Source organism: Somniosus microcephalus, unplaced genomic scaffold, assembly GCF_052327205.1.
Source record: "Somniosus microcephalus isolate GS21.2 unplaced genomic scaffold, FLI_Smic_1.0 unresolved_chr1, whole genome shotgun sequence".
NCBI classification, from domain to species: Eukaryota; Metazoa; Chordata; class Chondrichthyes; order Squaliformes; family Somniosidae; genus Somniosus; species Somniosus microcephalus.
Genome location: NW_028225179.1, coordinates 92,071,102 through 92,142,657, shown reverse-complemented (window position 1 = coordinate 92,142,657; position 71,556 = coordinate 92,071,102).

Here is a 71,556-nt window from a genome sequence, read left to right as displayed (position 1 = left end):
GTTTACGGGTCGGGGGAAGGGGAGCAGAGCCGGCAGAAGGGGTGCGGGGCCGGGGGCAGGGGTGCGGGGCCGGGGGAAGGGAGTGGCCCCGGGGTGGGGCCTCTCTCCTCCCCTGGGTGTTGCCCCACTTCACTTAAAAGAGTAACGCTGGTTTCAATTGGGACCCACAGCCGGCGAGGTTAAATAGTGGCGGTAGGTGAGGACTCGGATGGGACACGCGCTGTTGAGGTGCAGACTGGTGGAGGGGCATGGATTTATCAGCAAGAACCAGTGCTGGGGGAAGGGGAGCAGGGTCGGGGGAAGGGTAGCAGGGCCGGGGGAAGGGGAGCGGGGCCGGGGGACGGCGAGCAGGGCTGGGAGGAAGGGGAGTGGCTCCGGGGCATGTTTATGAAACTGGGGAAGGGGAGCGGCTCCGGGGCGGGTTTAGGGGATTGGGGAAGAGGAGCGGCTCCAGGGCGGGTTTAGGGACCGGGGGAAGGGGAGCGGCTCAGGGGCAGGTTTAGGGACCGGGGGAAGGGGAGTGGCTCCGGGGTAAGGGGGGCGGCTCCGGGGCGGATTTAGAGCCCGGGGGGAAGGGGAGCGGCTCCGGGGCGGGTTTAGGGGAAGGGGAGCGGATTTATGGGCCGGGGAAAGGGGAGCGGGTTTAGGGGCCGGGTGAAGGGGAGCGGTTTTAGGGGCCGGGGGAAGGGGAGCAGATCTGGGGCGGGTTTAGGGGCCGGGGGAAGTGGAGTGGCCCCGGGGCGGATTTAGGGGAAGGGGAGCGGGTTTATGGGCCGGGGGAAGGGGAGCGGGTTTAGGGGCTGGGGGAAGGGGAGCAGGTTTAGGGGCTGGGGGAAGGGGAGCAGGTTTTGGGGTAGGGGGAAGGGGAGCGGGTTTAGGGGCTGGGGGAAGGGGAGCGGCTCCGGGCGGGTTTAGGGGCTGGGGAAGGGGAGCGGCTCCGGGGCGGGTTTACGGGCTGGGGGGAAGGGGAGCTGCTCCGGGGTGGGCTTAGGGACTGGGTGAAGGGGAGCGGCTCCGGGGCAGGTTTAGGGGCTGGGGAAAGGGGAGCGGGTTTAGGGGCCGGGAAGGGGAGCGGGTTTAGGTGCCGGGGAAGGGGAGCGGCTCCGGGGTGGGTTCAGGAGCCAGGGGAGGGGCAGCGGGGACGGCGGAAGGGGAGCGGCTCCGGGGAGGGTTTAGGGGCTGGGGGGAAGGGGAGCGGGGCCGGGGGGAAGTGGAGCGGGGCCGGGGCGGGTATAGGGTCTGGGGGGGAAGGGATGTGTGGCCGGGTTGGGTGGAGGAGCTGGAGGAAGGGGAGTGGGGCCGGGGGAAATGGAGAGGGGCCGGAGGAAGGGGAATGGGGGCAGGGGAGCGGGGGAAGGGGAGCGGGGCAGGGGCAGGTTTATTTGCCGGGGGAAGGGGAGCGGGGTCGGGGGAAGGGGAGTGGGGTCGGGGCAAGGGGAGTGCGGTCGGGGGAAGGGGAGCAGGGCCGTTGGAAGGGGAGCGTGGTCGGGAGAAGGGGAACGGGGTCGGGGGAAGGGGAGCGGGGCTGGGGGAAGGGGAGCAGGGCCGGGGGAAGGGTAGCAGGGCCGGGGGAAGGGGAGCAGGGCCGGGGGAAGGGGAGCGGGGTCGGGGGAAGGGGAGCGGCATCGGGGGAAAGGGAGCAGGGCCGGGGGAAAGGGAGCAGGGCCGGGGGATGGGGAGCGGGACCGGGGGAAGGGGAGCGGGGCCGGGGGAAGGGGAGCGGGGTCGGGGGAAGAGGAGCATGCCGGGGGAAGAGGAACGGCTCCAGGGCGGGTTTTGGGGTTGGGTGTAAGGGGAGCGGGGTCGGGGGGAAGGGGAGCAGGGCTGGGTGGGTTTAGGGGTCGGGGGGAAGGGAAGCGGGGCCGGGGGGAAGCGGAGCGGGGACAGGGGAAGAGGAGCAGGGCCGGGGGAATGGGAGCGGTGCCGGGGCGGGTTTACGGGTCGGGGGAAGGGGAGCGGAGCCGGCAGAAGGGGTGCGGGGCCGGGGGAAAGGGTGCGGGGCCGGGGGAAGGGGTGTGGCCCCGGGGTGGGGCCTCTCTCCTCCCCTGGGTGTTGCCCCACTTCACTTAAAAGAGTAACGCTGGTTTCAATTGGGACCCACAGCCGGCGAGGTTAAATAGTGGCGGTAGGTGAGGACTCGGATGGGACATGCGCTGTTGAGGTGCAGACTGGCGGAGGGGCATGGATTTATCAGCAAGAACCAGTGCTGGGGGAAGGGGAGCAGGGTCGGGGGAAGGGTAGCAGGGCCGGGGGAAGGGGAGCGGGGCCGGGGGACGGCGAGCAGCGCTGGGAGGAAGGGGAGTGGCTCCGGGGCATGTTTATGAAACTGGGGAAGGGGAGCGGCTCCGGGGCGGGTTTAGGGGATTGGGGAAGAGGAGCGGCTCCAGGGCGGGTTTAGGGACCGGGGGAAGGGGAGCGGCTCAGGGGCAGGTTTAGGGACCGGGGGAAGGGGAGTGGCTCCGGGGTAAGGGGGGCGGCTCCGGGGCGGTTTTAGAGCCCGGGGGGAAGGGGAGCGGCTCCGGGGCGGGTTTAGGGGAAGGGGAGAGGATTTATGGGCCGGGGAAAGGGGAGCGGGTTTAGGGGCCGGGTGAAGGGGAGCGGTTTTAGGGGCCGGGGGAAGGGGAGCAGATCTGGGGCGGGTTTTGGGGCCGGGGGAAGTGGAGTGGCCCCGGGGCGGATTTAGTGGAAGGGGAGCGGGTTTATGGTCCGTGGGAAGGGGAGCGGGTTTAGGGGCTGGGGGAAGGGGAGCAGGTTTAGGGGCTGGGGGAAGGGGAGCAGGTTTAGGGGCTGGGGGAAGGGGAGCGGGTTAAGGGGCTGGGGGAAGGGGAGCGGCTCCGGGCGGGTTTAGGGGCTGGGGGAAGGGGAGCGGCTCCAGGGCGGGTTTATGGGCTGGGGGGAAGGGGAGCTGCTCCGGGGTGGGCTTAGGGGCTGGGGAAAGGGGAGCGGGTTTAGGGGCCGGGAAGGGGAGCGGGTTTAGGTGCCAGGGAAGGGGAGCGGCTCCGGGGTGGGTTCAGGAGCCAGGGGAGGGGCAGCGGGGCCCGCGGAAGGGGAGCGGCTCCGGGGCGGGTTTAGGGGCTGGGGGGAAGGGGAGCGGGGCCGGGGGGAAGTGGAGCGGGGCCGGGGCGGGTATAGGGTCTGGGGGGGAAGGGATGTGTGGCCGGGTTGGGTGGAGGAGCTGGAGGAAGGGGAGTGGGGCCGGGGGAAATGGAGTGGGGCCGGGGGAAGGGGAATGGGGGCAGGGGAGCGGGGGAAGGGGAGCGGGGCAGGGGCAGGTTTATTTGCCGGGGGAAGGGGAGCGGGGTCGGGGGAAGGGGAGTGGGGTCGAGGCAAGGGGAGTGGGGTCGGGGGAAGGGGAGCAGGGCCGTTGGAAGGGGAGCGTGGTCGGGAGAAGGGGAACGGGGTCGGGGGAAGGGGAGCGGGGCTGGGGGAAGGGGAGCAGGGCCGGGGGAAGGGGAGCAGAGCCGGGGGAAGGGGAGCAGGGCCGGGGGAAGGGGAGCGGGGTCGGGGGAAGGGGAGCGGCATCGGGGGAAAGGGAGCAGGGCCGGGGGAAAGGGAGCAGGGCCGGGGGAAGGGAAATGGCTCTGGGGCGGGTTTAGGGTTCGGGGGGAAGGGGAGCGGGGTCGAGGGGATGGGGAGCGGGGCCGGGGTGGGTTTACGGGTCGGGGATGGGGAGCGGGGCCGGGGTGCGGGGCCGGGGGAAGGGGAGCGGCCCCGGGGTGGGGCATCTCTCCACCCCTGGGTGGTGTCCCACTTCACTTCAAAGCGTAACGCAGGTTTAAATTGGGACCCACAGCCGGCGAGTTTCAATAGGGGCGGTAGGTGAGGAGTCAGGTGGGGCATGTGCTGTTGAGGTGCAGACTGGGGGAGGGGCATGGATTTATCAGCAAGAACCATTGCTGGGGGAAGGGGAGCGGGGTCGGGGGAACGGGAGCGGTGCCGGAGGAAGGCGAGCGGGGCTGGGGGAAGGCGAGCGGGGCCGGGGGAAGGGGAGTGGCTCCGGGGCGTGTTTAGGGGAATGGGGAAGGGGAGCGGCTCCGGGGCGGGTTTAGGGGACTAGGGAAGAGGAGCGGCTCCGGGGTGGATTTAGGGACCGGGGGAAGGGGAGCAGCTCTGGGGCGGGTTGAGGGACAGGGGGAAGCGGAGCGGCTCCAGGGGAAGGGGAGCGGCTCCGGGGGAAGGGGAGCAGCTCCGGGGCGGATCTAGGGGAAGGGGAGCGGATTTATGGGCCAGGGGAAGGGGAGCGGGTTTAGGGGCCAGGGGAAGGGGAGTGGCTCTGGGGCGTGTTTAGGGGCCGGGGAAAGGGGAGCAGCCCCGGGGCGGGTTTAGGGAAAGGGGAGCGGGTTTATGGGCCGGGGGAAGGGGAGCAGGTTTAGGGGCCGGCGGAAGGGGAGCGGCTCCGGGTGGATTTAGGGGCCGGGGGAAGGGGAGCGTCTCTGGGGGAAGGGGAGCGGCTCCGGGGTGGGTTTAGGGGCTGGGGGAAGGGGAGCGGCTCCGGGGTGGACTTAGGGACCGGGGAAAGGGGTGCGGCTCCAGGGCAGGTTTAGGGGCCGGGGGAAGGGGAGCAGGTTTAGGGGCCGGGGGAAGTGGAGCGGGTTTAGTGGCCGGGGGAAGGGAATCGGCTCCAGGGCAGGTTTAGGGGCCGGGAGAAGGGGAGCGGGTTTAGGGGCCGGCGGAAGGGGAGCGGCTCCGGGGCGCGTTTAGGGGCCGGGGGGAAGGGGAGCGGGGCCAGGGGGAAGGGGAGCAGGGCCGGGGCAGGTTTAGGGTCTGGGGGGGAAGGGAAGCAGTGCCAGGGTGGGTTGGGGAGCCGGGGGAAAGGGAGTGGGGCCGGGGGAAGGGGAACGGGGAAGGGGAGCGGGGGAATGGGAGCGGGGCCGGGGCGTGTTTATTTGCCGGGGGAAGGGGAGCGGGGTCGGGGGAAGGGGAGCGGGGTCGGGGGAAATGGAGCGGGGTCGGGGGAAGGGGAGCGGGGCCGGTGGAAGGGGAGCGGGGTTGGGGGAAGGGGAGCAGGGTCGGCGGAAGGAGAGTGGGGCCGGGGGAATTGGAGCAGGGCCGGGGGATGTGGAGCGGTCTCGGGGGAAGCGGAGCGGGGCCGGGGGAAGTGGATCGGGGCTGGGGGAAGGGGAGCAGGGTCGGGGGAAGGGGAGCGGTGTCTGGGGAAGGGGAGCGGGGCCGGGGGAAGGGGAACGGCTCCGGGGCGGGTTTAGGGGTCGGGGGAAGGGGAGCGGGGTCGAGGGGAAGGGGAGCGGGGCCAGGGCGGGTTTAGGGCTTGGGGGGAAGGGGAGCGGGGCCTGGGGGAAGAGAAGCGGGGCCGGGGGAAGGGGAGCGGGGCAGGGGCAAGGGGAGCAGGGCCGGGGCAGGTTTATGGGTCCGGGGAAGGGGTGCGGGGCTGGGGGTAGGGGAGCGGGGCCGGGGGAAGGGGAGCCGCTCCGGTGTGGGGCATCTCTCCTCCCCTGGGTGGTGCCCCACTTCACTTAAAAGGATAACGCAGGTTCAAAGTGGAACCCACAGCCGGCGAGGTTTAATAGGGGCGGTAGGTGAGGACTCAGAAGGGTCATGCACTGTTGAGGTGCAGACTGGGGGATGGGCATGGATTTATCAGCAAGAACCAGGTGTAATAGAGATGGGATATGTTTGTTTGTGTTAAGGAAAGGGTAGTGATTTTGGAGAGCAAGCTGCAGCACTGAAGAGGGTTGATTAAATTGAGTGATCAATGAGGGAAGGGCTCGGGGGTCAGTGAGGGGTCAGTGAGGGCGGGGCTCGGGGTCTGTGAGGGCGGGGCTCGGTGTTAGTGAGACATCAGAAGTCAGTGATGGGGCCGGGCTGGTTCTATATCCCGAGAGAGAATGGTCAGGGTTCAGAGCTGGAGGATGGAACAACCAAGGACAGCGAGGCTGTGAAACTGAGGCAGGTGTTGAGGGAAACAATGAAAGTGGGGACTTGAATGCAGTACGTTTGGAAAAAGCAGATAAAAAGGTGAGGAAGCCGGTCTCACTGGTCAAGGTTTTACATTAACAGCCTCTGAAATTGCCCAGGATATAACATCAGCTAAAGGTTTCAGGCGGTGTCCAATAAAGCAGATAGATGCAAGAAAGAAAGAATTTGCTTTTACAGCACTTCTTTCACGATGCTGTGACAGAAATTAGGGCAGAACCAGGGTCCACTCATAAATCCAGCTCTCCCCTGCCGCCACCCCCCCCGCCCTGTAATGATCAGTAACATGTCATTCTAGAATGGTACACTAGGTGTATGTTAAGTAGTGGGAAACCCACAAGGCAGTAGTCAAGATGGATGCCTGTACACTAGTCCACATGGCTGAATAAATGACTAGCTCAAGCTAGCTGTTCATAATGAAAACGTCTATTTATTTATGAACATAACATGGTACCAGGATTGGTACTATCTGCTGAATATTGTGAAATGCGACATGGAGAATTTGAAGCCACCAGAGGGTTTGAAACTCACGGGGAATGTCGACTGCAATTGGTAGACTTTCAAACAACAATTCGAACTCTACATTGCCGCCATCGGGTTCGGTACGATGCCAGAGGCAAGGAAAATAGAATTACTCCTCATGGTTGCAGGCCCACAGGTGATAGAGGTATTTAATACGTTTGTTTTTGATCAAGAGGAGGACAGAGAAAAAATGGACGATTTGCTGAAGAAGTTTGATACACATTGTTCTCCCAAAAAAAACGAGACCTATGAGAGGCACGTGTTCCGTTCACGGACACGGCAGCAAAATGAGACTTTTGATAGCTTTGTGACCGATCTGAAACTGAAAGCAAAGACATGTAATTTCTCTGAACTGAAATCATCCATGATTCGTGACCAGATTGTGTTTGGTATTCCTGATAAAAATGTCAGGGAACGTTTGTTGAGAAAAACCGAACTAACATTGGAGAATGCTGTAAAACTATGCCATGCCAGTGAGCTAGCTCAACAGCACGCAAAGACTTTCAGTGAAATTAATAATGATGCGACTGTAATGAGTGACTGTGCTGCTGTTGGTGCTGTGTCCTACAAGGGGAAGAAACAGGGGCAGAACAGAAATGCAAAGCAATCAGAGGATGGAACTTATAATTGTAAACGCTGTGGTTACCAGCACCAGTCAAGACAATGCCCAGCATTTGGGAAAATGTGCACAAAGTGTAATGGAAAGAATCACTTTGCCAGACAATGCTTTTCAAAAGTAAAAACAAAGAAAGGGCAACAAGTCAATGTGATTGAGGACACCGATTTAAGTGAGACATTTTTGGTAGGAATGGTGTCATGTGACAATATCGAAAAGGATACAGAAAATGTGCAGCCCTCAGGAATGGACAATGCTGAACATAAAGTTAATGCAGTAAGAGGACAAATGGATGATGCCACTGCAGGTAAATGGAGCATTATTTACATTGAAACTAGACACTGGGGCAAAAGCAAACTTAATCAGTATGAGTGACATTAAAAATATGAAAGAAAAGCCCAAGATACAGAAAAAGTCAGTACTACTGAAGAACTATAATGGACAGAAAATAGATAGCTTAGTTGTATGCAGACTTAAAGTGACAGTCAAAGACAAAGTGCATCATCTCATGTTTTCTGTTGTGGCTGAAGGACTTGATTCACTACTAGGTGACAAAGCTTGTGAGGACTTAGAACTGGTCAAGAGAGTCTACCGTGTAAACTGTGCCATAAGCAGACCAGGTGACTCAGTGGGTTCTGTAGTGAGTAATTTCCAGGATGTGCTCAAAGGATTTGGAGTTCTACCATTCACTTACAAGATCCAGCTTAAGGAGGATGCTCAGCCAGTGGTACATGCTCCATGGAGAGTTCTTGCACCCCTGCATGACCAGCTCAAGAACGAACTGGACAGAATGACCACACTAGGAGTCATCAGGAAAGTTGAAGAGCCAACAGACTCGGTTAAATCTATGGTATGTGTAAAGAAAAAGAACAATGGTCTAAGAGTATGCATGGATCCAAAGGACTTAAATGCAAACATAAAACGTGAACACTACCAGATTCCCAAGTGAGAAGAAATCACCAGTGAAATGTCAGGAGCCAGATACTTCACAAAACTCGATGACTCAGAAGGATTTTGGCAACTAAAACTGGATGAAGAGAGCACCAAATACTGTACCTTCAACACATCATTTGGCAGGTATTGTTTCCTCAGAATGCCTTTCGGGACAATATCTGCATCTGAAATCTTTCATAGAGTGATGGAACACATACTTGAAGGTCTGGAAGGAGTTCGGGTCTATTTTGATGATATCATCATCTGGGGCTCCACACTGAAAGAACACAATGAGAAACTGACTAAAGTGCTACAGAGCATACGCCAGAATGGACTGAAGCTCAACAAAGCCAAGTGTCAGTTTGGAATCCAGGAAGTCACTTTCCTTGGAGATAATCTATCTGGTAAAGAAATAGAGCCAGATATGGAAGAAGTAAACGCCATACACAACATGCCCCGACCCACTGACAAAAAAGGAGTGCTACGCATCATGGGGATGATAAACTTCATTGGAACGTTCACTCCTAACTTGTCAGCCAAGACAGCCTGTCTGCGAGACCTGCTACATAAAACAAATGAGTTCGCATGGACAGAAAGACATGAACAAAAGTGGAAGAACCTAAAAACAGTGCTGACAACCACACCTGTACTCACCTTCTTTGACCCAACAAAGAGAATCAAAGTGTCAACGGATGCATCAAAAGATGGCCTAGGCGCGGTCTTGCTACAAGCAGAGGGTGAAGATTGGAAGCCTGTTGCCTATGCCTCCAGGTCTATGACTGACTCTGAGTGTCGATACGCCCAGATTGAAAAGGAATGTCTAGGCTTGGTATTTGGACTAGAAAAGTTCCATGGCTACATATATGTACCTCCCACCTTCACAGTTGAGCCAGACCAATGCCCACTGGTTGCCATCAAAAAAAATCTGAATGAGATGTCTCCAAGGATTCAACGACCCATGATCCAAAGATGTGCGGGTTAGGTTGATTGTCCATGATAAAAAATTGGCCCTTAGGGCTAGGGGGGATTAAATACGTGGGGTTACGGGGTTACGGGGATAGGGCTTGGGTGGGTTGACTATCGATGTAGGGACCGGGTGCTAGGGTTTGGATGATCAGCCATGATCTCGTTGAATGGCGGAGCAGGCTCGAAGGGCCGAATGGCCTACTCCTGCTCCTATGTTTCTATGTTTCTTGTTTCTATGTTTCTATGAATCTGCAAAGATATGACTTTGAACTGATCTACACACCAGGCAAACACATAGTGTTAACAGATGCACTATCCCGAGCACACACAATGAGTCATGTGAGCTCTACTGAGGAAGACATGGATGTTCATGTGAGTATGGTCACTGCTGCGCTGCCCGTGTCAGACACAAAATCAAAGCAAATAGCAAAAGAAACAGTATAAGAACAAGTGTTACAAACAGTAATAGAGAACATTCATCATGGTTGGCCAAAAGGTTCCTGTCCATAGTACTATCACATCAGGTCAGAGTTAAGTGTCGCAAGTGGACTATTACTAAAATAGAACAGAATATTCATTCCACAGGCTCTACGTCAAGACATGCTCAAAAGGATTCATGAGGGACACCTCGGAATTGAAAAATTCCAAAAGGAGAGCAAGAGACACTGTTTATTGGCCTGGCATAAATAAGGACATTGAGAACATGATAGGCAAATGTGAGACATGTCAGAAACACCAAAACAAACAAGCAAAGGAACCAATGATAGTAGCTGACATACCAACAGCACCATGGCAAAAGGTTGGTGTGGACCTCTTTCATTTGAATGGTAAAGACTATCTAATAGTGATTGACTAATATTCTAACTATCCTGAGATGGTGCTGCTCTCAAGCACATCATCAAGCAGTGTCATAATGCATGTTAAATCCATCTTCGCCAGACATGGAATTCCCAGGATTGCCGTTAGCGACAATGGTATGTGCTTCAACTGTAAGGACTGCCAACAGTTTGCAGCACATTATGACTTTCAACACATCACATCCAGTCCTCTGTATGCTCAGTCGAATGGTAAGGCAGAGAAAGGTGTTCAAGTTCTCAAACAGCTACTAAAGAAAGCAACGGAAAGCAAGTCTGATCCTTATCTCGCCCTGCTGAGCTACCGAGCCTCCCCTTTAGACTGTGGTACTTCACCTGCTGAACTCCTAATCGGTCGCAAGTTGTGCACCACGCTACCCTGCTGTGGAAAAGAAAAGCAGAGTAAGGAACTGAGACAGAGACTTCAACTGTTAAAACTGAAACAGAAATCACACTATGACAAGTCATCCAAAACTCTGAAACCATTGACAAGGGATGATGTTGTCAGGATTGACGATCCAGATGCATGGAACAGGAAAGCTACAGTTCTTGAGGAAGTAGGACCAAGGTCATACACTGTTTGAACTGAGGAAGAACAGATTCTCTGGAGGAACCGCTGCTCCTTCCTGAAAACACAAGAAACTATCCAAGAGCAAATCGATGACAATGCCGCAACTGAATCTTGTCACTCACCACCAGAACAATCTAACACAAACACACATACAGGCACTCATGAAAACAAATCAGACTTACCTGTGCTGAGAAGATCCACACGTGAAGTAAAAAAGCCTGATAGACTTAATCATTGAGTACAAAGAAAACTATAATAAAAAAATGAAAAGCTTAGAGTTCATAAAGTAAAGCTTTGAAAATGTGCTGACTGTTGTGAAGGTGTTTATGTCATTATGATTGATTGATATTGATTTTGTTTAAAATCTAAGGAAGGGGGATGTAATGATCAGTAACATGTCATTCTAGAATGGTAGACTAGGTGGAGCTGTATGTTTAGTAGTGGGCTACCCACAAGGCAGTAGTCAAGGTGGATGCCTATACACTAGTCCACATGGCTGAAAAAATGACTAGCTCAAGCTAGCTGTTCATAATGAAAACGTCTACTTATTTATGAACATAACACGCCCCACCCCACTCTCAGACTGGTAATCTGCTTGAGATACTCACCAGCCCAGGAATCTTGGGCACCCAAAGTCCACTTCATAAGCAAGAGAGCCACTGACTGGACAAAGGTGGCCCTATAGAGAGAGACTCGTGCCAATTTGGCCTCTTGGTTGCTGAGGTCCAAACCAGAAAGAGCCTCTCTCCACTGAACCTAAGGAATCGGGGACATGGTGCAGGCGGGGTGGGGGTGGATGCTAATTAAAGTTGTTGCTGGGTACTGAGTTTGAGCTGTTCGTGAATCACTCCAACCTCTGAATTTTAAAGCACTTTAAATCCCTTAAACACACGATACTGAACCATACTCTCTGTCCTAATCCCACTCTGACCTCAGCAGCCTACCCATATGTAATGAAGCTGAACTGAAGCTCAAGTACAGGACCTCATCTTTCGATTAGGCCCTTCACAGCCTTCTGGACTCAACAATAGGTTCAACAATTTCAGACTATAACCTCTGCTGCCATTTCTTTGGCTAGCAGTTGTTGGTAAGAATTCTGTTTTCGTCATTTACAGCTCCTCTGGACACATTGGGCTCGATTTTGTCAATGGGGAGCTTTTGGAGGCGGGACTCCCACTTTTTGGGTTGTAGTCCCGCCTTCATCGACTTGTGGCCAACCCACGCTATTTTCCCTTGATTGACCTTGTTAATTAAGCCCGCCCAGCGGGCTCAGCAGGCCAATTAAGGGACACCTGGTTGCTGGGACATCAGCGATTGACATTTCATCTGTCAAGAGCTTTTGTGAAGCTGTCAAACACTGACAACCTGTCTTCTAACTTGAGTCCTTCTACTCAGACTCAGTTAGAGAGCTCTCCAGACCAGAAAGCAGAGGCTGCAGCTTCTGACAGTTCAGCGGCCATTCTGCTTTCGGTGCCGGTGAGCTGAGGGACTCCCGAGAACTGAAGGTAGGAAGCCTGCAGGAGAAAGTAAAGGTAAGTAAAAACTTATTAAAACACTTTACACTTACCTCACACACTTACCTCTGCACACATGCACCCATCACTCACCTGCAAAACAGACATCTCGACCCCGCCAACCCCTGCAGACTGACGGTCCACCTCGCTAACCTGGCGTGGTTCAGAGCCATTGGACAGCCCACACTTCAGGGCTTAAAATAGGGATTAGACAAAAAACTGCCTGTTAACTACCAGCAGTTAATTGGCACTAATACCCTTCCCGGGGAGGCGGCTCCCAGCGTAGGTCGGGTACCCACCTCCTGGAACATTGGCACGGACGTGGGTTGGGGGGCCAATGGGTTCCTGCCCCCTGATTCTGCAATTTTCCCACCACTCCCACCTCCAAACACGCCTGCTCGGTGCTTGGAAAATCAAGCCCATCTTTTGTTTCTTTTACTGTCCCATTACCACCTGCTTTTGCCTCGCACAATCATCCCATTTGTCATATAGCACTCCTGCCTTCCACCCTATCACAGACCTTCCCTTTTGTTCTCCCCCTCATACCTACCCTACCCCCACCCACTTCTCCACCCCCTCTCCCTCCCCTCCCCCTCTCTCATACCCGCACCATGCCTCCCACTCTCCCCCTGCCTCCCCCTCTACCGCCGCCTCACCCTCTACACCCGCCTTCCCTCTCTCTTCTCCCCTCCATCTCTCTCCTCCCGCTCATCCTCTCTCCACTCCCCCCCACTCTCTCCTCACCACTCCCCCTCTCTCCTCCCCCTTTCCACCTGCCCCTCCCTCACTCTCCATCCCCTCGCACTCTGTCCTCCCCCTCCTGCTCTCTCCTCCCCCTCCCCCTTCCCCCTCTCCATATCTCCCCTCCTACTCTCCCACCCCCGCCTCTCCCCTCTCCTACCTCCGCCTCTCCCCGCCTCTCCCCTCTCCTCCCTGCCTCTCCCCTCTCTCCTACACCCTCCCCCTCTCCTATCCGCTCCCCCTCACCTACACCCTCCCCCTCCCCCTCCCCTCCCCTCTCTCCTCCCCTCCCCCTCCCCATCCCCTCTCTCCTCCCCTTCCCCTCTCTCCTACCCTCTCCCCTCTTTCCTCCCTCTCTCTTCCCCCTCCCCCACCCCTCTCTCTCCTCTCCCCTCCCTCTCTCTCCTCCCCCTCTCTCATCCCACTCCTCCCTACCTCCCCTTCCTCCTCCCTGCCTCCCCCGCCCACCTCCTTCCCCTCCCTCCTCAGTACCCCTGCCCCCTCCCCTCCTCCCTCTCCCCTCCTCTTTGCCCCACTCCCACCTCTTCCCCTACCCCCCTCATCCCCCACCCCCATTTTACCCCTCCGTCCCCCCTCATTCCCCTCTCACCCCTATTTTCCCCCTCCCCCTCCTTCCCCCCTCTTGCCCCTTCTTCTCCCTCCTTCCCCGGTCTTAGCTTCCACCTCTCTCGCCCCTCCTCTCTTCCCCCCACCTCCCCCTCCTCACCTCCTCTCCCCCACTCCCCTCCTCCCTCACCGCTCCGCCCCTCTCCCATGCTCCCCCTCTCTCCCCCTCTCTCCCCCTCCCCTCCCCCTCTCGCCCCTGCCCCTCCCTCCCCCTCCCCCCTGCCCTCCTCCCCTCCACACCTCCTCCCCCTCTATCTCCCCCTCCTCCCCTTCCCACTCCCCGCCTTCCCCTCTCTCCCCTCCTTCCGCCACTCTCCCCTCCTTTCCCTCCTCTCCCCTCCTTCCCCCTCTCCCCTCCTTCCCCCCTCCTTCCCTCCTCATTTCCTCCTCTCTCCCCCCCGCCCCCTCCATCCCCGCTCCTCCCCCACTCACCCCCCTCCCCCTCTCTCCTCTACTTCCGCGCTCCATCCCTTCCTTCCCACCTTCCCCCTATCTCCCTCTCACCTCCTCTCATCCCTATCCCCCTCTCACCACTCCTCCCCTTCTCACCCATCCTCCCCTTCACTCCCCCCTCCACCCACTCTCTCTCCCTCCTCCCCCTCCAACCCCCCCCTTTCTCCCCCTTCTCCCCCTCTTCCCGCTCTCTCCCCCTCCTCGCCGTCAAACTCCCTCCTCCCCATCTCTCCCCCTCCTCCCACTTCTCTCCCCCCTCCCCCTCTCTCCTCTCTACCCCTCCTCCCCCCTTTCTCCCCTCCTCCCCCTCTCTCCCCCTAAGTGCCCCTCTCCCCCCACTCTCTCCCCCTCCACTCTCTCCTCACCCTCCTTCTCTCTCCCCTCATCCTCTCTCCCCTCCTGCTCCCCGTTGTGTCCGTGTATAATAAGACACAGACTGCAGGAGAACGCTGCAACAGGTGTTTACTGAACTTGGGTTACACTGGAGCTGATTTGTACAGATTACTACTCAGTGCTATATTCAAGTGTGGTCACTGCTGGTACTGCAGTATACATGAGCTGCAAAAGATAGTTACCCCCTTAAAGGTATATACATTACAATTCCTCCCCTTTTAGATTAACAGTACCATAACACTCATTTAACAATTACATATCAACTAATTACAATTACGCTTTCAACATGCAACATTAGCTGAAAATAGTCTATTTATATATTCAGTCTTTGGGGAGGCTTCCTGATCCTTTCTGGATAGCGCCTTTCCCGAGTGTCTTGCTCTTGGTGTGGAGGTGATTCTGGCACCCTGTCGTCGGTTGATTCATCAGCTTCCGATGCTACTGGTTCTGGGGTAGATGCGACCTGTACATCGGGTTCATCACCAGGTACTTATGGGCGAGGCATGGGGTTGATTGTTCCTGTGACTCTAGGATCTGGTCAGCATGGCATCTCACGATGCTCTCCCCAACGTCCACTGTGTACATTAGTGGGCCCTGCCGTGTGCATATCGTTCCTGGCTGCCATTTTTCTGTTCGGTAGTCACGGGCCAAGACTGGTTGCCATACAAGTGTGGTCACTGCTGGTACTGCAGTATACATGAGCTGCAAAAGATAGTTCTTTTTGGCTTGTTCTTGTTGGCTTCTCATGGATGTGCTGGAATTGCTTACTCTCAACATCTCTTCGTATGTTTGGTCTGAGCAAATCCAGGCGAGATCTTAACCTTCGGTTAAAGAACATCATGGCTAGGGCCTGGTTGGTGACTGCATGTGTCGCATTCCGGTAGGCGAATAGGAAATTGTCCACCTTGTGCTACAGCGGAATGTTGTCATTGTATATAGCCTTTATTGCCTTCTTAAAGGTTTGTACGAACCTCTCAGCCAACCCATTTGTGGCTGGATGATACGGGGCGGATGTGTAATGCCTTACCCCATTCTTTTTCAAGAACCTCCGGTACTCTTTAGACAAAAACTGTGGTCCGTTGTCGGAGCAAATCTGTTCTGGCAAGCCATTCCTGGCAAAAATGGTCCGTAGGACTGCAATAGTTTTCTCCGTGGTGATGGAGGACATTTTGATGACCTCAGGCCATTTCGAGTGCACATCCACGGCTATTAAAAACATTGAGTCCATGAATGGACCAGCAAAATCAATATGCACCCGTTGCCATGGAGATGAGGGCCACTCCCATGGGTGTAGAGGGGCCTGTGGTGGTGCATTTTGGACTTTCTGGCATCCTGAGCAGCTCTTGGTCAGGTCCTCGGTTTGTTTATCGACTCCCGGCCACCACACATAAGCCCTGGCTAGGCTTTTCATTTTTACCATGACCCTCATGAAGCTCATTGAGCACTCTATCCCTTAGCTTGGGTGGAATACCACTCGGGATTCCACACATCAAGGTCCCCCGGCACACTGACAGCTGTTCTCTCCTTGTTGAGAATGCTGGCAACAGTGAGTCACCATGTGCTGGCCATCCCTTCACCGTCAAATCATATACCCGAGACAGTGTCGGGTCATTTCGTGTTTCCTTTTTGATACAAGCGTTAGTTACTGGTAGGTATTCGACGATAGTCGAATGGAATATTTCAACAGGATCCACTGCAGGTGCTTCCTCCGCAGTAGCAATGGCAGGCGTGAAAGCCCATCAGCGTTTCCATGCTGTTTCGTGCCCTTATATTCAATTTCATAGTGTTGCGCCCCTAAAAAATGTGACCATCTTTGTAGCCGTTGCGCAGTCATCACCGGAACGCCCTTCTTTGGGTTAAAGATGGAGACAAGAGGCTGGTGATCAGTCAGCAAAGTGAATTTCTGCCCGTGCAGATAGTGATTGAACTTTTTCACTCCCCACACTAGGCTGAGGGCCTCCCTGTCAATCTGGGCGTAGTTACACTCGGCCGAGGTTAGTGATCGTGACGCAAAGGCTATTGGCCTCTCTGAGCCATCAAAGAATTTGTGCGACAGCACCGCTCCAAAGCCGTAGGGTGACGCATCACATGCCAACCGAATTGGTAATGCTGGGTTGTAATGGGCCAATACCTCTTTCGAAGTGATTAGGGTTTTGCTCTTCTGGAAAGCTCAGCTACATTCGCACTCCACTTCCATGGCACCCCAGTTTGCAGTAGGGTGTTCAGTGGGTGTAGTATTGTAGACAAATTTGGCAAGAACTTATGGTAGTAGTTTACCAGCCCGAGGAACGACCTCAGTTGTGACACATTTTCCGGTGCTGGAGCCTTGACTACTGCCTCAATCTTCTCTGAGGACTTATGTAACCCCTCTTTATCAATAACGTGACACAATATGAGATCTGTTTTCTAAAAAACTCGCATTTGGGGCGGTTAGCTCGGAGCCCATATTCCTGCAATCTAGTGAGCACCTGCTCCAAGTTGCAAGGTGATCACTGTCATTTTCGCCCATAACCAGGGTGTCGTCCAAATAACACTGGGTCCCTAGGATCCCTTGCAGGACTTGTTCCATTGCCCTCTGCCAAATAGCCGGAGCTGATGCTACCCCGAATACCAGCCGGTTGTATTGGTAGAGACCTTTATGAGTGCTGATTGTGAGGTATTTTTTTGATGCTTCTTCTACATCCATTTGCAGATACGCCTGGGCCAGATCAATCTTAGTGAAGCGTTTCCCTCCAGATAGTGAGGCGAAAATATCTTCAATCCGCGGAAGTGGATATTGTACGGTGTGAAGGATTGGGTTCACAGTTACCTTAAAGCCCCCACAGATGCGAACCTTCCTTGGTTCCCCAGGCGTGCTGCTCAATGACTTTTTAATTACAGGAACGATGGGTGTAGCCCACTCGCTCCAGTCTACCTTGGACAATACACCTGAACGTTCCAGACTGTCCAGCTCTGCTTCGACGGCTGGGCAGATCGCATAAGGTACCGGTCTGGCCTTAAAAAATTTTGGGTTTGCGTTTTCTTCAATTTTAATCGTCGCAGTTATGCCTTTTAGTATTCCGAGTCCTTGCTGGTACACTTCTTTCACGACAGTTAGGATCTTTGACAGTCGCCCAGGTGTGACATTGTCATCCTTTTTATCAGCCACAGTCAGTGCCTGTATGGAATGCCAATCCAGTTGTATTTTCTGGATCCATTCACGTCCCAGTAATGGTGGTCCTCCATCTTGCAATACATACAGGTCTAGTTTCTGTGTTTCCTTACCGTTATATATAATGGACACACTTATTTTTCCTTTGGGGTAGACTTTTTGCCCCGTGTACGTCTTCAAAATAATTTTTGTGTCTCTCAAGAGTATATGTGAGAATAGCCGCTCGTAGTCCCGTCGGTTTATGACTGTTAGGACTGATCCTGTGTCCAATTCCATCTTTACCTGGACTCCTGCTATCATGAGAGTGACCCAAATGGTTCGGTGATCCTCCGTTGTGATCACATTATGTAGCTTCAGACAACTCAGTCCCCTGCTTTCAGAGTCGTTATCACTCTTTTGTTCATCTGAACTATTCGCCGTCATCTTATGTACCACCTTGTACTTCTCTTTTATAGGTTTTTTATTGTTGGTTTTCTTTCCCGACCCGCAGACTCATGCAATGTGTCCTAATTTTCCACACTGTCTGCACACTTTATCCTTAAACCAGCAATCATTCTGGTCATGTGTTGTTCTGCCGCAGCAATAGCACTTCTCTGTTCCATATGACATTTCATTTGTGCTATATATTCTTGCCCGTCCCTGTTGTATTTGTTCAGCACCCCGTGCTGCTGCTTCATATGATACCACAACGCTGAAAGCCTTTTCCAGCATAAGGTCCTTTTCTGATAAAAGCCGTTTCTGGGTTCCTTCACTTTGAAGCCCGCACACAAACTTATCCCTTAAGGTATCTGCCAGTCCTGCTCCAAACTGGCAGTGTTTCGATAGTTTGCGCAGTTCCGTTAAATAATCAGCATTACTTTCGTTCCTCATGCTGGTTTCGTTTGTGAAACTTGAATCTTTCTGCTATCAGCAGTGGTGTAGGGTTTAAATGTTCCTGCAGTATTGTTACAATATCTTCAAAACTCTTTTCCATTGGCTTCGTTGGGGTTACTAGATTCTGTAATAAGCCATACGTCTTTGCACCCATTAGATTTAACAATACCGATGCCTTCTTGTCATCGGACACCTCATTTGCCTTGCAGTACACCTCTATCCGTTCAACATATGTCGTCCAATCTTTGACTTCATTGTCAAATACGGCGATACTGCCACTCTTCGGCATCTTGGGTGTAGTTTAAAATGGCGTCTCCCAATGGCTTAAAATGGCATCTCCCGTGCTTTCCTTCCTCCCCCGCTGCTGCCAACGCCACTCCCAGCGGTTCTCGTGGCAATGGCGGTGCGCTGTAGATTTCGCGCGCTTCTCCTGCGCTGCTGCCAATGCCGCTCTCGGCGGTCCTCGTGGCAAATGGCGGCGCCTCACGGTTTTCTGCGCGTCTCTCTCTCCCTCTCTTCGACACTGCCCGGCCCCTGAACACCGGCTGCACCCTGTGCGCTCTACCCTCTCTCTCTCCCCATCGACGCTGCTCGGCACTTTTGCTGTGCCGCTCGGTCGGGCTCTAGCCCGCCGCTGTCCGGGAAGGGTCTGCGCACTACCTGTTGCCAGCCCGTTTCGCTGGACCACCTCAACTGGAAAGCCAAGCCTGGCTCTTGACAGCCTCCCCCGCGATTCTCGAGTCTCTGCTGAATGACTGGGTGGTTGCCCGTGGTCGACACCCAAGTCTCTGGCCTTGACCTCGAATCCACTGATCTCCAGGAACGAATCCCCGGGAGGTGATGCAGAGTTGCAGGTAGGTTCGAACTTGCTCGTCGCCAATGTTATGTCCATGTATAGTAAGACACAGACTGCAGGAGAACAGTGCAACAGGTGTTTACTGAACTTGGGTTACACTGGAACTGATTTCTACAGATTACTACTCAGTGCTATATACAGGTGTGGTCACTGCTGGTACTGCAGTATACATGAGCTGCAAAAGATAGTTCCCCCCTTAAAGGTATATACATTACACCCCCTCTCTCCCCTCCCCGCCTCGCCCCATCCTCTCCTCCTACTCCCCCTTCTCTCCCCTCCCTCCTCTCTCCCACTCTCTCCCCTCCTCTCTCCGCTCCTCCTCCCCTCTCTACTTCCCCACTATCCTCTCCCCCTCTCTTCTCCCCTCCTCCTCTGCTCTGCTTCTCCCCCTCCTACCTTCTCCCCCTCCTCCTCCCCTCCTACCCCTCTCCCCTCCTCCCCTCGTGCCTTCCCCTCCCCCTTCCTTCCTCTACCCCTCTCCCCTCCCCCCAATACGCTCCCCCCTCTCACCCCCTCCCCCCTCTCACTGCCACACCCCCTCTCTCACCCCCACCCCTCCTCCTCCCACCCTCTCTCCACTCCTCCCCCCTCCACCCCTTCTCCCCCTTCCCCCTCTGCCCCTCCACCCCCTCTCTCCCCTACTTCCCCCCTCCATCCCCTCCTTCCCCCTTCCCCATCTCCCTGTCCTCACCTCCTCTCCCCCTCTCACCCCTCTCTCCCCCTCCACCCCCTTTTTCTCCCTCCTCTAGCTCCACTCCCCCTCTCTCCTTCCTCCCCCATTTCTTCCCCTCCTCCCACTCTCTCCTCCTTCTCTCCCCTCTCTACCCCTCCTCCCGCTCTCTCCTCCTCCTCTCCCCTCTCTACCCCCCTTCGCCCCCTCTCTAACCCTCCCCCCTCTATCCCCCTCCTACCCCCTCCCCTCCTCCCCCTTTCTCCTCCTCCTCCCCCCTGCCCCGCTCTCCTCCTACTCCCCCTCTCTCCCCCTCCTCCCCTCACTCCCCCCACACCCCCTCTCCCCCTCCTCCCTCTCTCCCCTCCTCCATCTCTCCCCCCTCCCCCTCCCTCCTCCCCCTCTCTCCTCCTCCTTCCACCTATCTCCCCCTCCACCCCTCCTCCCACTCTCTCCCCCAGCTTCCCCTCTCCCCCTCCTCCCCCCTCTCCCACTCCACCCTCTCCTACCACTGCTGCTCTCCTCCAACATCCTCCCCCGTCCTCCACTCGCCCCTCCTCCCTCCTCCGCTCTCTCCTCCAACCATCCGCTCTCCCATCCACCCCCTCACTTTCCTCCTCTCTCCCCCCTCTCCTCTCTTCCCCTCTCTCCCCTCCCCTCTCCCCCTCTCTCACCTCCCCCTCCCCTCCTCCCCGCTCTCTGCCCTCCTCTCACACCCTTCACCCCCTCACCACTTCTCTCTCCCCTTCTCCCGCCCCTCCTCCCCCCTCTCTCCTGTCCTCCACCCTCTCCCCCTCCTCTTCCCCTTTCCCCCCTTCACCCCCTTCCCAACACTCACCACTTCTCTCAACCCTCCTCTCTCCCCTCCTCCCCCCACTCTCCCCTACTCCCCCTGCTCCCCCTCTCCCCCTTCTCCTCCACTCCCTCTCCCACTCCTCCTCCCTCACTCCTCCTCCCACCAGCACCCCTTCTCCTCAAACCCCTCTCCCCTTCTCCTCCCCTTACCCCTCCACTCTCATCCCACACTCTCCCCTTCCTTTCACCCCCTTTTCATTCCCTACCCCCTCCCCCTCTCCTGCCACATCCCCTCCCCCTCCTCCCCCCGTCCACCTCCTCCACCCCTCTCCCCCTCTCCCCAACACTCTCCGCCCAACGCTATCCCCTCCCCATCCTCCTCCCACTCTCCCCCTCACCATTCTCCTCCTATTCTCCCCCATCCTTCCCCCACTCCTCGCTTCAAACCCCCACACCCCAAATTCCCCCACTCTTCTCCCACAGCCCCCTACCCCCTCTCCTCCCTTGCCCCCTCTCCTCCCTTCCTCAGCTCCTCCCTTCCCTCCCTCTTCTTCCCTTTCAACCCCTTTCTCCCCCACTCCTCCTGCTCTCCCCCTCCCCCTTCTTACCCTTACCACCTCTTCCCCTATGTCCCGCGGCCCCCACTCTCCCCCCTCTCTTCCACTTCCACCCCCTCTCCCCCCTTCATCCCCTGTCTCCCCCCTTCAACCCCTCTCTCCCCCCTTCATCCCCTCTCCCCTTTCCCCTCTCCCTCTCTCTCTCCCCTTCACCCTCCCTCCCCCCTTCCCCCTCTCTCCCCTTCCCCTTTCTCTCTCCCTGTCCCCTTCTGTTTCCCCCTCGCTCTCTCTCCTTTCCCCACTCTCTCCCCCTCCCCTCCCCGCTTCTCTCCCCTCTTCCCCCTCTCTCCCCCATCTCCTCTCTCCCCTCCACCTCCCCCTCTCCCCTTCACGTCCTCCCCTCTCCCCTTCAACTCCTCCCCCTCTCCCTTTCTCCTCCCCTACTCCTACTCCACCCCCACTCCCCCTTCTCCTCCCCCACTCCCCCGTCTCCTCCCCCACTCCTATTCTCCTAGTCCCCTCCCCCCTCTTCCCCTCTCCTTCCCCCTTCTCCTAACCCCCTTTCCCTCCCCTCTCCTAACCCCTCCTCTACCCCTCCTCTACCCCTCCCCGCCCCCCTCCTCCCCCCTCCTCCTGCCTCTCCATCTCCTCCCCCCTCCCACTCCACCTCCCCCTCTCCACCGGTCTCCCCGTCCCCTCTCTCCTCCCCTTCCTGCTTTGCCTCTCCCTCTCCCCGTCATCCTCCTCCTCTGCCCCCTCTCCCACTCCTTCCCCCCTGACTCCTTCAAACACCCTCGCAGCTCCCTCCCCCCACTCCCCACGTACCCCTCTCCATTCTTCCTTCCACCACCTCCCCCCTGCCCTCCTCCCCCTGCCCCCTCTCCCCCCTTCCCCTCTCCTCCCTTCCCCTCCTCCTCCCTAAACCCCGCCTCCCTTCCCCCTGTTCTCCCCCTACACCCCTCTCTCTCTCCCCGTACCCTCAATCCCTCCTCCCTCCCTCACCTGCTCTGTCCCCTCCTCCCCTCCACCCTCTCTCCCCTCCTCCCCTCCTACCATCCCCTCCCCTCCCCTCCACCCCTTTCCTGCCCCCGTCCACCCCTTTCCTCCCCCTCCCTCTCGTCTCCTCCCCCCAATCCTCCTCCTCCCCCCTCTGCTCACCCCTCCCCCCTCTCCTCCACCTCTCTCCACCTCCTCTCCCACTCATCCCTCTCCTCCCCCTCCTGCTCTCCCCCATTTCTCCTCCGCTCTCCCCTCCCACCGCTCTCCCCTCCATCCCCTTTCCCATCCTCTCTCCCCCTCTCCTCTCTTCTCGTCTCTCCCCTCCTCTTCCCTCCTCCACACTCTCTCCCCTCCTCCCACTCTCCCCCTCCTCTCTCCCCTTATCTCTCCCCTCATCCTCCAACACTCCCCTCCACCCCCTCTTTCCTCCTCTCCCCCCTTCTCCCATCCTCCCCCCTTCTCTTCCACCCGCTCTCCCACTCCTACTCCCCTACTCCTCCTCTCACCACCACCCCTTCTCCTCCCCACCTCCTCCTCCACCCCATCCGCTTCTCCTCAAACCCCTCTTCCCCTTCTTCTCCCCCCTCTCCAATTCTCCTCCCCGTCCCCTCTCATCCCCCACTGCCCCTCTCCTCACACCCTTTTCCTCCACCCTCCCCCTCTCCTGCCCCCTACCCTCCACACCACTTACCCCCTCTCCCACACCTACCCCCAACACTCCCTCTCCTCCTCCCCCTCTCCCCCCTCCCCTACCCCCTCCCCATCCTCCTCCCCCTCTCCCCCACCCCATTCTCCTCCTCATCTCCCCACCCATCACCTCTCTCTTTCCTTCCCCTCTCCTCCCTTCACCCCCTCTTCTCCTCATTCACCCCCCTTTCTCCCCACTCCTCCCTCTCTCCTCTCCTACCTTTCTCCCCCCCTTCCCCCTCTCCCCTGCCTATATCCCCCTTCCCCCTCTCTCCTCCCTCTCTCCCCCATTCAAACCCCTCTCTCCCCCCTTCAACCCCTCCCACCCCCTTCCCCTCTGTCTCACCCCCTTCCCCCACTCGGCCCCCCCTTTCCCCCTCTCCCTCCCCCTTCCCTCTCTCTCTCTCTCCGTTCCCACCTCTGTCTCACCCACTCCCTCCCCCTCTCTCTCTCCCCTCTCCCCACTGTCTCCCCTACCCTTCCCCCTTCTCTCCCCTCTTCCGCCTCTCTACCCCTCTCACACCCTTTCCACCCCATTCCCTCTCTCCCCCTTCACCCTTCTCTCTCCCCGTAACACCCTCCTCCTCCCCCTCTCTCCTGTCTCCTCGCCATTCCTCCTCCGCCACTCCCCTTCTCCTCACCCCCTCGCCCTCTCCTCCCCGATTCTCCTACCTCCTTCCCCCTCTCCCCCTCTCCACCCCCTCTCCTGCCCCTCCCCTCCCCTCCTCCCCCCTGCCCCCTCCTCCCCTTCCCCTGCCCCTCTCCTGCCCCTCCTCTCCCCTCCCCTCCTCCCACCTCCCCTCCTCCCCCACCTCTCCCCTCCTCCCACCCCTCCTCTCCCCCGCCTCTCCCCCTCCTCCCCCTGTCACACCACTTCTCCCCCCTCTCACCACCCTACTCCCCTGTCTCTCCCCACCTTCCCCCCTCTCTCCCCTCCTTCCCCTCTCTCCCCCCTTTCCCCCTCTCTTTCTCCCTCTTCCCTCCCTGTCTCTCCCCGTCGCCCCTCTGTCTCCACCATTCCTCCCCCTCGCTCTGTCCCAACTCCCCACTCTCCAACCCCGCCTCCCTATCTCTCCCCCTCCTCCCCATCTCTCCCCCTCCACCCAGCTCTCTCCCCCCACTCTCCCACTTCCTCCCTCTCCTCCCGCTCCTCCTCCTCCAATCCCACATCCTCCACTCCCCCTCCTCCACTCCCCCTCCTCCTCTCTCCACTCCTCTCCCTCTCTCCCTTCCTCCCACCACCTCCCTCTGCCCCTCCCCATCCCTCCTTCCCCCTCTCCCCTCCTCCCCCCATCCTCCCCCTCTCCCCCCCTCCACCCATCCTCCCCCGCAGGCTCCCCTACTCCCCCCTCCACCCCTCCTCCCCGCTTTCTCCCCCCTCTCTCCCCTTTTCCCCTCTCTCTCCCCTTTTCCCCTCTTTTTTCCCCTCTCTCTCCCCTTCCCTCCATCTCTCCCCTCCCCTCTCTGTGTCCCCCCTCACTCCCCCTCGCTCTCTCCACCTTCCCACTCTCAACCCCTCGCCTCTGCCCTTCTGTCCCCCTCTCCCCTCTTCCCCCTCTCACCACCTTCGCCCCATTCCGCCTCTCTCCCCGTTCCCCACTCTCTCCCCTTCCGCCTCTACCACTCCTCCTCCCCCTCTCCTTCTCCTCCCCCACTCCTCCTCCAGCCCCACCCCTTCTCCCCCGCTCCCCCTTCTCCTCCCCGTCTCCTATTCTCCTAGACACCTCCTCCCCCTTTCCTCCCCCTCCCCCTCTCCTCCCGCCTTCTCCTCCCCCTCTCCTCCCTCCTGCCCCCTTTCCCCCTACTCCCCCATCTCCGCACTCCTCCCACACCTCCTCTCCCCCTCCTCCCCCACTCCCACACCACCTCCCTCTCCACCCCTCTTCCCCCTCCCTTCTCCACGCCACATCCTGCTATGCCTCTCCCACTCCCCATCCTCACACACCCTCTCTCCCCACCTCCCCTCCCTCCTCCCCTCCTCCACCCTGCTCCCGCCCCCTCAACCACTCTCCTCCCCCTCCCCCTCGTCTCCTCTCCCCTCTCCTCCCCCATCCACCCTCACATCCCCCCTCCCCCCTCTCCACCCACCTCTCCACTCCCTCCTCCCCCGCTCTCCCCTCAGTCTCCCCTCCGTCCTCCATCTATCCCCTCTTCCCCATCAGCCCCCACTCCGCTCCCCCCTCATCCCTCTTTTGCACCTCTGTCCCCCCTCCTACCCCCCTCTACCCCTTCCTTCCCCCTCCTGCCCTTCTCTCTTCTTTCCTTCTCTCCTCTACTCCTCCTCTCCTCCCCTTCTCCCCCTCCTCCCCATCCCCTCCTCCTCTGCTCCTCCCCCCTCCTCAGCTCCTCCCCCCTCCCCTCCTCCTCCACCTCCCCTCCTCTCACCCCCTCTCTCCTCTCCTCTCTCCCCTCCTCCCCACTCTCCATTCCTCCCCACCCCACCTCTACCCCTCCCCCTCCCCTTCTCCATTCCTCCCCTACCCCACCTCTACCCCTCCCCTTCTCCCCCCTCTCCCTACCTTCCCACAATCACCAACCCCATGCATCCCTCCTCCCCCTCCACACCTCCTCCCCCCTCTCGCCCCCCTACTCCCCCTCTCTCCCCTCCTCCCCCCCACAACCACCTACTCCCCCTCTCTCCCCCCTCCTTCCCCCTTCCCCCCTCTCACCCTTACCCCCCTCTCTCTCTCCCCCTTCCCTCTCTATCTCTCTCCATCCCCTCATTCCACCCCTCTCCCCGTTCTCCACTCTCTCCCCCTCCCCCTCAACCCGTCCTCCTCCCCCTCTCCCCTTCTCTTCCCCAACTCCTCCTCCACACCCTCCCCTTTTCCTCCCCCTCACCCTTTCCTCCATCCCTCGCCCTCTATACCCCCCCTTCTCCCAACCCCTCTCCCCCTCTTCTCTCCCCCTCTCCTCCCCGCTTCTCCTGCCCCCATCCACCCCCTCTCTCCCCCCTCCCACCCTCCCTCCCCTTCACTCTCTCCCCCCCTCCCCCCTCTATACCCCTCCCTGTCCCCTCCCCCTCTCTCCATCCTTCCTCCCCATCTCTTCCCACTTCCCCCACTATCTCCCCCTGCCCTCCTCTGTCTCTCCACCCCACACCCTCTCTCTCCACTCCTCCCTCTCTCCCCCTACCCCCACTCACTCTCAGCCTTACTCAACCCTCTCTCTACTCCACCCATTCCCTCCTCCCCTCCCTTCCACCTCCTCCGCCCCTCTCCTGCCCCCTCAACCCCTCTCCTCCCCCTCCCCCTCGTCTCATTCCCCCTCTCCACTCCCCTCCTCCCCCTCTCCTCTCCTCCTCCTCCCCCTCCCCTCGTCCCCTTTCTCCCCTCCTCTCTCTCCTCTCTCCCCTCCTCCCCTCTTTCCATTACTCCCCCACCCCTCTCCCCTCCTCCCCTGCTCCCCCCTCTCCCCACCTCCCGCCAATCACCACCCCCCCATTGCACCCATCCTCCCCCCTCTCCATTCCCAACCCCCCTCTACCCCTCCTCCTTCACTTCTTCCCCCTCTCCCACCTAACCCCAATCACCACCCCCTATGAACCCTCTCCCCTCCACCCCTCCTCTCTCCACTCCTACTCCCCCTCTCTCCCCTCCTTCCCCCTCTCTCCCCTCCTTCCCCCCTCTCTCCCCTCCTTCCCCCCTCTCCCTTCCTTCCCCCCTCTCCCCTCCTTCCCCCTCTCTCCCCTCCTTCCTCCCTCTCTCCCCTCCTTCCCCCCTCTCCCCTCCCTCTCCTCATTCCCCCCTCTCTCCCCTCATTCCCCCTCTCTCCCCCTTACCCCTCTCTCTCTCTTCCCCTTCCCTCTCTAACTCTCCCCGTCCCCTCTCTATCCCCCTCCCCCTCACTCTTGCCCCCTCCCCACTCTCGCCCCCTCCCCACTCTCAGCCCCCGACGCTCCGCCCTTCTCTCCCCACTCTCTCAACTCTTCCCCCCTCCCCCTCTCACCCCCTTCCCCTCAATCCACCACTCTCTCCCCATTCCCCACTCAATCCCCCTCCCCCTCTCCCCTCCTCCTCCCCCTCTCCCCCTTCTCTACCCTTACTCCTCCTCCACACACTCCCCTACTCCTCCCCCCTTCTCCTCCCCCTCTCCCATTCTCCTAGCGACCTCCCACCCACTCCCTCTCCTCCATCCCTCGCCCTCTCCCCCCCTTACATAAGAACATATGAAATTGGAGCAGGAGTAGGCCAATCGTACCCTCGAGCCTGCTCTGCCATTCAATAATATCATGGCTGATCTGATCCTAACCGCCATTCTACTATCACAGAACCATCTCCTGAATCTAACAGAATTAGACACGTGAAATAGGAGCAGGATCAGGCTACACGGCCCCTGGGCCCGCTCCGCTACCCACAGGGCCATGACCGATCCGAACCTAGACTCATGTCCAAATTCCTGCCTGCTCCCCTGTGTCTGTAGACCCTGTATGGGGGTATCTCCTGCGCCGACGGCTTTCCATGCACTGGCCCCTTCTGGCCTGTGCTGCCTCAGGTGGCTGAGCCGCAGCCTGTCGCTCCTGCTGGTGCTGCTGTTGTTGCTGGATCTGCTGCAGCCTCCTCTGCTGTTGGAGCTCCTCCAATGCCAAGAAGGGAAGGAACAAAAGGCCTCCCATGCTTCTGGCAGATGCCTCCGTTGAGGAGGCGCTGAGTTAGGGTGCTGAGAGGGGCTTCGCAGGAGCTCAAACTGGAGAAGTGTTTGTGGCTCCAACCTTCCACAGCTGTGCTTAAGCCTTCAACAAGTTGCCCCAAGCCTTCAGCAACAAGGTCTTGCACTCTACAAATGCTGGCTGATTAAATCTCTTCAGTCCTGATTTACCTGCAGCTGAAAGCAAGCAAGCCGACATTGTTCATGCCAGGTTTCATCAGCGGTGTGCCCACCAGGCGTGGTTTACGTGGGGAAAGGCTGAAACTTCCAAGGGACCCTGAAAATAGGATTAAACATGCCAATTATTGACCATTAGGCTCCCGCCGACCATTCCCGCCTGCTGCGGGCGGGACTGATTCGGGTTGCGCTGAAACACGGGGGCGAAAGTCAGGCGGGGCGGGGAAACAGGCGGGGGGGTGGCGAACCCCGATTTCTGCAATTTTCAGCCACCCGCCCACCTGAAACCCCGCCCGACGGCTCCAGGGAAATCGGGGCCAATATCTCAGCACTGTAACAGTAACTCACAGACTGGGCAAGGCTCCATTTACAGTCCATATTCAATGAATCACTGCTCAGCTTCTAGTGGTATGACTGTCCTTTCGGGATATCAGCACAAGATATGTCGGAGGGTGGCTGCTGTGACATTGGGCAGTTCCACCTTCCTCTGGGAGACCTGTAGTAGGTCATCATCCACGGTCATTGCCATCTTACTTCAGTCAGTTTCTAGCTTTAGCTATCCTGGTCAGTGCTCGAATTCTCGGTTCTATTTCACTGCTGCACTCTTTTGCTTCTGATTAGCTAAACTCTACCATAATGCTTCCAAATTCGGCGTTAAAACACCTTCGAGCTTTCAAAGAATGTTTGAACCTCTCTACAACTTTATCAACCTTCTAACCTGCCTGAAAGCTCTCGGCTTCTGAACACAGTCTGATTTCAGAGGGGTGAAATATGATTCCTTTAAATATCACGAAAAATATATCTTTCTGTCTGTTCTTGTTTTTGTCTGTTCCTCTTCTCTCCAGGGAGAAGAAACATCTGTGCCTGTGTGTCTTTCTCTCATCTGGGCCTGTTTTCTGTCTCTCTCTGTAGAGGATGGAAGCGTCACTTCTGATAGAGCATCTCCCAGTTGTGGGAGAGATGGGCTTTCCCTGGACTAATTATTAATTTAAAAAACTCTATTAAATCTCAGCTTCAGTGGAAACAACCCCTGATGTACCAATCAGGAAATGAGCTGCTCCAGAGCCCAGGGTATTACTGCCAATAACATCAAGTTCTGGCAATGCCACTGAACAAACCACTGCTCAGTCACCAGCTGGTAGTGATCTGACCAGTCAAAACTGGGCATCTATTCAACCAGAGGCAGTAATGAACAACTATGATGTGTCTTAGAGCGAGCAATCAGGACAGACAGGGTTAGATGAAGATTGTGAATCCAAGCTGAACACTGTATAAAAAATGGCTGAAAGAATTGGGGCTTTTCAGCGATTTATACAGTTCTGTGGGGGTTGGTGGCAAGGGATTGTTACATTGGTCGGTGAGTCTGTAATAGAAGTGCATCGGCTTAGGTTTGGCAGGGGAACAAGGAGGGAAACGTTGGAGAAAGCTTTTCATTGAGATCATGGAGCACTGAAGGAGGCCATTCGGCCTATCATGTCAGTGTTGGCTCTTTGAAAGAGCTCTCCAATTAGTCCCACTCCCCTGAAAGTTTATCTTTTTCAAGTATATATCCAAATCCCTTTTGAAAGTTACTATTGAATCTTCTTCCACCAAACTTTCAGGCAGTGCATGCCAGATCATAACAATTCTCTGCGTAAAAAAATGTTTTCTCATTTCTCCCCTGGTTCTTTTGCCAATTATCTGAAATCTGAGCGCTCTGGTTACTGACCCTCCTGTCAGTGGAAACAGTTTCTCCTTATTTACTCTATCGAAACCCCTCATCATTTTGAACGCTTCTATCAAATCTCCCCTTAACCTTCTCTGCTCTAATGATAACAGTCCCAGCTTCTCCAGCCTCTCCAAAGATACGGAATGCTTTGCAAGGGGTGATTGTTGGGGCAGAGATTATAAAAGCACTGATGGGGGAATAGGATGGATTCTGGGCACCACACCTCAGGAAGGACCTCTGGGCTTTGGAGGGGGGGCAGCACAGATTCACCAGAATTTAAAGGGTTCAATTATGGGGACAGGTTACAGAAACTCGGTTTGTATTAGCTTGAGTTTAGAAGCTTGAGGGGGGGAACTAACCAAATTGTTAAAAATGATAATAGGATTCGCTCGGGTAGATAAAGAGAATCCAAAGCAAAGGGGCAAATCTTAAAATTACAGCTAGGAGTGAAATCAGGAAGCACTTTTTCACACAAAGGGTCGTGGAAATCTGGAACTCTCTCCCCAAAAGGCTGTGGATGATCGGGGTCAACTTAAATTTCCAAGACTGAGATTGACAGATTTTTCTGGGTGAGGATATCAAGGGAGATGGTGAAAAGGGGGGTAAATGGAGTTGAGGTACAGATCAACCATGGTCCCACAGAATGGTGGAACAGGCACAAGGGGCCGAATGGCCTGTTCCAAAGTCCCATTTTAACAATTTTTGATGATTTTTCCACAGATAGGATTTGGAAAAGAGTTGTGTTTTAAGTACAGGATTCCAAAAGTAAGTGAATGCAAGTAGATTTTAAAAGGAAGGCCATAGGCATTTACAGAATGCACATTAAAAAGTCAGACATTAGGAACAAGAGCAGAATCATGGGGCTCGATTTTCATTGAGCCGTGGAGGCGGGATTAGAGGCGTGTGGGTGTTTAAAAATAGCAAAGACTGGCGTGCAGGACCCCCCCCCACCCCCGAGCCTGGTTCCCGACTCCGAGCAATTATAACTCAGGCGTGTCTGATGATCCCAACTCCATCCTGCCTCCAACAGGCGGGACTGGTCGTTAAGGCCCTTGACAAGCACTAAATGGCCTCGATAATCCTATTTTAAAAGACCCTTGCAATTTTAACCCTTTTCCCACGTGAAACACACCTGGTGGGAAATTTGGATGATCAGCCATGACCGCATTGAATGGCGGAGCAGGCTCGAGGGGCCGAATGGCCTACTCCTGCTACTACCTTCTATGTTTCTATGTAAATACGAATGTGAAACCTGGCGGGAGCACTATTGGATTCCTGGCTATCAACTGCAGGTCAACCATTAAAGAGGAGATTTGATCAGCCATTATTTGCAGGTGGCAGGACTTAGTGGTCTCAGGTCTGGGGCAAATATTAGAAGGCTTAACCACACCTGTAGAAGGTTGAAGCCTCACATCCATCTCCAGTGTGACCTGGGAAACCCCTCTCGCCACCTTCACTCAGCGCTTCCTCAACGGAGGTATATACCAGAAGCATGGGAGCCATTTATTTCCTTCCCATCTGGGCATTAGAGGAGCTCGAGCACCAGCTGCGGCAGCAGCAGAACCAGAACAACAGCAGCACCAGCAACATCAGCAGCAGCAGGAGTGCCAGGCTGCTGCTCACTCACCTGAAGCTGCACAGGGCAGAAGGGGCCAGTGCCTGGAAGCCCGTCGGCACAGGAGATACCCCCCAAACAGGGTTTAGACGCAGGGTAAGCTACCTCAACATGACTGAGCAGCAGTGCCAAAGGCGGCTCCGACTTTCGTGAGAGGTAGTGACTGACATCTGCACAATGCTACAGCAAGACCTGCTGCCCAGAGGACCAGGTGGACAAGCATTACAAGTGGCCATCAAAGTCACCACCGCACTCAACTTTTTTGCCTCAGGCTCATTCCAGGGATCAGCAGCAGACATCAGCGGCATCTCCCAGGTGGCCGCACACACTTGCATCATGCAGGTAACCGATGGCCTCTTTGCCCTCGCGCACAATCACATCCATTTCACCAAGGATTGAGCAAGTGTCACGGCGCGAGCGGTTGGATTAGCTAATCTGGCAGGCTTTCCAAGGGTGCAGGGCGTTGTTGACTGCACACATGTAGCACTTAGGGCACCCCATCACAATCCAGGTATTTTTGTCAGCCGCAAGGGCTTCCACGCCCTCAACGTTCAGCTGGTGTGTGACCACAAGGAGGAAATGTTGCATGTTTGTGCCATGTACCCTGGCAGTTGCCATGACTCCTTCATACTGCACCAGTCTAGTGTGCCTCCGCTATTCAGTCCACCGGACCAACTTAACGGATAGCCACTTGGAGACCAGGGCTATTCCCTGCGGAGTTGGCTAATGACGCCGTTGAGGAGGCCAGCCAACGAAGCTGAGGAGCGCTACAACTCCAGCCACATTTCCACCAGATCCATAATCGAGCAAACCATCGGTTTGCTGAAGATGCACTTCAGATGCCTGGATAGATCAGGTGGAGCCCTGCAGTACTCAGCAGCCAGGGTCTCCAGAATCGTCGTGGTTTGCTGTGCACTTCACAACATGGCACAGTGTCGTGGCTTGCAGATTGCTGAGGACCAAGTGGCTCCTCACATATACTCCTCAGATGAGGAGGAGGAGGAGGAGTGCGAAAGCGAACATCTTGCACAGGCCCATCAACCAGCGGCAGCATTACGCGAGACCATTGCTGCCCAGGATGCAAGGAACGCACTCATCCTGGCCAGATTTGCTTAGCTTAGCCTAGTCAATCAAACACTTTTGCCTCGCAGCTTCTTACCAGAGCTTTGACAATGGCCAAGAACCAAAGGATTTCTAGCACTCTGACCACCATACTGACAATTGCAAGTATTCCTAAGGCCTCAATGTGGAAGTCCCAATAGTGAAATGACAGACGCCACAACTGCAACATTTGCCATCAGAATTTTTATGTGCAATAAAGACGTGATGGCATTTTTACAGTAAACACAAAATTGCACCCAAGTGACTACCCTTGTGAATATTTGTGCAGAATTTTCCTCTTACGCATGCTCCTATGTAGTGCCTCCCCTGTGGCTTCAGCAGATGTGGAGGCTCCTTGCTCACTTTCCTGCTGCTCCTGTCTCGACACCTTTGGCGGGCGTCCTCTGGGGTTGCGAGCCTGTGAGGGCTCGTCAACAGTCTGCTGCTCCTGCAGCTGTCCAGGGGTTGAGACGTCTATCTCACTTGGGTGTGGACTCCGGTGGGGCTCTGACCGAGGGCTCTGCAGTGGTATGGAAGTGTCAGCGCTTGGAGAGGAGCGCCCACTTCCTTGAGGTCTGCCACCAACCTCCCTCTCATGGTTCACGTCCCCCTCAGCACCTGCAAGTGGCTGGAGAGCACCTTGCTGCACATCAGGGGGGCCATGGTGACCCGTATCTGCAATGGCAGTCCTACTCAGAAGGACTTCCATGAAGTTCTGGTCTCTCTGTTCAATAGATGCTCATCGCTTCCCAGGAGATGTCATTCTATTCTGAACATTGACCATGTTTTCCATACCCTGGCGACTAAGCTCCTCCATGGCCGTAGCCATCCTCTGCTGTACCGTAGCCATCGTCTCCTCTACGGTAGCCAGCCTTACCACAGAGGTAGTAATCGTTTCCACGGAGGTAGCCATCCTTTCCGTGGTGATGCTTTCATGCACCAATGACTCCACAAAGGCTCTGCTCATGTTCGCTATGGACTCCTCCATTCACTCCACGCTCGCAGCGACCCTAGAGACAAAACCTGCCAGCGACTCCTGCATCTGTGCCTGGAGTTCCATCACCTCTGATCTGATGGATGGACCCAGAGGCAGAGGGTCAACATGCTGCTGAGCCGAGCTGGCAGAGTCCTGCGCCCTCCGACTATAACTCTCCACTGCTGTCCCTGTCTGCACAATCTGCTGATGCTCACTTGTGAGCTGTGATACACCAGGTGACAACACTACTCCATGTCCCGAAAGTCCCACCGAGGCGTGAGTGTCTGCGCTGGTGCTGGGTGCGCTGAATTCTGCTGATGCTGCGCCCTCAGAGGTAGCAGCTTCCTCTGAGGAGTCTAGCTGCTCAGCCTCTTCCTCCTGGCTAGGAAGGACGGATGCTTGTGATGGTCCGGTGGGGGAGTAAAGGAAAGAGTCAGAGATGTGATGCTAGGGCTACATGCACGTAGCTTTTTTCCAGATGCTCATAAATCCATCTGCTGGAGCTTCACAATCATTATCAGCGACTCATGCAATGTCAAAGAGAGAGATGGGAAACTTTTCTGTCACCATTTTGCTGTGTTACACCCATCTGTCCGTCCCCCACGCGCGATTCATCCTTTATTCCCATAATTTCCAGGACAGCCTCCTCCCAGGGAGTCAGGTGGGCTATTGAGGCTGTCCCTCCTCCTGCCCTGGCATGCTTTCATTTGTTGTGAGCTCCCTCTTCCTGCAGTGAGGGAGGCAGGTGGAGGTTGAGTGAGAATAACAGAGTGAATGTAGAGATTGCATAGCATAGATACTTAGAAGGAGACAAAGATGGAGCGAGGTTGCAAGACCAAGGGCCCTCCCTGTGTGCTGTCAGTTGTGTTCAAAGCATCAGAGTGATAGGGAGTGTGAGAGCTGCATGGTCGAATAGTTATGTGAATGTGAGCATAGAGAGAGAGATGTAAGAAGTCACACAACACCAGGTTATAGTCCAACAGCTTTATTTGAAATCACAAGCTTTCGGAGCGCTGCTCCTTCTTCAGGTGAAGTGGAGAAATGCATAAAGACACAGCTTATATAGTCAGAGAATCATGTCAGATGTTTACAGGTAACCTTTCCAACTGCCATTTATCACACCTCGGCAGAGAGATAATCACAGCAGTCAAAGGTGTGATTATCTCTCTGCCGAGGTGTGATAAATGGCAGTTGGAAAGGTTACCTGTAAACATCTGACATGATTCTCTGACTATATAAGCTGTGTCTTTATGCATTTCTCCACTTCACCTGAAGAAGGAGCAGCGCTCTGAAAGCTTGTGATTTCAAATAAAGCTGTTGGACTATAACCTGGTGTTGTGTGACTTCTTACATTTGTCCACCCCAGTCCAACACCGGCATCTCCACACCATAGAGAGAGAGGGAATGGGTAAGGGTGCATGGATGTCAGTGTCAAGTGGGATGTGGAGGAAGAGATTGCTAAAGCTGAGTGCTGGTGAGGAAAGGCAATGGGGATCAGATTGAGGTTGATGGGAAATTCATACTCACTTTTCCAGTGCGCTGAAGGTCATGAAATCTTTTCCTGCACTGTATCCAGGTTCTGCGGTGGACTCCCAAGGAGTTGACCTCCTCAGCCACCTGCATCAACACTGCCTTGGTCTGAGTGGGAGGCCTCTTCCTCCCAGATGAAGGGAAGAGCACCTCCCTTTGGCCCTAGTCCCATCCACTAATGCCTGCAGTGCCACCTCGTCAAAGCGAGGAGCTGATCTAGCCCTCCCACTTGTCATATTTGCTGCAGCTCCCTCATACTGCACAGTCAAGAAGCTTGGCAGTCTGCAGAAGAAGCAAGGCTTGCTGTGGACCTTAAATGCAGCAGCAATGATGACGTCATCGGAGGGGACTTTCAGTCATGAAAAACCCATTTGCAAAGGCTTCCCACACGTTGGAAATCAATTGGCCAATTCAGTTAAAATTGCATCAACCTCTCACATCCATTTAGATTCGTGTGGGAAACATGAAATTCGGATAACACAACACCATCCCGCACCTGAGTTAAAATCTCCCCCATGATCTCAACTTCAGGACTCCAAAGAAACATTCCCACCATGCCTTGTTGGAACGGCCCTTCCTGTGGAGCTTTACATGAAGCTGGTTTCCAAATGGGGAGGGATGGAGAGAGGCACAGCAGCAGCCTTGATTTAGAAGCTTCAAACAAGAAAGAGAAAATGCTGGAAACACAGCAGGTCACTGAGCATCGGTGGGGTGGAGAGAACGGAAAAGCTGCCATTTCAGGAACTCCAAAAACATTAATTTTTCTGATCTCTCCATCGATGTTGATGGACCTGCTGTGAGCTTCCTGTTCTCGAACTGACCCCTGGACAAATATTCTATGATTCTATGAACTATGAGGGCTCTTACTGAGACTCGGAGAGTTAGGAACTAAGTAATTTGTTTTAACTCAAGCAAGACACCCACTGCTGTAGGGCAGCATAGCATGTTGGTTATTCGATGTTAATACGTGGGCACATTGTACTGATTGAAGAGAGTCCCATTGGAACTGTTGCTCTGTGTGTTCACTCGCTGTGAAACAAGGCAGTTTATCGATTTGCACTTTCCCCAAGTGGCACCTCTGTGGAAAGATTGGAGAGGCATCTACAAAAGACTCAGATATCTGGTTCAGACCACAAGCGGGTGTTAATGTTACATTGGGGGCTGCACTATTTTATAATTAGACATCGGGCAGCGAGGGCCCAGTCCTAAACGTAAGGTGGTGACCGCTTACAGGAGAGGTCAGCACCGCTGTACTCGAGAGAATATCCATAAGCAGACCCAAATTTGTAATATAGATAGCTGAAAAAGAGGAATACGGGATTGGAGTGAAAGGGTCCCAGTTACTGAGCTAGAAGGGTACAATGGGCCGGGTGGCCTCCCGATGTACTAGAATTTCTTTGAATCTCTTCTTAGGGTAGAAGTTATGCTGCAGCTATACAGAGCCCTGGTTAGACCACACCTGGGGCTCTGTAAGCAGTTCTGGGCACCACACCTTAGGAAGGATATATTGGCCTTGTTGGGCGTGCAGCATAGATTTACCAGAATGATTCCCGGGCTCCAAGGGTTAAATTATGAGGAGAGATTACACAATCTTGGGTTGTATTTCTGTAATTTAAAAGGTTCAGGGGTGATTTGATCGAAGTTTTCAACATATTAAGCGGAAGCGATAGACAATATTCCGCCTAATTTTTTGGATGCACGGCCCAGTCTCTAATTTTGCGTGTCCGCGAAACAATCACTGAAGAAACCAGTCCCAGGCTGTCGGGACTGAGGGAGCGTTGCTGATCGGGGAGAGAGAGAGAAACCATTTCCACTGCTTGGGGAGGCCTTTCAGGAGCGAAGTTAGGAAATACTTCTACACACAAAGGCTAGCAGAAGTTTGGAACTCTCTTCCGCAAAGGGCTATTAATTCTCCATCAATTGTTAAATTTAAATCTGAGATTGACAGTTTTGTTAAGTAAATGTATTATGGGATATTGGCAAAGGCGGGTATATGGAGTTAGGTCACAGATCAGCCAGGATCTCACTGAATGGTGGAACAGCTCGAGGGGCTAAGTTGCTTCCTCCTGTTCCTATGTTCCTATAATTACACTCTCCCCTGTGGAAATACAGGGGGAGAAATTGGGTGAGTAGCGCCACCTGTTAGCGCCTAAAGAGGCCATCAGTGGCTGTAGCGCCACTGGCTGCAACTCCCCCGATATTCAGGAGGGGCGCTAATGGTGGCGTTAGGTATTGCGCTGCGCCACCACCGATGACGTCATCGGTGTGCGCAGTGCCCCATTCGCGCCCCGTTCGGGATATGTGGTAGCAAAAGCCGCAGTTGCGCCGTTCGCTACCCGCGCCCGGTTCACGGGGCCTTACTGTGCCGGCAGCGGTGGAAGTTAAGGTGGAGGTGCGGGGCGGCCACCTTTTATGGCGGCCGCCTGCCAGCCCCTCCATCCCCGGCCTCCTAACCACCCCTCTATGGCATTGCCGGCTGTTTCCCGAGAGCCCGGCACTTCTCCTTGGTGCCGGGCTCATTTGCCGGCACTCGCGAGCGGGGATCGCGCTGTTGCAGGCACCTCCCCCTTAACAGTGGGAGGAAGGCGTGCAGTACCACAGCATGCCGTGCCGCAGCGTGTGGGGCTGCGGCACGTTGCGCTGCAATATTCAGTTTCAGCACCCTAAGAGGGACGCGGAGCGCCTCAAGCCTCGCCCCGTGTCCCTCAAGGAGCAATGAAACTGAATATCTGGCGTTCGCTAACGCCTCGAACGCTGCACTAAATCCTGCGCTCAGGCGACTTTTGCACCACTTTGGCACCCCAACCCAATTTCTAGGCCACAATGTTTTTAGCCGACACTTAATCTGTACTTCACAGAAAGTGAAAGGGAGAAAGTGCGATATTGTTCCTTGAGACTGTGAGCAGTGATATAATCAACTTCATTGGCACAGTTACCGCAGCAAAAGAGGCCATTCTAAACATCAAATTACTGAAACCTTAGTGCTTATAGTTGGTTTCACTATGTGAATCAGGGACAGTTGTGAATCCAGTGAATTCAACAGTTTCCCTCTGGTGTTAATTCACTGGTGTGGCAGCTAACCAGTTGTGTCAAATTACATTTTACACACAGTACAACTCAAGTGGCCTCCCCAGGGTGGATTTGCTGATGTCGCAACAAACAGCAGGATGAATTAAACCACTTCGCACAATGTGTGTCTGAATCGCTTCTCTCCGGTGTGAGTTCTCTGGTGTGCTGTAAAGTGACACGATTGGCTAAACGGCTTCCCACACACCGTGCCTTCGAATGGCTTCTCTCTGGTGTGGGTCCACTGGTGCTGCAGGGAGCACAGACTCATAAATTACCCCTTATAAATTCTCCCTCCCATCCCCAAACTGTGAGGACCCACTATTCAATGGCCCCCATGTCCACCTCTTGCTTGATACACCTCAAAGTCTCCCTTCTCTTTATATCAGGCAGTGAGTCTCCCTCCTGCTTTGGTGGTGAGTGGCAGCTTCAGGCAATGGTTTTGGGATATGGCAGGCATATTACAATCCTCTCTGTACTGAAACCAGTCTATTCCCTGTAATAGGAAGTGGTGTCAGCAGCAATAATCAGGGGTATCATCAGGGGTATCAGGTTCAGGGACCATCGGAGCAATAATTGGAGGGGACATCATGGGAAATAATGGGTTAAAGCTCCCTCTACCCTGCACCATCAAACATTCCCAGACCAGGTACAGCACAGTTTAGATACAGAGTAAAGCTCTCTCTCAATTGGTTCACCAAGCACAGCCAACTCAGATACAGAATGTGTTAAATGCAGTGCACAGCTCCCTTTACACTACCCAATGAAGCACACCAGCTCAGGTACAGCATGGGATCAATAAGAATAAAAATCCCTCTACACGGAGGTGTCCAGCACTCCCAGGTGAGGTCTGGGCAAGGTTTATATATGAGTTGAGCTCCGGTCAACTTCCCGCATCAAAGGCGGAACGGGAATGCAGATGTTGAACAGCTGCCAGTAGCTGTTTAGACTCTCACCTTGACAAAATCCTGGACTGATGGGATTCTCAGTTGAGTTCCTTACCTTTCCAATCATTGTTGAAGCTTCCCGTTTTATCCCATCTCCGACACTGGGGTTCTTGTCCCACCACATCTGCTCTGTGAACCCAGTGACATTTCTCCAGTCCCAGTTAGTGTGGCGATGATTCAGCTTCTCTCTCTCCACCTTCCTGAGATATTGCTCACTCCAAGAAACTGGTAATATAATAATGATTAATATTAATTCTAGAATCTGTAACTGGAATACAGTGGGACTGTTTTTGTGACTATGATTAATTCAATATATTTGCAATTAATGACATTTGGCTGAATTACTTATTTTACCAGTAAATTGTTCTTTCTTTCCTTCCCCTATTTATAGATACCAAACTCACTCTCCAGGCTGCTGCCCCCTCCAACTCCTCCCACAGTGACATCCCACTGATGGCGTGTAACCAGGGGCGTAAACCTGACTCCAGGTGACATCACAAAGGAGCCACAAGCCAATCACAACACCAGCCAGGTACTATGTCATTTAGCAGCCCAAGCCCCTCCCACTCCAGGTATTACCAGTTCACATAACCAGACACTGCTCCTGGTGTGCAGTCTCACTGGGCATGAGCATAGATTGTACATTCAGTCCTGTCTCCGACCCCGCTCCCATGTACTGAGACTCCAGGCAGGGAGCACAGACTCCCAAAATTATCCCTTGAGAATTCTCCCTCCCATCCTCCAAATATGAGGACCTGTTCCCTCTGGTAGGCGAGTCCACAGCAAGGGGGCATAAACTTAAAGTTAGAGCTAGGCCATTCGGGGGTGATGTCAGGAAGCACTTCTTCACAGAAAGGTTAGTAGCAATCTGGAACTCTCTCCCAAAAAGCTGTTGATGCTGCAGATCAATTGGAAATTACAAAGCTGAGATTGATAGATTTTTGTTAGGTAAGGGTACTAAGGGATACAGAACCAAGGCAGGTAAATGAGGTTAAGATTCTGCTTGAAAAAAGGCTGAGGGGTGAACTAATAGTGCTCTTTAAAATTATGAAACTTATTGATGGAGTGGATACAGAATGTTTCCACTTGTGGTGAAGAGCATAACTAGAGGCCATCAATATAAGAGTCACCAAGAAATCCAATAGGGCATTCAGAGGAAACTTCTTTACCCAACGAGTGGTGAGAATGTGGAACTCGCTACCACAGGGAGTGGTTGAAGCAAATAGTATAGATGCATTTAAGGGGAGGATAGATTAGCATATGAGGGACAAAGGAACAGAGGGTTACTCTGATAGATTTAGATGAGGAAAGACGGGAGGAGGCTCGAGTGGAACATAAACGCAGGCGTGGACTGGTTGGCCGAACGGCCTGTTTCTGTGCCGTATATCCTATGTAATCCGATGCTCAATCACAGCCTCACCTCCACCTCTGCTGCTCTTGTCCCCAATAAAACCATTACTCACACCCTAGTCATTCCCTCTAGTACGGCCCTCATCTCTGCTCCCTTCAGTCCAAGGGACGCAGAGTTGAATGTTTATGACAGAGAACTGGTTCAGATATTCATTTCCACATGAAGCAATATCGGATACTGCTCTCCTCTGCCAAAACTGCTCACTATTCCAGGATCATCCAGGAATGCAAATTTAACCCCTGGCTTCTCTTCTCCACTACAAACCGTCTTCTTAAATTCCTCTCCCCAGCCTCCTCCACCTTCACCTCCAATAACAAATACACGGAGCTCATGGATTTCTTTGTCACCAAGATTGAGACCTTCTTTTCAGCTGCATCTGCCGCTTCCCTCCCTCCCCATTCCACCATGTCAAACTTTCCCTATGGTTCTCCCCTGCTCTTGCCCTGAACTCACATCTTTATCTAGTTTCTCTCCTAACTCCCCTCATGCTCTTTTCGAGCTCATCTTGTCCATGACACCGACCTCCTGCTTCCTTGACCCTATTCCAACCAAACTGCTGACCATCCAACTTCCCTTCCTGGCCCCCAGCTGATATTGTTAATGGTTCCCTCTCCGCAGGTACTGTCCTCCTCCTCTTCAAATCTGCCGTCATCACCACCCTCCTCAAAAAACCCACCCTTGACCCCTCTGTCCATGCAAACTACTGCCCCATCTCCAAACTCCTTTCCACTATAAAGTCTTTGAATGTGCTGTCGCCGCTCAAATCAGTGCCCATCTTTCCTGCAACTCTATGTTTGAATCTCTCCAGGTTTCCGCCCCGCCACAGTAGTGAAACGGCCCTTATCAAAATCACAAACAACATCCTATGTGTCTGTGATGAACTATCCCTCATCCTGCTCGACATGTCTGCAGCCTTTGAGATGGTTGAGCACATCATTCTCCTCCAACGCCTCTCCACCATTCTCCAGCTGGCTGTGTCTGCACTTGCCTGGATCCATTCTTATCTATCTAGTCATAACCAGAGAATCACCTGCAACCTGGAATCGGTTCTGGGGAAGGTGGGACCAGTTCAAACCGGGCGGTTTGCACCTGGGCAGGGCTGGGACCGATGTCCTAGTGGGGAGTGTTTGCTAGTGCTCTGGGGGAGGGTTTAAACTAAAACGGCAGGGGGTTGGGATCCTGAGCGGGGAAACAGAGGAAAGGGAAACAAGGATAAAAGCAAAAGACAGGAAGGAGAAAAATAAAAGTGACAGGCAGAGAAATCAAGGGTTTAAATCAAACATGGCCACAGTAAATAATAATTCTAAAAGATCTAAGAGCGTTAAAAAAACAAGCCTGAAGACTTTGTTTCTTAATGCGAGGAACATTCGTAATAAGGTGGATGAATTACCTGTGCAAATAGAGGTAAACGAATATGATATGATTGGGATTACGGAAACATGGCTCCAGGGTGGCCAAGGCTGGGAACTCAACATCCAGTGGAATTCAATATTCAGGAAAGATAGGCAGAAAGGAAAAGGAGGTGGGGTAGCATTGCTGGTTAAAGAGGGGATTAACACAATTGAAAGGAAGGATATTAGCTCTGATGATGTGGAATCTGTTTGGGTAGAACTGAGAAATACCAAGGGGCAGAAAACGTTAGTTGGAGTGGTATATAGGCCTCCAAACAGTAATGCAGAGGTCGGGGATGGCATTAAATGGGAAATTAGAGAAGCGTGCAATAAGGGCACCACAGTTATCATGGGTGACTTTAATCTACATATAGATTGGGCTAACCAAATTAGTAACAAAACTGTGGAGGAGGAATTCCTGGAGTGTATACGGGATGGTTTCCTGAACCAATATGTCAAGGAACCAACTAGAGATTAGGCCAAGTTAGACTGAGTATTATGTAATGATAAAGGATTAATTAGCAATCTTGTTGTGCGAGACCCCTTGGGTCGGAGCGATCATAATATGATAGAATTCTTCATTAAGGTGGAGAGTGAAATAGTTGACTCAGAGACTAGGGTCCTGAAATTAAATAAAGGAGACTACGATGGTATGAGGTGCGAGTTGAGTAGGATTGATTGGGGAATGTCACTCAAAGGGTTGACGGTGGATGGCAATGGTAAATTTTCAAAGATCGCATTGATGAACAACAGAACTTGTTCATCCCAGTTTAGCATAAAAATAAAACAAAAAAGGTGACACAACCGTGGCTAACAAGGGAAATTAGGGATAGCATAAGATCCAAGGAGAGGACATATAAATTGGCCAGAAAAAGCAGTAAACCTGAGGATTGGGAGCATTTTAGATCCAACAAAGGAGGACAAAGGGAATAATTAAGAGGGGGAAGATAGAGAATGAGAGTAAGCTTGCAGGGAACATAAAAACTGACTATAAAAGCTTTTATAGATATGTGAAGAGAAAAAGATTGGTGAAGTCAAGCTTAGGTCCCTTGCAGTCAGAATCAGGGGAATTTATAATGGTGAACAAAGAAATGGCAGACCAATTAAATACATACTTTGGTTCTGTCTTCACAAAGGAGGACACAAATAACCTCCCAAAGATGTCGGGGAACATAAGGTCTAATGAAAGGGAGGAACTGATAGAAATCAGTATTTGTAGGGAAATGGTGTTAGGGAAATTGATGGGATTGAGGGCCGATAAATCCCCAGGGCCTGATAATCTACATCCTAGGTTACTTAAGGAAGTGGCCCTAGAAATAGTAGATGCATTGCTGGTCATCTTCCAAAATTCTATAGACTCTGAAACAATACCCATGGATTGGCGGGTAGCTAATGTTACCCCACTGTTCAAAAAGGGTGGTAGAGAGAAACCGGGGAATTACAGACCGGTAAGCCTGACATCGGTAGTAGGGAAAATGCTGGAGTCCATTATGAAGGATGTAATAGCAGAGCACTTGGAAAAAAGTGACTGGATCGGAAAAAGTCAACATGGCTTTACAAAAGGTAAATTGTGCTTGACTAATCTACTGGAATTTTTGAGGATATAACTGGTAAAATAGGTAAGGGAGAACCAGTGGATGTGGTGTATTTGGATTTTCAAAAGGCTTTCGATAGGGTCCCGCGTAAGAGATTAGCGTGTAAAATTAAGGCACATGGGATTGGGGGCAAGGTATTGACTTGGATAGAGAACTGGTTGGCAGACAGAAACCAAAGAGTTGGAATAAATGGCTATTTTTCCGAGTGGCAGGCAGTGACTAGTGGGGTACCGCAGAGATCGGTCCTTGGACCCCAGCTATTCACAATATATATTAATGATCTGGACGAGGGAACTAGATGTAATATCTCCAAGTTTGCAGATGACACAAAGCTGGGTGGGCGTGTGTGCTGTGAGGAGGATGCCGAGAAACTCCAGTATGATTTGGACAGGTTGGGTGATTGGGCAGAAGCATGGCAGATGCAATATAACGTGGATGAATGCGAGGTTATCAACTTTGGTGTCAAAAACAGGAAGGCAGATTATTATCTAAATGGCAATAGATTGGGAGAAGTGGAAGTGCAACGATACCTGGGCATCCTTCTGCACCAGTCGCTGAAAGTAAGCATGTAGGTGCAGCAGGCGTGTAAGAAGGCAAATGGTATGTTGGCCTTCGTAGCGAGGGGGTTTGAGTACAGGAACAAGGATGTCTTGCTGCAGTTGTACAGGGCCTTGGCGAGACCACACCTTGAGTATTGTGTGCAGTTTTGATCACCTTATCTGAGGAAGGATGTTCTTGCCATGGAAGGAGTGCAGCGAAGATTCACCAGGCTGATACCTGGGATGGCAGGAATGACGTATGAGGAGAGATTGGGTCGATTGCGCTTGTACTCGCTGGAGTTTAGAAGAATGAGAGGGGATCTCATTGAAACTTATAAAATTCTAAACGGACTAGACAGACTAGATGCTGGAAGGATGTTCCCGATGGTCGCGGAGTCCAGAACCAGGGTTCAAAGTCTAAGGTAAGGGGTAAGCCATTTAGGCAAGTGATGAGGAGGAATTTCTTCACCCAGAGAGTGGTGAACCTGTGGAATTCTCTGCCAAAGAAGGCAGTAGAGGCCAATTCATTAAATATATTCAAGAAGAAATTGGATATATTTCTTAAGTCTAAAGGGATCAAGGGGTATGGAGAGAAGGCAGGAACAGGGTACTGAATTTGGATGATCAGCCATGATCTCATTGAATGGCGGAGCAGGCTCGAGGGGCCGAATGGCCTACTCCTGCTCCTATCTTCTATGTTTCTATGTTTCTAACCGTTTCTCTTTGCGCTCCCACACTGTTACCTCTGGAGTCGCGTAGGGATCTATCCTTGGCCCTCTCCTATTTCTCATCGACATGCTGCCCCTCAGTGACTTCATCTGAAAACATGTAAGGTTCCATAAGTACACTGATAACACCAAGCTCTTGTTCTCTCGACCCCTCCATTGTCTCTAAATTTGTCACGCTGCTTGTCTGACATCCAGTCCTGGATAAGCAGAAATTTCCTGCAAGTAAATATTGGGAAGACCGAAGCCATTAACTTCAGTCCCTGCCACAAACTAGCTACCGACGCTACCCCTCTCCTTGGTCAGTGTCCGAGGCTGAACCAGAGCATTTGCAGGCTTGGTATCATATTTGACCCAAAGATGAGCTTCTGACCACATATCCACTCCATCACCCAGACCGCCTACTTTTACCTCCGTAATATCGCCCGGTTTCCCCCCTGCCTGAACTCAACTACTGCTGAAACCCTCATCCATGCCTTTGTTACCTCTAGACTTGACTATTCCAACGCTCTCCTGGCCGGCCTCCCATCTACCAGCTTCTGGAAACTCAAGCTCATCCAAAGCTCTGCTGCCCGTGTCCTAACTCCCACCCGTTCACCCATCGTCCCTGTGTTCGCTGACCTACATTGGCTCCCGGTCCAGCAACGCCTCGATTTTAAAATTTTCATCTGTGTTTGCAAATCCCTCCATGGCCTCGCCCCTCCCTATCTCTGTAATCTCCTCCAGCCCCACAACCCTCCTCGATTTTAATCGCTCCACCATTGGCAGCCGTACCTTCAGCTGCCTGGGCCCAAGCTCTGGAATTACCTCCCTAAACCTCTTCACCTCTCTCCTCAAAACCGGCCTCCTGTCCTAATATCTCCTTCTGTGGCTCGCTGTCAGATTCTGTCTGATATTCGCTCCTCTGAAACACGATGGATGCTTTACACGTTTAAAAGTGCTCGAGAAATACAAGTAGTTGTTGGCGGAGCCCCGCCCTCACTGACCCCTCACTCCGCCCTCACTGTGACCCCACCCCTCCTCAGGCCGCCCCTCCCTTGTGCCCAGACATTTTCCCCGCTCTCTCATACCGGGCGCTGGGGGTGAAATCCTCGCCCCTTCCCCAGTCCCGACTCAGCAGCGCCTGCGCCCTCTGCCCCTTTCAACCCGTGGCAGCGGCTCCTGCGCTCACCCCGCGCCGCCCTTTGAAAGGAGGAAATGCCCCGCCCCGGAGCCGCGCACCACCTGACGGTCGCCATCTTCCCGCGGATCCTTCACCAAGATGTCGGTGAGTCATGTGGCAGCCATTCATTGGCAAGTGGGCGGGTCCTGGAGTCCGCGGGCTCTCAAGCGTCACAGGGCCTGCAGTGGGCGGGGCCTCGAATTTCATCAGGCCTGCAGTGGGCGGGGCCTTTTGCGTCACAGCGCCTGGAGTGGACGGGGCCTGTAGAGTAATTGGGCCCGGGAGTGGGCGGGGCCAGTAGCGTCGCAGCGCCGAGACTGGGTCCTCTTCCTCCCAAACACAGGGCAATGTTTGTCCCTCACACTGGCACATTTATATAGAAGTGGCGCAATTTGCTGCATCTCAGAACATTTTCACACTTCATGGTTTTTAATCCAAGTTTTTGAACCAATTTATGCGATTTACATAGAATGAACAGCACAGAAACAGGCCATTCGGCCCAACTGGTCCATGCCGGAGTTTATGCTCCACACGAGACTCCTCACTCCTCGCACCCCTCCTCATCTCGCCCCATCAGCATAGTCTTCTATTCCTTTCTCCCTCATACCCATGATAGAATAATCACATCCTGACGTTAGATGGACAGGCTTGATGAGTCAAATGGTATTTTTTCACTCCGGACTTTGAGGCTCTTGATATTTGGTGAGTTCAGACTGGGACTGAGAACAGGAGCAGGAGCCCTTCCAGCCTAAACATATTCAAACCTGCACGGCTGCCGGCCGTTCTACTCACCAATCCAAAACTCTACAGCAGATGCCAACGTGGGCACACAGTCACAGCCAGAGTGCTGTCAAAGCTCAGTGTCTTTATAATGAGTAACTAGGGGGCACCACAGCTATCAAAGTGCAAACACGGGGTCGACTGTTCCTCCGTGTGAGACAGGCTAGTACACTGTAGAGACCGAATGGATAATGCCCAGTCCACGCTCCGCCCCCCACTCACACCCAATCGATTTGAACCTGTAACTCCTTAACATCTGCCATCTCCCCAAACAAAAAGACCTTTCTCCCCGAAACATAAAAACATAGAAGATAGGAGCAGGAATAGGCCATTCGGCCCCTCGAGCCTGCACGGCCATTCAATGAGATCATGGCTGATCATCCAAACTCAGTCCCCTGTCCCTGCCTTCTCCCCATATCCCTCCATCCCTTTAGACTTAATAAATATATCTAACTCCTTCTTGAATATATTTAAAGAATTGGCCTCAACTGCCTTTTGTGGTAAATAATTCCACAGGTTCACCACTCTCTGGGTGAAGAAATTCCTCCTTATCTCAGTCCTAAATGGCTTACCCCTTAACTTTAGAGGTTGACCCCTGGTTCTGGACTCCCCCGCCATCGGGAACCTCCTTCCTGCATCTAGTCTGTCTATCCTGTTAGAATTTTGTAAGTTTCAATGAGATCCCCTCTCATTCTTCTAAACTCCAGCGAGTATAAGCCCAATCGACCCAATCTCTCCTCTTAGATCATTCCTGCCATCACAGGCATCAGTCTGGTGAATCTCCCCTGCACTCCCTCCATGGCAAGAATATCCTTCCTCAGATAAGGCGACCAAAACTGCACACAATACTCAAGGTGTGGTCTCACCAAGGCCCTGTACAACTGCAGCAAGACATCCTTGTTCCTGTACTCGAACCCGCTCGCTACGAAGGCCAACATAGCATTTGCCTTCTTAACCGCCTGCTGCACCTGCATGCTTACCTTCAGCGACTGGCGCACTCGTGTACAAGGACACCCAGGTCTCGTTGCACCTCTCCTTCTCCCAATCTATTGCCGTTCAGATAATGAAGCTTTGAGCAACTCCAAAGTTTCACAAAGCAAGTAACTCCATGAATCATAGACTCATAGATTTATACAGCACAGAAAGAGGCCCTTCGGCCCATCGTGTCTGCGCCAGCCATCAAGCCCTATCTATTCTAATCCCATTTTCCAGCACTTGGTCCGTAGCCTTGTATGCTGTGGCATTTCAAGTGCTCATCTAAACACTTCTTGAATGTTGTGAGGGTTCCTGCCTCTACCAACCTTTCAGGCAGTGAGTTCCAGATTCCAACCACCCTCTGAGTGAAAAAGATTTTCCTGTAATCCCATTTAAATCTCCTGCCCCTTACCTTGAAACTATGCCCCCTGGTTATTGACATCTCTACTGATAGGGTAGATAGAAAGAAACTTTTCCCTATCTGTGCCCCTCATAATTTTGTACACCTCAATCAGGTCCCTCCCTCAGCCTTCACTGCTCTAAGGAAAACAACCCCAGCCTATCCAGTCTCTCTTCATAGCTGAAGCGCTCCAGCCCTGGTATCATCCTGGTGAATCTCCTCTGCACCCTCTCCAAAGCAATCACATCCTTCCGTGTGGCGACCAGAACTGCACACAGTATTCCAGCGGTGACCTAACTAGCGTTTTGTACAGCTCCATCATAACCTCCCTGCTCTTATATTCTATGCCTCGGCTAATGAAGGAAAGTATGCCTTGTTAACCATCTTATCTCCCTGTACTGCTGCCTTCAGGGATCTATGTACATGCACACCAAGGTCCCTCTGATCCTCTGTACTTCCTCGGGTCCTACCATACATTGTGTATTCCCTTGCCTTTTTAGTCCTCCCAAAATGCATCACCTCACATCTTTCAGGGTTAAATTTCATTTGCCACTGTTCAGAATCACAGAATCACAGAAACCCCACAGTGCAGATAGAGGCCATTTCGGCCCATCGAGCCTGCACCGACACATATCCCACCCGATCCCCGTAACCCCTACACCAACACATATCCCACCATATCCCTGTAACCCCACGTATTTAATCCCCCTAACACTAAGGGTCAATTTATCATAGCCAATCAACCTAACCCGCACATCTTTGGACTGTGGGAGGAAACCGGAGCACCCGGAGAAAACCCACGCAAACACGGGGAGAATGTGCAAGCTCCACACAGACAGTCGACCATCTGACCAACCCGTCTATATCATCCTGAAGCCTGAGGCTTCCCTCCTTGCTATTTACTGCTTAATCAATTTTTGTGTCATAGAAACATAGAAGATAGGAGCAGGAGTAGGCCATTCGGCCCCTCGAGCCTGTTCCGCCATTCAGTGAGATCATGGCTGATCATCCAAACTCAGTACCCTATCCCAGCCTTTACCCCATATCCCTTGATCCCTTTAGCCTTAAGAAATATATCTAACTCTTTCTTGAATGTATTTAATGAAGTGGCCTCAACTGCCTTCTGTGGTAGAGAATTCCACAGGTTCACCACTCTCTGGGTGAAGAAATTCCTCCTCATCTCTGTCCTGAATGGCTTGTCCTTATCATTAGACTGTGACCCCTGGTTCTGTACTCCCGCGCCATCGGGAACATCCTTCCTGCATCTAGTCTGTCTATCCTGTTAGAATTTTATAAGTTTCAATGAGATCCCCTCTCATTCTTCTAAACTCCAGCGAGTATAAGCCTAATCGACCCAATCTGTCCTCAAACATCATTCCTGCCATCCCAGGTATCAGTCTGGTGAATCTTCGCTGCACTCCCTTCATGGCAAGAACATCCTTCCTCAGATGAGCTGACCAAAGCTGCACACAATACTCAAGGTATGGTCTCACCAAGGCCCTGTACAACTGCAGCAAGACATCCTTGTTCCTGTACTCGAACCCTCTCGCTATGAAGGCCAACATACCATTTGCCTACTTAACTGTCTGCTGCACTTGCATGCTTACCTTCAGCGACTGGTGCATAAGGACACCCAGGTCTCGTTGCACTTCTTCTCCCAATCTATTGCTGTTCAGATAATGATCTGCCTTCCTGTTTTTGCCACCAAAGTGGATAACCTCGCATTTATCCACATTATACTGCATCTGCCATGCATGTGCCCAATCACCCAACCTGTCCAAATCATACTGGAGTTTCTCGGCATCCTGCTCACAGCACACACGCCCACCCAGCTTTGTGTGGTCTGCAAACTTGGAGATATTACATCTACTTCCCTTGTCTAGATCATTAATATATGTTGTGAATAGCTCGTGTCCTAGGACCAATCCCTGCGCGACCCCACTAGTCACTGCCCACCACTCAGAAAAAAGATCCATTTATTCCAGCACTTTGCTTCCTGTCTGCCAACCAGTTCTCTACCCAAATCATTACCTTGCCCCCAATCTCACGTGCCTTAACTTTACACGCTAACCTCTTATGCGGGACCTTATCGAAAGCCTTCTGAAAGTCCAAATACACCACATCCATTGGTTCTCCCTTAACTATTCTACCAGTTACATCCTCAAAAACTTCCAGTAGATTAGTCAAGCACGAGTTACCTTTTGTAAATCCATGTTTGATAGATCCGTGGTTCAGTGGATAAATAATTACATGGATCCTGTACATAAACAAATAACAGGTCTTTACTGGAGGAGGGTCATCTCTAGACTGGGGCACAGAGGCATGCGCACAGCTTATATACTGGTGTGGTTACTGCCGGTACTACAGTATACAGGAGCTGTAAAAAGTAGTTCTGACTTAAAGGCACATACACTACAATTCCTCCTTTTTTAGATTAATATTACCCCCTTAATATTCAAATAACAATTACATTTTTACATGTACATTCAATAACAAAAGTCCATTAATAGATTCAGTCTTTGGGGCGGCTTCCTGACCCTTTCGGGATAACGCCTTTCCGGAGGTTCTTGTTCTTGGTGCAGAGGCGATTCTGACCCCTTTTCATCGGGTAGTTCATTGGGTTCCACTGCTACTGGGTCTGAAGTAGATGCTACCTGTATGTCAGGTTCATCCCCAGGTACTTGAGACTTGGGGTTGACGCCTTCCTGTGACGCTAAGATCTGATCGACGTGGCGTCTCACAATGTTCTCCCCGACATCCACTGTGTACATTAATGGCCCCTGCCTTGTACATATCATTCCAGGTTGCCACTTCTCTGTTCGACAGTCACGGGCCGAGACTGTTTGCCCTACATTGAAGCTCCTTGTCGGCTTCTCGTTGATGTGCGGGAATTGTTTGTCCTCAACATTTCTTCGCACATTTGGTCTGAGCAAGTCCAGATGAGATCTCAACCTTCGGTTAAAGAACATCATGGCCGGGGTCTGGTTGGTAACTGCATGTGTCGCGTTTCGGTAGGCTAATAAGAAATTGTCCATCTTATGGTGCAGTGGAACATCCTCGTCGCACATGGCCTTTATCGCCTTTTTAAAGGTTTGTACGAACCTCTCAGCCAATCCATTCGTGGCTGGATGATACGGGGCGGATGTGTAATGCCTTACCTCATTCATTTTCATGAATTTTTGGAACTCGTCGGACACAAACTGTGGTCCATTATCAGAGCAGATCTGCTCTGGCAAACCGCTTCTGGCGAATATGGTCTGTAGGACTGCAATCGTTTTCTCTGTAGTGGTTAAAGACATCTTTATCACCTCAGGCCACTTTGAATGAGCATCCACTGCTATTAAGAACATTGAGTCCATGAATGGACCAGCGAAATCAATGTGCACCCGTTGCCATGGAGAGGAGGACCACTCCCATGGGTGTAGAGGGACATGTGGTGGTGCATTTTGGACCTTCTGGCATCCTAAGCAGCTCTTAGTTAGGTCTTCGATTTGTTGATCGATTCCCGGCCACCACACATAAGCCGTAGCAAGGCTTTTCATTTTCACTCCCCCCAGATGACCTTCATGTAGCTCATTTAGCACCCTCTCCCTTAACTTGGGTGGAATCACCACTCTGAATCCACACATCACTGTCCCCTGGCATACTGACAGTTGTTCTCTTCTGAATGAGAATGCTGGCAACAGTGAGTCGCCATGTGTTGGCCATTCCCTCACCGTCAATTCATATACCAGTGACAGCGTCGGATCATTGCGGGTCTCCTTCTCTATATCCGCGTTTGTTACTGGCAATCGTTCAATTATCTATGAATAAAATATCTCGATAGGGTCCACTGCTGGTGCTTCCTCCACCGTAGGCAGTGGCAGGCGCGATAGCCCATCAGCGTTCCAATGCTGTTTCGTGCCTTTATATTCTATTTCATATTGATTCGCCCCTAGAAACAGGGACCATCTTTGTAACTGCTGTGCAGTCATTACTGGCACGCCCTTCTTAGGATTAAAGATGGAGACAAGTGGTTGGTGGTCAGTCAGCAAGGTGAACTTCTGCCCATGCAGATAATGGTTGAATTTTTTTCCTCCCCATACTAGGCTGAGGGCCTCCCTGTCAATCTGGGCATAGTTGTGCTCGGCTGAGGTTAGTGACCGAGACGCAAAGGCTACTGGCCTCTCCAACCCATCTGAGAATTTGTGCAACAGCACCTCTCCAATGCCGTAGGGTGATGCATCACATGCCAAACGAATTGGTAGTGCTGGGTTGAAATGGGCCAACACCTCTTTTGATGTGATCAATTCTTTACACTTCTGGAAAGCTCATCTACGTTCGTCATCCCACTTCCATGGTACCCCTGTTTGCAGTAGGGTGTTCAGCGGGTGTAATACCGTAGACAAATTTGGTAAGAACTTGTGCTAATAGTTTACCAGCCCGAGGAACGACCTCAGTTGTGACACATTTTCCAGTGCTGCAGCCTTGACTACTGCCTCAATCTTGTCAGGGGACTTATATAACCCCTCTTCATCGATGACGTGGCTGCAATACGAGATCTGTTTCTGGAAAAACTCGCACTTGTGGCGATTAGCTCGTAACCCATATTCCTTTAATCTGGCGAGCACCTTCTCCAAGTTATCGAGATGATCACCGTCATTTTCGCCCATGACCAAGATGTCGTCCAAATAACACTGGGTCCCTGGAATCACTTGCAGGACCTGATCCATCGCCCTTTGCCAGATCGCCGGAGCCGAGGCTACTCCAAACACCAGCCGGTTGTATTGATAGAGACCTTTATGGGTGTTGATCATAAGGTAATGTTTCGAAGCTTCTTCTACCTCCATTTGCAAGTATGCCTCGGCTAGATCAATTTTGGTGAAGCGTTTACCGCCAGATAGCGAGGTGAAAATATCCTCAATTCGTGGAAGCGGATATTGCACCATGTGAAGGACTGGGTTCACTGTCACCTTAACATCCCCACAGATGCGGACCTTCTTTGATTCCCCAGGCGTATTACTCAACAACCTCTTCATTACAGGAACGATGGGTGTAGCCCACTCGCTCCAGTCCACTTTGGACAGTACTCCTGAACGCTCCAACCCTTCCAGCTCTGCTTCAACCGCTGGTCTGATCGCATAAGGCACTGGTCTGGCCTTCAGAAACTTTGGGCTTGCATTATCCTCCATTTCAATTGTTGCTGTTATTCCTTTTAGTGTTCCTAGTCCCTCCTGGAACACTTCTTTTGCGTCAGTTAGCATTTTTGACAGTCGTCCTTGTGTGACATCGTCATCCTTTTTGGCCTACACCTTCAGTGCCTGTATGGAATGCCAATCTAAATGTATCTTCCAGATCCATTCACATCCTAGCAGTGATGGTCGTCCATTTGGCAATACATATACATCCATTTTAGGTATTTCCTGACCTTTATATGTCACTTTCACCCTTATTTTTCCTTTGGGGTAGACTTTTTGCCCCGTATACGTCTTCAAGACAATCTCTATAGCTTTCAAGGGTATGTGTGAAAATAGCCGCTTGTAGTTTCTTTGATTTATGACTGTTAGAGCTGACCCTGTGTCCAATTCCATTTCCACTTGTACTCCGTCTATCTTGAGTGTAACCCAGATAGTCTGGTGATCCTCCATTTTGGTTACATTATGCAGTTTCAAACAACCCAACTCCTTGCTTCCGGAGTCTGTGTCACTTTTCTGTTCATCTGAACCACTGTCCATCACCTGGTGTACCTTTTTGTACTTCTCCTGTGGAGATTACTTACTTTTGGTTTTCTTCCCAGACCTGCAGACTATTGCTATGTGTTCTGCTTTCCCACACTGTCTGCACACTTGGTCCTTGAACCAAAAATATTTCTGGTCATGTTTTGTTCTGCCACAGCGATAGCACTTCCCTGTTCCATAGGTCATTTCATTGGTGCCGTATTCTTGCGGTCTCCATTGCATCTCTGCAGCGCCCCTTGTGGTTGCTTCGTGTGATACTGCCATATTGAAAGCTTTGTCCAGCGTAAGGTCCTTTTCTGATAGAAGCCATTTCTGGATTCCGACACTTTGTAGCCCACACACAAACTTGTCCCTTAACGTGTCTGCTAGTCCCGCTCCAAACTGGCAGTATTTCGATAGCTTGCGCAGTTCCGTTAGGTACTCAGCATTGCTTTCGTCTTTGTGTTGGTTCCTTTTATGGAACTTAAATCATTCTGCTATCAGCAGCGGTGTGGGGTTTAAGTGGTCCTGTAGGATTTCTACTATGCTTTCAAAATTCTTGTTTACCGGCTTCTCTGGAGTTATTAGATTTTGCAGTAACCCATAAGTTTTTCCACCCATGGAATTTAACAGATCCAGTGCTTTATTAGCATCTGGCACTTCATTCGCCCTGCAGTACACCTCAATTCGTTCCACATATGTCGCCCAATCTTCGACTTCATTGTCGAATGTAGAGATACTGCCACTCTTCGGCATCCTTGGTTGTGCGTTAATTATCCCCAATGGCACCTCCCGCGCTTCCCCTTCTTCTCGGCTGGCACAAAAAGGCGTCTCCCGCGCTTCCCTTCCTTCCCGCGCTCGCCCGTCTTCTCCGCTGCGGCTTTGCAAAATGGCATCTCCCGCACTCTTCCTTCTTCTTACAGCACGGTGGCATAGTGGTTAGCACTGTTGCCTCACAGTGCCAGGGACCTGGGTTCGAATCCGGCCTCGGGCGACTGTCTGTGTGGAGTTTGCACATTCTCCCCGTGTTTGCATGGGTTTCCTCCGGGTGCTCCGGTTTCCTCCCACAGTCCAAAGATGTGCGGGTTAGGTTGATTGGCTATGATAAATTGACCCTTAATGTTAGGGGGATTAAATACATGGGGTTACAGGGATAGGGTGGGATATGTGTTGGCGTAGGGGTTACGGGAATCGGGTGGGATATGTGTCGGTGCAGGCTCGATGGGCCGAAATGGCCTCTATCTGCACTGTGGGATTTCTGTGATTCTGTGATTCTCCGCGGCTCAATGGCACCTCCCGCGCTCTCCCTGCTTCTCCGTGGCTCAATGGCGTCTCCCGCACTCTCCCTGCTTCTCCGCGGCTCAATGGCGTCTCCCCTTGCTTCGCCCCATGGACCCTGATCAGCCCGTGATCCCTGGCTGTGCTCTGCGTGTTCTTCTCTTGATATTTGTCGACGCTGCTCAGTCTAGAACCCGGCTGTTTCTTACCCTCTCTCTCTCCGGTTTGCAGTATTTTTCCTCGACGCCGCTCGGTGATCAACCCCCGGCTGCGCCCTACTCTTTTCACCCTCTTTCTTACCCCGTCGACGCTGCCCAGCTCTCTCTCTCTCTGCCGTCGGTCGGCTCTAGCCGCCGCTGCTCGGGAAGGGTCTGCTTTGGACCTGTCGTCAGTCTCTTACTGCTCATTGTGGCTGGGGAAACAAGCCCGGCTCTCCACAGCCTCTCCAGCGAAGTTGGATCTCTGCCTGACTGCTGGGCGGTTGCTCGCGGTCGACGCCCGTGTTCCTGGACTCGACTTTTCTTTTTATGTTGCAGGTAGATTTGCATCAACACTCGTTGCCACTGTTAGATCCGTGGTTCAGCGGATACATAATTACACAGATCCTGTACATAAACAAATAACAGGTCTTTACTGGAGGAGGGTCATCTCTAGACTGTGGTACAGAGGCATGCGCACAGCTTATATACCAGTGTGGTTACTGCCAGTACTACAGTATACAGGAGCTGTAAAAAGTAGTTCTGACTTAAAGCACATACACTACAATGTTGACTATGTCCTATCCTGTCACTGTTTTCCAAGTGCTCTGCTATAACATCTTTTATAATTGACTCTAGCATTTTCCCCACTACCGATGTCAGACTTACTGGTTTATAATTCCCCGTTTTCTCTCTACCACCTTTTTTGAATAGTGGGGTAACATTAGCTACCCTCCAATCCATGGGAACTGTTCCAGAGTCTATAGAATTTTGGAAGATGACGAGCAATGCATTGACTATTTCCAGGGCTACTTCCTTAAGTACCTAGAATGTAGATTATCAGGCCCTGGGGATTTATCGGCCTTCAATCCCATCAATTCCCCTAACACCAGTTCCCTACAAATACTGCTTTCATTCAATTCCTCCCTGTCATTAGATCCTATGCTCCCCGACAGGGCATTCTGGAGGGGGAGGGTGAACAGCCAGTGGTCGTGGTCCACATTGGTACCAACGACATAGGTAAAAAGAGGGATGAGGTCCTGCAGCAAGAATTTAGGGAGCTAGGTGATGGATTAAGGAGCAGGACCTCAAAGGTTGTAATCTCTGGATTACTCCCGGTGCCACGTGCTAGTAAGTATAGGAATAGGAAGATAGAACAGATGAATGCGTGGCTAAAGGGATGGTGCAGGGGGGAGGGCTTTAGTTTCCTGGATCACTGGGTCTGCTTCTGGGAAAGGTGGGACTTGTACAAGTCGGACGGTTTACACCTGAACCAGAGGGGAACCAATATCCTTGCGGGGAGGTTTGCTAGCACTGCTGGGGAGGGTTTAAACTAACTTGGCAGGGGGTTGGGGCACAGAGTGGAGCTATAGTAGGGGGTGATTTATGGCCTAATACAGAGGGAAAAACAAGTCAGCTGGGAAGGCAGAGCAAATATGTGAAGGCAAAAGAGAATATGGCAGGGCTGGAAGGCATTTATTTTAATGCAAGGAGTCTTGCAAATAAGGTGGATGAACTGAAGTTGTTGTTGAACACATGGGAGTACGATATTGTTGCTATCACGGAGACATGGTTGAGGGAGGGTCAGGACTGGCAGCTCAATATTCCGGGGTATAGAATCTTCAGGCGAGACAGAGGGGGGTGTAAAAGGGGAGGGGGTGTTGAAATATTAATTAAGGAGTCAATTACTGCTGTAAGGAGGGAATGATATATTAGCGGGTTCCTCTAATGAGGCCATATGGGTAGAACTTAAAAACAAAAAGGGGGCAAGCACTTGGCTGGGAGTGTACTATAGGCCCCCAAACAGTCAGGGGGAGATAGAGGAACAGATATGTAGGCAAATCTCAGAAAAGTGCGAAAATAATAGGGTAATAATAGTGGGGGATTTCAACTTCCCCAATATAAATTGGGACAGTCAGAGTGTGAAAGGCTTGGAGGGTGCAGAATTCTTAAAGTGCATCCAGGAGAGCTTTTTGAGCCAACATGTAGAAAGTCCTACAAGAGAGGGGGCGGTACTGGACCTAATTCTGGGGAATGTAGCCGGGCAAGTGGTGGAAGTGTCAGTAGGGGAGCATTTTGGCGACAGTGACCATAATTCGGTGAGATTTAAGGTGGTCATGGAAAAAGACAAAGACGGCCCGGAAATAAGGGTTCTAAATTGGGGGAAGGCCGATTTTAATATGATAAGGCAGGATCTGGCCAAAGTGGACTGGGAGCAGCTGCTTATAGGAAAATCCACATCAAAACAATGGGAGACTTTCAGAGGGGAAATAGAGAGAGTACAACGCCAACATGTTCCTGTAAAGGTCAAGGGTGGGACCAACAATCAAAGGGAACCTTGGATGACAAGGGATATACAAAAATGCATTAGAAATAAAAGGGGGGCTTTTGGCAGTTACAAAAGACTAAAGACGGAGGAAGCCCTAGAGGAGTATAAAAAGTGCAGGGGCATATTTAAAAAAGAAATTAGGAAGGCGAGGAGGGGCCATGAAATAACACTGGCGAGCAAAATAAAGGAAAATCCTAAGATGTTTTATAAGTATATTAAGGGCAAGAGGATAACCAGGGAAAGGGTAGGGCCCATTAGGGATCAAAGTGGCAATCTGTGTGTAGAGCCAGAGGATGTAGGCGGGGTTTTAAATGAATTTTTTGCATCTGTGTTCACTATGGAGAAAGGCGATGCAGACATAGAAATCGGGCAAGGGGACTGTGACATACTTGAACATATTAGCATCGAGAGGGAGGAGGTGCTAGCGGTTTTAGCAGGCCAAAAAGTGGATAAATCCCCAGGCCCGGACGAGATGTATCCCAGGCTGCTGTGGGAGGCAAAGGAGGAGATTGCAGGGGCTCTGACACTAATTTTCAGAACCTCTCTGGCCACAGGGGATATACCAGAGGACTGGAGAACAGCTAATGTAGTACCATTATTCAAGAAGGGTAGCAGGGATAAACCAGGGAATTACAGGCCAGTGAGTCTAACATCTGTGGTGGGGAAATTATTGGAAAAAATTCTGAGGGACAAAATTAATCTCCACTTGGAGAGGCAAGGATTAATCGGGGATAGTCAGCATGGCTTTGTCAAGGGTAAATCATGTCTGACAAATCTGATCGAATTTTTCGAGGGGGTGACTAGTGGGGTGGATGAGGGAAATGCTGTGGATGCGGTTTACATGGACTTCAGTAAAGCTTTTGACAAAGTCCCGCATAGGAGACTGGTCAAGAAGGTAAGAGCCCATGGGATCCAGGGTGCCTTGGCGCGTTGGATCCTAAACTGGCTGAGTGGCAGGAGGCAGAGGGTGATGGTTGAAGGTTGCTTTTGTGACTGGAAGCCTGTGTCCAGTGGGGTACCTCAGGGATCGGTGCTGGGTCCCTTGTTGTTCATGATCTACATAAATGATTTGGATGAGAATGTAAAAGGTATGATCAGTAAGTTCGCAGATGACACGAAAATTGGTGGGGTGGTAAATTGCGAGGAGGAAAGCCTCCGGCTACAGGGCGATATAAACGGGTTGGTCAGATGGGCGGGAAAGTGGCAAATGGAATTTAACCCTGAAAAGTGCGAGGTGATGCATTTTGGATGGACAAATAAGGCAAGGGAATACACAATGAGTGGTAGGACCCTAGGAAGTACAGAGGGTCAGAGGGACCTTGGTGTACATGTACATAGATCCCTGAAGGCAGCGGAGCAGGTAGATAAGGTGGTTAAAAAGGCATATGGGATACTTGCCTTCATTAGCCGAGGCATAGAATATAAGAGCAGGGAGGTTATGATGGAGCTGTACAAAACGCTGGTGAGGCCACAGCTGGAGTACTGTGTGCAGTTCTGGTTGCCTCACTATAGGAAGGATGTGATTGCTTTGGAGAGGGTGCAGAGAAGATTCACCAGGATGTTACCTGGGATGGAGCGCCTCAGCTATGAAGAGAGGCTGGACAGGCTGGGGTTGTTTTCCATGGAGCAGAGAAGGCTGAGGGGGGACCTGATTGAGGTGTACAAAATGATGAGGGGCATAGATAGGGTAGATAAAGAGGAACTTTTCCCCTTAGTGGGGGGGTCAATAACAAGGGGGCATAGATTCAGGGTAAGGGGCTGGAGATTTAGAGGGGATTTGAGGAGGAACTTTTTCACCCAGAGGGTGGTTGGAATGTGGGACTCAATGCCTGAAAGGATGGTAGAGGCAGGAACCCTCACAACATTCGAGAAGCATTTGGATGAGCACTTGAAATGCCATTGCATACAAGGCTATGGACCAAATGCTGGAAAATGGGATTAGACTGGACAGGGATGGATGGGCGGCGCAGACACGATGGGCCGAAGGGCCTCTTTCTGTGCTGTAAAACTCTATGACTCTATGACTCTATGACTCTATGACATTCCTGGGAGTTTATTTTTGTCCTCCTTTTTGAAGACAGAACCAAAGTATGTATTTAATCTTTTTCTCTTCACATATCTATAGAAGCTTTTACAGTCAGTTTTTGTGTTCCACGCGAGCTTACTCTCATAATCTATTTCCCCCCTCTTAATTAATCCAGTTTTACTCCTTTGCTGAATCCTAAACTGCTCCCAATCCTCAGGTTTGCTGCTTTTTCTGGCCAATTTATATGTCGTCTCCTTGGATCTTATGCTATCCCTAATTTCCCTTGTTAGCCACAGTTGAGTCACCTTTTTGTTTTATTTTTATGCCAAACTGGGATGAACAAATTCTGTAGTTCATCCATGCGATCTTTAAATGTTTGCCATTGCCTATTCACCGTCAACCCTTTGATTAACATTCCCCAATCCATCATACCCAACTCATGCCTCATACCATCGTAGTTTCCTTTATTTAATTTCAGGACCCTAGTCTCTGAGTCAAATACTTCACTCTCCATCTTAATGAAGAATTCCATTGTAGGTATTCGGGTTGACCTCAGCAGGTATTGGACAAATGCCTACTAAATAATCAAGTTCGACTTCAGGAGAACAATAAATAAGTTATTTAATGCAGGAAGCAGATGAAATACAGCAGGTAAGTGAAATGGTTGCAGGAGAACCATAGAGTAGGTCTTTCCCCAGCGGGGATGCCACGAGGACTGAGTCCGCAGTCCTGTGGATTGCGTGATGACATCATCAGGTTCGCGTCGCGATGTCATCACGTTGTCCGCATTTCCCGCGCTTGAGGCGTCACGTGACTCGCTCTGTGACCTCGTCGCGCCTACCCGGCACTGAGGCTGGCCGTTGTGGTTGAAGTCACGAGCACGCGAGGCACCCGGCACTGAGGCTGGCCATTGCGGCCAAAGCCGCGGGAGCGGGAGAGGCACCCGGCACTGTGGCTGGCCGTTGCGACCGTCGAGGGAGTGGATGGCTGGCGGCCGACGCGTTTAGGTGAGTCACGTGATGCGTGATGTGACGTCAGTGCATTACGTCGCGTTATTAAGCGGGCAACGGCCCAAATATGTAAGTTAAAGGGGCAACGGCCCAAACAGGTAAGTTATATACATACATAGTAAAGTTAAAGTGAATTATGTATAATATAAAATAATAACAGAGAATGCTGGAAAAACTCAGCAGGTCAGGCAACATTCGTGGAGAGAAATTTGAGTTGACTTTTCGGGTTGAAACCCTTCTTCAAAACTGGAAAGAAAATAAAAAGTTCGAAGGCAAAGCTGCGATCGAACAAAAGAAGAAAAAAAAACGATAAAATATATGCGAAGCCAGATGAGATGGTAATGGGCCCGTGGAGACAAAAGGCAGCTGAGATTAGGTGTGAAGTGTACTGGCAGGTTAAGGACAGCTGCCAGGTGAGAGAGAGAAACAAAAGGAAAGGAGGGTGGGGGGGGAAAGCAAAAAAGGACCCAAAACAAAGGGGTGGAAAAAATTTAAAGGAAAAAGGAAATAGGGGCCGAGGTTATGATCTGAAATTATTGAACTCGATATTGAGTCCGCAAGGCTGCAAAGTGCCTAATTGGAAGCTGATTTGCTGTTCCTCTTGTTTACGTTGAGCTTCCGCGGAACAATGCAAGAGGCCAAGGACAGTGAGGTCCGAGTGGGAATGGAGCGGTGAATTAAAATGACAGGTGACCGGAAGCTTGGGACCGCCCTTACGGACTGAACGGAGGTGTTCCACAAAGCAGTCACCCAATCTGCGTTTGGTCTCCCCAATGTAGAGGAGACCGCATCATGAGCAGCAAATACAGTATAATAGATTGCAAGAAGTACAAGTGAATCGCTGTTTCACCTGGAAGGAGTGTTTGGGGCCCTGGACAGTGGGAAGGGGGGAGGTATAGGGGCAGGTGTTACATCTCCTGCGCTTGCACGGGAAGGTGCCAGGCGAAGGGGAAGGGCTGTTGGGAGTGATAGAGGAGTGGACGACAGTGTCTCGGAGGGAGCGTTCCCTACGGAATGCTGAAAGGGGAAGGGAGGGGAAGACGTGTTTGGTGGTGGGATCATTTTGGAGGTAGCGGAAATGGCGGAGGATGATCCATTGAATGTGGAGGCTGGTGGGGTGAAAGGTGAGGACAAGGGGAAACCTATCGTTGTTCCGGGAGGGAGGGGCAGGGGTGAGGGCAGAAGTGCGGGAGATAGAACGGACACGGTCGAGGACCGTGTCGACCACGGTAGAGGGGAATCCTCGGTTGCGGGAAAAGGAAGACATGTCAGAAGCACTGGTGTGGAAGCTGGCATTGTCAGAGCAGATACGGCGGAGGTGGAGAAAATGGGAGAATGGAATAGAGTCCTTACAGGAGGCGGGGTGGGAGGAAGTGTAGTCCAGGTAGCTGTGGGAGTCAGTGGGCTTGTAGTGAATATTGGTCGACAACCTATCCCCAGAGATGGAGACGGAGAAGTCGAGTAAGGGAAGGGAGGAGTCACAGATGGACCATGTGAAGGTGAGGGAAGGGTGGAAATTGGAGGCAAAGTGAATGAAATTGTCTAGTTCGGGGTGAGAGCAGGAAACGGCACCGATACAGTCATCAATGTATCGGAAAAAGAGGTGAGAAAGGGGACCTGAGTAGGACTGGAACAAAGATTGTTCCACATAGCCCACAAAAAGGCAGGCATAGCTAGGACCCATGCGGGTACCCATAGCAACACCTTTAATTTGGAGGAAATGAGTGGAGTTAAAGGAGAAGTTGTTCAATGTGAGAACAAGCTCAGCCAAGCGGAGGAGGGTGGTGGTGGATGGGGACTGGACGGGCCTCTTTTCAAGGAAGAGGCGGAGCGCCCCCAGGCCATCCTGGTGGGGGATGGAGGTGTAGAGGGATTGTACGTCCATGGTGAAAAGGAAGCGGTTGGGGCCAGGAAACTGGAAACTGTTAAAGTGGCGGAGGGCGTCCGAAGAGTCACGGGTGTAGGTGGGAAGAGACTTGACAAGGGGAGAAAAGATAGAGTCAAGATAGAATAGATGAGTTCCGTGGGGCAAAAACAGGCTGAAACGATGGGTCTACCAGGGCTGTCCTGCTTGTGGATCTTGGGAAGGAGGTAGAAGTGGGCTGTGCGGGGTTGAGGAACTATGAGGTTGGTGGCAGCGGGGGGAAGATCTCCAGAGGAGATGAGGTCAGTGACAGTCTTGGAAATGATGGTTTGATGTTCGGTCGTGGGGTCATGGTCCAGGTGGAGGTAGGAGGAGGTGTCGGAGAGTTGGCTTTCAGCTTCCGCTTGGGAGAGGTCTGTACGCCAAACAACAACAGCACCACCCTTGTCAGCGGGTTTAATGAAAATGTTAGGTTTGGATCAAAGATAATGGAGTGCTGCGAGTTCAGAGGGAGGTACGTTGGAGTGAGTGAGGGGAGCAGAGAAATGGAGATGGCCGATGTCACGGCGGCAGTTAGCGATGAAAAGATCTAGAGAGGGTAAGAGGCCAGGGGGAGGGGTCCAGGTAGAATGGGATTTCTGCAAGTGGGAGAAAGGGTCAGCTTCTTCCTTGAACAGAGGCCCGTCCAGTTCCCATCCACCACCACCCTCCTCTGCCTGGCTGAGCTTGTTCTCACATTGAACAAATTCTCCTTTAACTCCACTCATTTCCTCCAAATTAAAGGTGTTGCTATGGGTACCCGCATGGATCCTAGCTATGCCTGCCTTTTCGTGGGCTATGTGGAACAATCTTTGTTCCAGTCCTACTCAGGTCCCCTCCCTCACCTCTTTTTCCAATACATTGATGACTGTATTGGTGCCATTTCCTGCTCTCGCCCCGAACTAGACAATTTCATTCACTTTGCCTCCAATTTCCACCCTTCCCTCACCTTCACATGGTCCATCTCTGACTCCTCCCTTCCCTTCCTCGACTTCTCCGTCTCCATCTCTGGGGAAAAGTTATCGACCAGTATTCACTTCAAGCACACTGACTCCCACAGCTACCTGGACTGCACTTCCTCCCACCCCGCCTCCTTTAAGGAATCTATTCCATTCTCCCAGTTTCTCCGCCTCCGCCGTATCTGCTCCGACGATGCCACCTTCCACACTAGTGCTTCCGACATGTCTTCCTTTTTCTGCAACTGAGGATTCCCATCTACCGTGGTCGACACGGCCCTCGACCATGTCCGTTCTATCTCCCGCACCTCTGCCCTCACCCCTGCCCCTCCCTCCCGGAACAACGATAGGGTTTCCCTTGTCCTCACCTTTCACCCCACCAGCCTCCACATTCAACGGATCATCCTCCACCATTTCCGCTACCTCCAAAGTGATCCCACCACCAAACACATCTTCCCCTCCCCTCCCCTTTCAGCATTCCACAGGGACCGCTCCCTCCGAGACATCATAGTCCACTCCTCTATCACCCCCAACAGCCCTTCCCCTTCGCCTGGCACCTTCCCGTGCAAGCGCAGGAGATGTAACACCTGCCCCTATACCTCCCCCCTTCCCACTGTCCAGGGCCTCAAACACCACTCCAGGTGAAACAGCGATTCACTTGTACTTCTTGCAATCTAGTATACTGTATTTGCTGCACACGATGCGGTCTCCTCAACATTGCGGAGACCAAACGCAGATTGGGTGACCGCTTTGCGGAAGACCTCTGTTCAGTCCGTAAGGGTGACCCCTAGCTTCCGGTCACCTGTCATTTTAATTCACCGCTCCATTCCAACTCAGACCTCACTGTCCTTGGCCTCTTGTATTGTTCCACGGAAGCTCAATGTAAACTCGAGCAACAGCAAATCATCTTCCGATTAGGCACTTTGCAGCCTTCCGGACTCAATGTCGAGTTCAATAATTTCAGATCATAACCTCGGCCCCTATTCCTTTTTTCATTTTAATTTTTTCCACACCTTTGTTTTGAGTCCTTTTTTTCTTCCCCCCCCCCCTCCTTTCCTTTTGTTTCTCTCTCTCACCTGGCAGCTGTCCTTATCCTGCCAGTACACTTCACATCTAATCTCAGCTGCCTTTTTTCCCCATGGGCCCATTACCATCTCATCTGGCTTTGCATACCTTTTATTGTCTCTTTTACTTGTTTTGTTCGATCGCAGCTTTGCCTTTGATCTTTTTATTTTCTTTACAGTTTTGAAGAAGGGTTTCAACCCGAAACATCAACTCAAATTTCTCTCCACGGATGTTGCCTGACCTGCTGAGTTTTTCCAGCATTCTCTGTTGTTATCTTGGCTTTCCAGCAACTGCAGTATTTTGCTATTGTATGTATAATATAAGTAAGGGACACTCGGTAGTACCACCACATACGCCCCCCAGGATTCACTTTAACGAAAGTCCAAAGATGAGATGGTCTGACGAGCTGATGGTCTCGGCAGGCGTCCTGTCTCGACTTGGCGGGCGAAGACTAAAGATGCTGGTCGTGAGTGGATCCTTACGCCTGTCATGGCAAATAAAACGTATCCGTCAGGCGAAGGACCATGGAGACGGGGCGAAACAGCAGTCTTTGGCAGAGTGACAGGCAGGTTGGGCGGAAGCGGACGATTGCTCTGTTGATGTTGGAACAAGTCATTGTTCTGACGAAATCTGCAGGAACGCCGAACGGGCGATACAGAAGGACTTGACGGGCGAGGTCGGTTAACTCGCCGACAGGTGAGCAAAGTCTTCAGGAGACAGGAACACAGGGAACGGCGCGTGCCGTAGTGCTACGACAGTAACACAACAGAGAGTGAACAGTTGCTGCGTTGATCAGTGATCGGTGAGGACAGCAACTTTCACGTGGCCGATCACAGCCGCGGGATGCCCATTGGACCCGTCCTCGATGTTTGCAGTGCCAGTAGATGTTTGCTTTTGTTGAGGGGAAAACTGGAGCAAGGGCGGCAACGGTGCGGGTTGTTGTTGATTTTGGTATGGGTAAACTGCCTGGAGGGCGGCAACGCTTCTAGTTGTTGGAGATTTCGGTAGGCGAAAACTGCCAAGAAGGCGGCAAACTTCTCTTTCTCGCCGAAAAGTGTGGAAGGTAACACAACCAGCAGGCTGACTGTCTGGTGCTTCGTCAGCGGGGAATGCGTCTTCATGTTTCGCGAGGGATGGGTTCTCGTGGTTCGCGAGGGATGGGTCCTCGTGGTTCACGAGGGATGGGTCCTCATGGGTCGCGAGGATTGCGTCCTCGTGGTTCACGGGGGTGTGTCCTCGTGGTATCCCCGCGGGGCGCGCTCTGATCTTGTGGGCCCGAACGTGCTGTACCCTGCGCTTGGAGGGATGTATACTTCCTGTTGCGCTGGGAGATGTCGTGGATGCAGACGATCCGTTTGGTGGTAGAAATGTTGAATACGGAGACCGTAAGCAAGTGTGTGGTCTGCGCCGCATCGATGTTCTTGGCAAACAGGGCTTCTACCTTTATAAAGCACGAGGGCGGTTGTTGCTCCCTGAAGTGCGGTAGCAACAGCGAAACGGCTGATACTTCCATGGCGTGCTTCTTTTGTGAAAATTGTTCACAAAAATCGGGGTCCGGCTGCGTTTCGTCTGTGAAAAACGGGACCACCTCCAGGCTGCGCTTCCTTTGTGAATACGTTCTCATAGACGGAGTCGCCAATGTAGGAACTGACGTTCCTCAGCTGTTGTATGTCGGTTGTTCATCGGTCGTCTTCCGTGAAGACGAGGTTCAGGCTGCGCGTTGCTCCCGTGAAAATCGTTCACGGATACGGGGTCACCAATTGTAGTGTAGGAATTGATGAGCTCCCGTACTCACGTCGTTGGGTCACCAATTGTAGGTGAGGTTCAGGCTGCGCGCTTCTTCCGCGAAAAACGTTCATGGATATGGGGTCACCAATTGTAGGTATTCGGGTTGACCTCAGCAGGTATTGGACGAATGCCTGCTAAATAATCGAGTTCGACTTCAGGAGAACAATAAATAAGTTCTTTAATGCAGGAAGCAGATGAAATACAGCAGGTAAGTGAGATGGTTGCAGGAGAACTGTAGAGTAAGTCTTTCCCCAGCGGGGACACCACGAGGACTGAGTCCGCAGTCCTGTGGATTGCGTGATGCCGCCATCACGTTCGCGTCGCGACGTCATCACGTTGTCCGTGTTTCCCGCACTTGGGGCGTCACGTGACTCGCGCCGTGCCGTCGTCGCATCTACCCAGCACTGAGGCTGGCCGATGCGGCCGAAGTCGCGAGCGCGCGAGGCACCCGGCACTGAGGCTGGCCATTGCGACCAAAGTCGCGGGAGCGGATGAGGCGCCTGGCACTGTGGCTGGCCGTTGCGACCATGGAGAGAGCAGACGGCCGAACTGGGCCGGCGGCCGACACGTTTAGGTGAGTCATGTGATGCGTGACATGACGTCAGTGCATTACATCGCGTTCTTAAAGGGGCAACGGCCCAAACAGTTAAGTTAAAGGGGCAATGGCCCAAACAGGTAAGTTTTATACATCTCTATATATATAAGACCTCTTCTGTCTGTCTGTCTGTCTGTCTGTCCGTCCGTTCTCTATACATTTGAAAGTTATAGAGCGTACCGACGCGCGCGTCACGTCAAAAGTATGCTTACAATTACGGACCGGTCATAGGCGTATTTACGTTTCGGCCGGACAAAAATCGCACCCGCGGTATCCAAAAAACATTCAACATTCCGCTCATTAGCATCTCATTAGCGACCGTGTGACATCGAGGTCGACCAATCGTACGGCGGGTTCCTGGCGCGTGCCATCCTACAGTTGAGTGTTGAGTGACTTGACGATTGACCAATCCTACGCTTCGGTGACCTGACGGTCGACCAATTGGTGCGTGTGTGGGCGGGCCTTATCGTTCTGAACCGAGGTGAGTGGCCGCCATCTTGATTTTTCACAATTTTTTCCCCACACTTTCTGTGTATTAGGGAACTAAGGTAAATATTTGAATTATGTGTTAGGGAATTAAATAACAATTTATTTGAGTTTTAAATTGTATTTAGCAACAGGAGGAACTGAAGTGATCCCCTGCCCTTCGCCTGGGGGCTCGCCTACTTTGACGGCCGTTTTGAGCGGCTGTGCTGGCGCCGGGCACGGCCTAGCAGCCCGGGAAGCCTGGGCCTTGAGTTGCGGGCCGTGCGGGAGCTGCCGCGCACAAAACCTCCCTGCGGCATCAACAGCACCGCCCCAGAGCCCGACCCAAAGCCATCAGGTCACTCTGTTCCCCGCTCGGCTCGGGCGGGGGGGGGCGGGGCTCTCGGGAGTGCGGATCTTGGGAAGGGTTACCCCGGCAACCGAGCCCGCCAGCCGTCTCTCGCAGCTGCAATCGGCGGACTTCAAGACGGCTCTGCCGGGGGGGCCATGTCAGTGCGTGGGGCGGCACGGAGCTCCGTGGAGACATCGCCGGCGCTGGGCTCGGGTGCTTTGTGGCCTGCGGACGAACAGCGGCAGCGGACCTCCAGCTGACCGGGGCGCTGGACTTGGCTGGGCCGTGTTTCTGCCTCACGGCCAACGGCACCAGGGTGACGGCCGAGGGAACGCGTTCATCCAGGTGCCGAGGCCAGGGCCCCGGGCCTTGGGGCGGAAAGAGGGATTGGAGCGGGGGATGAGGGCTCGGGCAGCGGAGAGGGAGAGGGAGGGAGGAGGAGGGGGTAGGGAGGTGGTGAGAGGGAGGAGGAGGGAGGAGGGGGTAGGGAGGTGTTGAGAGGGAGGAGGAGGAGGGGGTAGGGAGGTGGTGACAGGGAGGAGAGAGAGGAGGGGAGGAGAGGAGGGGAGGGGGAGGGGGAGGAGAGAGGAGGGGAGGAGAGGAGGTGAGGGGAGAGAGAGAGAGGTTGGGGAGGGTGGGAGGGGAGAGAGGGTGGGGGAGGGGAGAGGGGAGGGGAGAGAGAGAGAGAGAGAGGGGAGGGGAGAGAGAGAGGGTGGGGGAGGAGAGAGAGAGAGGGTGGGGAGGAGAGAGAGAGAGGGTGGGGGAGGAGAGAGGGCGGGGGAGGAGAGAGAGAGAGGGTGGGGGAGGAGAGAGAGGGTGGGGGAGGAAAGAGAAAGAGGGTGGGGAGGAGCGAGAGAGAGGGTGGGGGAGGAGATAGAGAGAGGGTTGGGGAGGAGAGAGAGAGAGGGTGGGGAGGAGAGAGAGGGTGGGGGAGGAGAGAGAGAGAGGGTGGGGGAGGAGAGAGAGAGAGAGGGTGGGGGAGGAGAGAGAGGGTGGGGGAGGGGAGGCGAGAGAGAGAGGGTGGGGGAGGAGAGAGAGAGAGGGTGAGAGAGATGGGAGGGGAGAGAGAGAGAGAGGGTGGGGGAGGAGAGAGAGGGTGGGGGAGGAGAGAGAGGGTGGGGGAGGAGAGAGAGGGTGTGATGAAATATTTCCATTCATCACTGCCTGTGACTGAGATCGGTTTCAGTGCCATTTCCCTTCCCCCAGACCTCATTGTATTGTGTACTGGAATGTGCTGTATTGTATACTGGAATGTGCTGGAATGTGCTGTGTGTAGGGCTCCGCCCATACCTGGCCCCGTTTGTAAGCTAGCTCAGTCTGGCCTCAGTCTGGCCTCAGTCTCCAGAAGGAAGACATCTCTCTCTCTTACGTGTTACGTTCTAAGTTAATAAAAGCCTTGTTTTGTTCTGCTAACTTCGAGTCTCAGAATTATTGAGGCACATCAATTTTATTAACTTATTTTTCAACACTATGGATCAACTCCTGAAACCCGAACGTTTGGATTTGGATCAACATGCTCCGGACGCATCAGCACGCTTCAGACACTGGTTTGAGTGTTTGGAATTCTTCCTGGACAATTCCGCAGCCGTCAAAGACGCTACGGACGCTGCGAGGATGAGACTCGGAATTCTGCGGAATTGGGTAAGCCACCGGGTTTACCCCCTCATCCAAGACGCCGAGACGTACCTGGCCACCTGCGACATCTTAAAGGCACATTACCAGCAGCCTACGAATGAGGTGTATGCTCGGCACCTGCTCGCTACCCGCGCACAGCGACCTGGGGAATCGGTGGAGGAGTTCCTAAGCACCCTGAAAATGCTTGGCAAAGACTGCAAGTGCCGAGATGTAAAAGCCGCAGTGTACACTGACGAGCTTGTTCGCGATGCCTTCATCACAGGCCTCAGCTCCACTTACATCCGGCAAAGGCTGCTGGAAAAAACGGGGTTGGACCTGAAACAGGCTGCGGACACCGCCCGATCCCTGGATGTGGCCCAGAGAAACTCGGACGCCTACTCTTCAGCCCGCGCCGTCCATGCCGCCACGTGTGCACCGAGGGCGCCGCCATCTTGGAAGGCATCTTCCCCGCCCGACAGCCCGACACCGGCTGGGCCCCGCTCTCCCCCCCAGAAGCCCTACGACAGCCGCGACGTATCAGGGACCCAACTGCTACTTCTGCAGGCAGCCAAAGCACACCAGAAACATGTGCCCGGCGAAAGGCACCACCTGCTTTAAGTGCGGTAAGAAGGGGCACTTCGGGAAGGTGTGCAGAGGGAACCCCGCCGGAAAACCAACCGCCGGAAATCCCGCCACCGCCGCGTGTGCGCCATGGGAGCGGCCATCTTGGACGCCATCTTGCCCGACCTCATGGGGTCCGCCATTTTGTGAGCAGACAGCGTGGATGCCATCTTGTATCGATCAGGGCCCTGCAGTGGCATCGGTCACAGTGGACCAGACCAGGCCGCACCCGCTATCCTGATCAATGGTGGACATCGAGGTAAACGGGTGCCGGGTTAAATGCTTAATTGACAGTGGAAGCACGGAGAGCTTTATCCACCCAGAACTGGCACAACAACTCTCCCTAAAGGTGGTCCCTACTCAGGGTACCATCTCTATGGCTGACAAAACCCAGACATCGACCATTCTGGGTTACTGCACGGTACAATTGTGCGTTAACGGAACTGTATATGATAATTTTAATGTATTAATCATGAAGAACCTATGTGCGAGCGTGACCTTGGGCCTGGATTTCCAGTGCAACCACCAAAGCATCACGCTCAAGTACGGGTGGGTCCCAGCCGCCCCTCACAGTGTGCGGTCTGGCTACCCTGAAGGTAAAGCCGCCCTCGCTATTCGCGAACCTTACCCCTAACTGCCGGCCAATAGCGACCAAAAGCAGGAGGTAAAGCTGGGAGGACAGGCGGTTTAATCGCGACCGAGGTAGACAGGCTCCTGAAAGAGCGCATTATTGAATGCAGCAACAGCCCGTGGCGCGCCCAAGTGGTAGTGGTAAGGGGTAGCGAGAAGAAATGGATGGTGATCGACTATAGTCAAACGATCAACAGGTACACCCTACTAGACGCCTACCCGCTACCCCGCATATCAGAAATGGTGAACCAAATCGCCCAATACCGGGTGTTCTCCACCAACGACCTCAAGTCAATGTACCACCAGCTCCCTATCAGACCAGAGGACAGCCCGTACACCGCCTTCGAGGCGAACGGACGCCTCTACCAATTCCTCAGAGTCCCCTTTGGGGTGACGAATGGGGTCTCGGTCTTCCAGAGGGAGATGGACCGCATGGTCGATGACCACCACTTGCAGGCAACCTTCCCCTACCTCGACAACGTCACCATCTGCGGTCACAATCAGCAGGATCACGACTCGAACCTCGAGAGGTTCCTGAAAACCGCACAAAAACTCAACCTCACCTACAACGAGGACAAGTGCGTTTACAACACCACGCGCCTCTGCATACTAGGCAGCGTGGTGGAGAATGGGGAAATCAGACCAGACCCCGACCGATTGCGCCCCCTATGGGAGCTGCCCCTGCCCAACACTCCCAAAGCCCTGAAAAGGTGCCTGGGGTTATTTTCTTATTATTCCCAATGGGTCCCCAACTACTCCGACAAAGCCCGCCCCCTCTTGAAAGCATCCTCCTTCCCGCTCTCTGCTGAGGCCCATGCCGCCTTCAAAAGCATTAAGCAAGATATTGAGCGGGCCACGCTACAGGCAGTGGAAGAGAACACTCCATTTCAAGTGGAAAGTGATGCGTCTGACTTCGCCTTGGCGGCCACCCTCAACCAGGCGGGGCAGCCCGTAGCTTTCTTCTCGAGGACCCTCCAAGGGCCCGAGATCAGACACTCCTCCGTGGAAAAGGAGGCCCAAGCCATCGTGGAGGCAGTGCGCCACTGGCGCCACTACCTAGCCGGCAAACGCTTTACCCTACTTACCGACCAGTGGTCGGTAGCGTTTATGTTCAATAATAAACAGAGGGGGAAGATTAAAAATGATAAGATTCTTAGGCGGCGGATCGAGCTCTCCACCTTCGAGTACGACATCATTTACCGGCCAGGGGACGGTAACGAATCCCCTGACGCCCTCTCACGAGGGATGTGTGCCAGCGCCACCGGGGATCGGCTATAGACCCTCCACAATGACCTCTGCCACCCAGGGGTCACGCGGCTGTTCCACTTCATAAAGTCCCGTAACTTACCCTACTCGATTGAGGAAGTTCAGTCCCTGACCAGGAACTGCCGCGCTTGCGCTGAGTGCAAGCCTCGGTTCTACCGCCCAAATACAGCCCACTTAATCAAAGCTACACGGCCCTTTGAGCGGCTCAGCTTAGATTTCAAGGGCCCCCTCCCGTCCGTCGACCGCAATGTTTACTTCCTGAACATTGTGGACGAATACTCCCGGTTCCCATTCGCCTTCCCCTGCCAAGA